We start from the raw sequence: 68,807 nt of genomic DNA, 5'->3' as shown, positions 1-68,807 counted from the left end.
TAATTTTTTTTGATTCTAGGGATTGAATCCATGGTATCATGTATGCTAAGCACACACTCTACTACTGAGATGCACCCCTAGTCCAACTGTATATAATTTTTCTTAGTACAAAAAAACGCTGCTGCTAGGCATGGTAGCACGAACCTATAATCCCAGCACTGGGGAGACAGAGAAGAGGATCATCATGAGTTCGAGGCCAGCCTGGTCTACATAGTGAGACCCTGCCTCAAACTGCCCCCCAAAAGAAGAATATTTTGTGGTATAATATATGATATATAGTAATATATTGTAATATATTATATACAGTGTTGCTGAGCACTTTCACACTGAGCTACATCCCCAACCCTTTTTTTAACTTTTTTTTTGGTACCAGGAATCAAACTCAGGATGTTGCACTTGCCAGGCAGGCACTGCACCACTAAGCTAAATCCCCAGCTTGGCCCCTTTTAAAAATTTTGAGACAAGTCTTGATAAACTGCCCAGGTTAAGGTATAACTTGCAACCCTCCTGCCTCAATCTGCCAGAGTGCTGGGAGTACAGGCATGTGCCACTGTGCCCAGCTTTTTAAAAAAATGTGCTGCCAATGGAACCCAGGGCCTCACTAGTCGAGGGCTCCACACCTGAGCCATTCTTCCAACCTCCCGCTTTCAGGTTTCAAGTGAGTGCTGCAAAACAGGCTTAGAGAGGCCTGGAACCTTGCCCTTCACTGTACTCCCCTCAGCTTCTTGCTGAATAATGAGGCCCCCCTATACACACGCATGCATACACTCTCTCTCTCTGTGTCACACACACAATCAGGCCAGTGGAGGAAAGTTGGTTTCATTTCAGTCCAGAAAAATGATCATTATTCCCAGGCACTGGTTTTTATCTCGTACATTTTTTTTTTTTTTTTTGGTACCGGGGATTGAACTCTGGTCCTTGCTCTTGCAGGGCAGGAGGCAGAACCACTGAGCTAAATCCCTGGCCCTTTCTTGTACGTTCTTAAGGCCTGACAAGGAGTTTAATAAAGACTGCCTGTTTATCTTTTTTGCCAAGAGGACATTTTTCTGGCCCTCTCCTCAGCAGTTTGAATTGGGCAAGCATTTTCCTCCCACCCCACCTACCCAGATGAGCTCAGGACAGCAGTTCACTGCTGGTGGCCAACAGCTGGGGTGCAGGCTCTTTATGAACCCTGTCTTCTCAGCTGGGTTTCCTCATCTCTTATGTGGAGCTAGTGCTCCTCCCACTGGAGAGTGAAAGAGCTAAGCACACACCTGCTGAGTGAGAATGCCCTTCTTTTCCTTTCTTACTGTTTTTGTTTTTTCTTGTTGCTTTTTGTTTCTGCTATGCAGGGGATAGAACTCAGGTCTTCACACATGCTAGGAAAGGGCTTTACCATGGAGCTACATCTTTAGCCCGTTTTATTTTATTTTGAGACAAAGTCTTGATAAATTGTCCAGGCTGGCCTTGAACTCGAAATTATCCTGCTTCAATCTCCTGAATACCTGGTGTTACCACACTTGGCTTTTTTTTTTTTTTTCAAGAGACTAGGTCTTGCTCTGTTGCCTAGGCTGGCCTTGAACCTCTGGGCTCAAAAAATCCTCCTGCCCCAGCCTCTGGAGTGGCTGTGACTACAGGCATATGCCAACACACCCAGCTGCCAGTGCCTCTTCCTTATGGCTCTATCACTGCACCTCCCTTTCTGCCTTCAGTTGAGCCTCCCCTGGCCTCCAGTTCCCCGGGCAGATGGCTCACGTGGACTAAGTGCCTACTCAGTGTAGGCCAGGGATTCTGGTGTTAACCTAAGAGGGTGAGCGCAGGAGGGCAGGGACAGTGCTGTCCTTGCAGCACTGTCACGTGAAACCTGGTGAAGGGCCTGGCACCGGGAGGCACTCACTGAATGCACTGACTAAGAAACAAATGGCCCATAGTGTGGGCAATACTGTCTTGTCCCCTTGACAGCTGTGACCACTGAATCCTGGAGCAGTTGAGGGACTTCCTCTAGATCACAGAGTGGTGAGGTTGAATGGCACCCAGGGAGTCTGCCCCTAGCAGGGGTTGACGTGCACACACGTCTACACTGCAGCATAGTGCTTGCCCTAGTTGACACGCATTCCCATCAGGCATGTTCCTCCCTGCCCCTCCCCGAGGCTTGGCCTTGGAATCTCCAGGGCAGGCCTGCCCCCCGCCACGTGACCCATCCTGGCCCACCCGGCAGCTGCTCCCCAGATGTGCCCACACTGCAGCCTTCCAGCCGCCAGGCCGGCGCCGCTGGGCTGGGACTGTGGAGCTGTGGGGGAGAGACCTTTGGCTCCAGCTGTCCCCCGCCCGCCCCCGTAACTGGAGACCACAGTGCCACTCCCCCACCCCCAGCCCTGCCCCAGCACTGCACCTCGCTGAGAGTAAAACTCAAACTCCTCCCTGTGCCTGCCGCCCCTCACCAGCACCAATCATAGCTCCTCCTGCTCTGCCCTTTCTCCTGCCAGCTGCTTGGCCTCCTTCACAAAACTAGCTCCATCCTGCCTCAGGGCCCTTGCCCTTGCTGTTCCTTCTGTCTGAAACACTTATCAACCTGGTCTTTGCAAGACTTTTTATTCCCTTCTCTTCCCTTTCTTCTTTCCCTCTTCCTTTCTCCTTTGTTTGTTCTTCCTTTGTTCCTTCCTCCTTCTCTCCCTCCCCTATCTGGGGATCAAACTCAGGGGTGCTCTACCACTGAGCTGTACCTCCAGGCCCATTTAAAATTTTTAGACAGGGGCTCACTAAGTTGTCCAAGCAATGCTTGAACTCATGATCCCCCTGCCTCAGTTTCCCCAAGTGCTGGGATGACAGGTGTGTGCCACTGTGTCCTACTAGACTTCATTCTTCAAATTTCAGATCAAATACCCTCCTCAGCTGCCTTCCTAAACCCCTTGGCTACTTTCTTTCACATTCTCCTGGTTTTGTTCATTACATTTATTACCATTTGAAATAATCTTTGTGTTCTGACATTTTGTCCATTTCCTGTCCCACTTCCCCGTTTCCTCCCAGGCTGTGCTCTCTAAGAAAATAAGGCTCATGGTTCCTTCGGTCACTGCTGTGTCCTAGAACTGAACCAGTTCCTGGCTCAGGAAAGTTAATCAACTTGCTTAAGATTACACAGTGTAGTACTTGGAACGAAGTAATATTTAGGGCAGTATGAGTTGAATAAAGGTCCTCAGTTTCCTCATGTGCAAAACGGGGACAAAATATGAAGTTAACCCACAGAGTTAGGACATTTCAGTATTCAGTACTCAGAAATGGGAATCAGAGGGCTGGGGATTTAGCTCAGTGGTTTCACCACCTGCTGCACAAGTGCAAGGACCTGAGTTCGATCCCTGGTACCAAAAAAAAAAAGAAATGGGAATCAGGATGGGCAATTTTTTACTCTGGGGGTGGGAGGTCTTCTTTTTCCATCTCCCAGACTCAGTAGGAGGGGGGTGGAGGGTCACGCAGGGATGAGAGGGCTTGAACTACTCTGCCTCTGACAGGCTGTGAAAGCTCTGCCGAGTCTCTTACTAACTCTGGGTCTCAGTTTCTCCATGTGTGGTGTGGGAACCACTGCCAGACTCCAGCCCAAGGGTTCCTGCTGGTTTTCTGAGTTGTAGGTGGTGTGGGCCCCAGACCCAGGTCCATCTTTCCTGCTCCATCCTGTTTTCCAAAGAGGCCCTGGAACAATGGACAGGTGGCTAGAGCCTGGCAGCCTGGGCCCCTCCCAGGCCCTGCAGATGGGCGGGGTAGGGCCTTCCTGTGTTGGAAAAAGGGCCCTGCCGCCCTCCTGGATCTCAGCAGCAAGGCCAGGGCAGGGCCAGGGCAGAGCCAAGGCCCAGGGAGCACCTGTCATGGCTCACTCAGTTTAGGCCAGACCTGCAGGGTCACAGACACCTCTTGCCATACACACCTGAGTGTGCATACATGCTTGTGTGTGCACAACCAACATGGCACACACAGTGAAACCAACACAGCAGCAACACAGGTACAGAGCTCCAATAGAGAGACCCGCCCAACGCCCAGCACACAGAGTAGTGTGACAGCCCGCCAGCACGCCAACCACAACACACACTGAGAAACAAAGACAATAATCCCCTCAACAACACACACACATATGCCCTACACTGCAGCACACTGAACACACCAGCTCAACACACACCTACCAGCATCACCTCACCGAGTGCAGACACTCATGCCCCAGCCTTAGAGACTATGACCAAGCACAGAAGGATGAACTCATTTCCTCTGGTCACCTGGAGGCCCGGCCAGCACCTACCTGCACCAGTGCGAGACGCCCGTGCCCTGACCCCAACTCCTCTTGGCCTTCTAGGTGCAGATGCCCCCACCCTGACACAAGAGCAGGCTCCTGCAGACACACAGCCACACTCCCCAACCTCAGGTGTCCCACCCATGTCCACAGGGCCAGGCCCTGCCTAGGGCGGAGGTGTGGGAGCTGGTCTGACCCTGGCAATCACAGAGGCTGATGCCACCAGCCAGGGGTGCCCTCAGGTCACAAGGCCACACCCTAGGCAGAGCCCCACCAGACCACTGCCTCCAGCAGCCACTGAAGTGGGATGATAGGACAACGGACTTCTGGGTAGGGGCCTCAGTGTCTTCCCTTATGCCTACTGGGGATGGACAGGAGGCTCCAGAGGTGCTTCCTCCCCTTGCACGCAGCCTGGCCCTCCTTTGACTCACCTGCCTCCCTTGCACCTGGCACCTCAAACTGCCCCAGGGCCCAGAACCCGGGAACCAGCTGAGGGTGAATCTCTCAGGACCCACTCAGCTCCCTGCCTAGCCTATAAAGCCCAGGGCAACTCCTACTTTCCCCACCAAACTCAGCCCAAGTACCCCGTCACCAGGGGGTGTCACCTTCAGCTACACCCTCGATTCAGGCTGCAAGCACAGATATACCCTCAAATGCTATGTATACTCATGACAAGCTCTTCCTATATTTTCTTTTTAAAAGTATTACTATTATTTTCTTTTCTTTTTTCTGGAGCAAAAGCAATGGTATTCTGGCTGAAAGGAAGATAAGACGTCCAGAAATATTTAAGGCAATAGGGATCTTTTTCTTGGGAGCCGCAGAGAGGTCTCTCAGAAGGCCAGAGAAGCCTGGTTTTTCACATTCTGGGTCTGCTACGTCCAGCGGCATGACTGAATGACTTCACATCTTCCGTTCTCAGTGTTTTGTCTGGGGGTGGTGGTGGCAGGAGCTGCCATCTCTCTGAGATTGAAAGAGTTAAGTCATGGGAAAAAGAGCTCATTGTCGCTCCTGGTAAAGTCAACATTCAGTAGACACTTTTTTCTTTCTTTCTTTCTTTTTTGAGGACTGGGGCTTGAACGAGGGCCTTGCACATGCTAGGCAGGCACTCTACCACTGAGCTATACTACTAGCCCTTTAAATTTTGAGAGAGTCTGGATGAGTTGCCCAGACTGGCCTTGAACTTGTTACCCTCCTGCCTCAGCTTCCCCAGTAGCTGGGATTACAGGTATGCATCACCATGGATGGTTGAAACTAGCTGTTATTAGTTGAGTGGCTCTTATGTCTCTCCTAGCAGTCACCTTTTTAAAATACCTGGGCATATATTCCACTCTTGACCTTCAGAATTTAAGAATCATGAAATGCCAACCATTCATTCCATGAACAAGTACTGCCTGCCTGCTCTAGGGTTAGGCGCACTGAGGAACAGAAGACCCAGGTGCATGATTTGGGGAGCCATTCAGGTGGGATAAACTAACCAGGAATAAACACCAGCTGGGTAGTCAATTCTGGGCTGCTGCATCCACACGCTGGGCACAGAGAGATGCCGTCAGAGGTGGGTGTTGCTCTCACAAGAGGACACTTTGTAAGAATTAAAAAGAGGAATCCCAGGGCAGGAATGGTGGCTTATGCCTGTAATCTCAGCACTCTGAGAGGCTGAGGCAGGAGGATTGCAAGGTGGAGTGTAGCTTGAGCAATTTAGTAATTTATCAATACCGTCTCTAAACAAACAAACAAATTTATTTATTTATTTTTGGTACTGGGGATTGAACTCAGGACCTTGTGCTTGCAAGGCAGGTGGTGGCACCACTGAGCTACATCCCCAGCCCAAACACAAATTTAAAAGGCAAGTATTGGGGATGTAGCTCAGTACAAAGAGCATGGGTTCAATTCCCACTACCAGAAAATAAAAAAGAGAAAAGAAAAAGAAAAGTCCCTACTCTGGATAGAGCAAACCCTCCACAAGGATGCTATTTGTAGCCTCGAAGCCTGTTCAGTGGCCTGTTCAGTGGCCCTGCAGACGTGGTCCCTGGCTGGGGGGCGCACAGTCTGGCAGGAGAGACAGGGTTTAATTCGGCCATCACCCCCACATCACCCCGGGGCTGTGATGGGGATGCACAGGGGCACTGGGTGGGGGGTGACCCAGGGAGACCTGCAGGGCATGGAGGGAAACCAGGGGGCTTCTGGTCAGGAGGCCACAGCCCAGCGAGGTGAAGACGGGCACGGGTGTATGTGTGTGCTCCTGAACCCCTGCATTTGCAGCTTGCATGCCTGGCAAGTCTGTAGGGGACAACTGCCCCATGACCTTGCCAACAACTTTCAGGTCTTTTAATATAAACTGCTGGTGAGGATGTGGGAACATGGAAACTCTCCTCCACTGCCAGCGGGTGTGTGAACTGGTATGATCACTTGGAACTCATGTGGTAATAGCTAGTAAAAGTGAGCATTTGGACACCCTATGACCCAGCAGTGCCCTCCCACAGGCGCACCCTGAGAGTCCTGCCTGCCACACAGCCACATGGGGGTGGGGCATGCAGCCACCAGCACAGCAGCAGCAAATGCACAACTGCCTCTCATCCAAGGACAGAATGCAGACAAGAGGTAACAGTAGTCAGGCATGCAGCATTTAATAGGAATGCTCTAGATGTCCGTGTATGCTGCTGGATACACACAAAGAATGTTGCTTAGGGAAAATGAAGAGTGATTGTTTTAAAAGCATAAATTAAAAACACACACAAGCACGGCTAATACATTTATGTGTAGTAAAACATAAAGCAGTATGGCCAGGAAGACCACATGCCAAATTATGCATCAATTGAAGAGTGGGCATGAGTGGCAAATAGTCTTGGAGAAAGCAAAGGGGAAGCCCTGTGCGTGGTGCATGTCTGTAATCCCAGCTATCCTAGAGGCTGAGGCAGGAGGATCAGAATTTCAGGGCCTAGCCCGGCTTGGTGGCCCATGATTGTAATCCCAACACTCGGGTGCAAGAGGATCACTGCGAGCTCAAGGCCAGCCTGGGTTACATAGTGAGTTCAAGGCCAGACTGAACTACATAGCGAGATCCTGTCTCAAAAAACAACAAAACAGCCGAGGATTTAGCTCAGTGGTGTGGCCGCCTGCCTCCCAAGTGCAAGGTCCTGAGTTCTATTCCCGGTACCTAAAAAATAAAAAAATAAAAAACAACAAAACAAAGGGGCCGGAGATTTAGCTCAGTGGCACCGGCCTGCCTCACAAGCACAAGGTCCTGAATTCGATTCCCGGTACCCGAAAAAAGAAAAAAAAGAGGGTGGGTGGGTGCTGGTGGTGTGGCTCAGTGGTCGATTGCCCAGTGGTGGAGAGCTGGCCTAGCGCATGCCAGGACCTGGCTTCCATCTCCAGTCCGGGTTGGGGAGGCACGCAGTGCAGGTCTGCCAGGGGGAATCGCAGGCCGGGTTGCAGGCTCGGAGCTGGAACAGAATCCGCCCTTGGCAGATGGGCGCCCGCTTCCCGCGCCCGGCTTCCCGCTCTGGGCCGTGGGAATGGCGGGACCCGCCCCGGGGAGGGCGCACAGATGGGGCAGGGGCCGGGCAGCGGCAGATGGGTGCGAGGCCGTACGGGGCCGCGCCACAAAGGGGAAGGGCAGATGTCGGGGCCAGATGTTAGCAGGAGCGAGGTGGGGGCTGGGTACCCCCCCCCCCCGCCCGCTCCCCAGGGAGGACCGCGAGGAAGAGGGGCCGGGTCAGGGCGGGAACCCCAGGGATTCTCAGTGGAGGCCTTTTACCTCCGGCCACACTGGCCACCCGCCTTGGTAGGAACCGGATCGCCATCCCAGGAATCTGGTCCGAGCCCCCGGCCCGGAGGGTCTCTGCACACCTGCGCATCGCCGTGGCCCCCCGCGGTGCCGGCCGTCCCCTCTGAGAGCTCACCCGGGAGCTCAGCTAGTCTCGCTGAGTTCTCAGCCGCCCTGGCAGTCTGCTCTGAGGGACTGGCGACCTGGGTCCTGGTTGATAAGCCCGACTCTGGCCCAAGGTCACAGCAAGCAGCAGGCAGGGCTGCGGGGGGCCTGGAGCCCCCAGGTCCGTAGTTCCTGTGCACCACGCCCCCTTAGCGTCCTGTGTGCTGAGCACCCCACACCCCTCATCCCTTCCTTGAATCCCTGTTTGTGGAGGACCTGCTGCTTGCTGGGCCAGCGCTGGGGCATTGTACTGAACAGAACCCACAGAAGTGTCTCCCTGCACGGTTTTTATTCTGGGTGTGGTCAGTAAAGTAATGCAGTATGTCGTTCCAATTTTAGTATGTGTGCTGCCGAAGCGAGCACAAGTAATGCAGTATGTATATTGTGTTACTTGGTAATCAACACTGTGAAGAAAAATAAGTCAGGAAAGCAGGGGGATAAGAGGGGCTAGAGGTGGGGTGTGCTGTGATCTTAAATGGGTTGTTGGAGGTCACCACCGGCCTCCCTGAAAAGGGGATATTTCAGTAAAGAATGTATTTCTTCTCTTCTCTCTGCTATTCAGGAAAAGAAACATTCCAGGGCCGGGGATTTAGCGCAGTGGTTCTGCCGCCTGCCTCACAAGTGCAAGGTCCCAAGTTTGATCCTTGGTACCCAAAATAAAAAAAAAGAAACATTCCAGGCAGAAGTCATAACCAGTGCAAAGGTCCTGAGGCAGAGGTGTGCCTCCCTGGTGGAAGAGAAAGTGGCCAAAGTGAATAGCTGAGTGAGCCAGAAGGAAGGTACTAGAAAATGAGGTCAGGGAGACATTCAGAGTGGGGCCTGGCTGGATCATGTGACCCTGGGTGTGACTGCAGTGAGGGCTGTCTTTTACTGTGGGTGAGACTGGAGTCTTGAGGAGTTTTAGACACAGGAGAGTTGGGGTTCCCAACTCCTTGTGTTAAATCTCAGCAAGTCTGATGCACCAATGCAGTCATTATCCCCATGGTGTTCGAGACATGGCCCTATGAACCCCAGGCCTTGCACTTCTCCATTTGTATGGCAGTAGTTGGTTTAGATCAGTGTGTTAAGGTTTCTGGGCCAAATTGATGTGTTTTCAAAATTGGGTCAGTTTGACATGTTTTCTTTGAAAAACGATCCACCATTTCTAACACATTGCGAGAGGGTCTGGGAGGGACAGGCACAGTGTACCTGGCAGCTGGGCTTTCGAGAGCAATGGATTGAGAACCAACTCAGTGTCCACTAAAGGAGAATGGCTGAGCTGTGGATCTCCCCGTGGTCCAGGGAGGCTGGGGCAACACTTTCACCCTCAGGAAGTTGTCCTAATGATGCACCCAGCTGTGAGGATTGATGAATATGTATGTACAGGAAGAGGAGCCAGTTGGAAAAGACCCATATGTCACCTGGGCATTGGTTGGAAAAGCAATGTTCCAGCCTAGGGAGCTGTAAAGGGGAACAAGGAATAGCGGGGTGGTCCACAGCTTGTATTGCCTGCTACTCTACTTGGGTAGCTGAGACAGGAGGATTGCAAGTTCAAAGCTAGCCTGGGGAAATTAGTGAGACCTTATCTCAAAATAAAATAAAATAAAAAGGGTTGTGGATATCGCTTAGTAGTAGAGTGCCCCTGGGTTCAACCCCAGCACTGCAATCATTGTCATCATCAGCATTGTAATGAGAGGAGAGTGGATGAGGAAACTGTTATTCAAGGTGCGTTATGTGGAAATGAAACAAATTGCAGGAGCTGTATGCCTAGATCACCAGCACTTGTGTTTAACAGAAGAGAGAGATAGATGGTGCATTCCTGGAATTGTAGCATCTTAGCACTCTGCAACCTCAGGCTGAGGCAGGAGGATCTCAAGTTCCAGCCCAGTCTGGGCAACTCAATGATATAGTGAGACCCTGTCTCAAAAAAAAAAAGAGGGGCCAGGGATTTAGTGGTGCGCTGCCTGCCTTGCAAACGTAAGGTCCTGAGTTTGATCCCCAGGTACCACCACAAAAAACAAAACCACTATATATATATATGAATGAATGATAGGGCCAGGTGTGGTGGCACACGCCTATAATCCTGGCACTGGGGAGGCTGAGGCAGGAGGATCACCACAAGTTTGAGGTCTGCCTGGGCTACATAGTGATAAGAGTATCACTTTCAAACAACAAAACAAAAGGGCTGGGGATTTGGCTCAGTGGTGTCGAACTTGCAGGTGAAAGGTCCTGAGTTCAATCCCTAGTACCAAAAACAAAACAAAACAACAAAGGCTAGGAATGTGATTCAGTGAAAAAGAGATTATGTTTGTAGTATTTGCTTATATCATCTTCTTTTTTTTTTTTTTATTTTTTGGTACCAGGGATTGAACTTGGGTCCTTGTGCTTGCGCAGCAGGTGGCAAAACCACTGAGCTAAATCCCCAGCCGTTGCTTATATCTTCTTAAGGAACAGCACTGTGGAGGGGAAGAAGGGAGATATTCTTCAGTTTTTTTTCCCAGTGCTGGGGATCACGCTCTCTGCTAGGCAAGTGCTCTATTTCTGAGCTACACCCCAGCCCTAGGATACACTTTTTAAATGCACAGAGACCCTAGCAAGCTATGTAGTAGTTATCTCAGGGTTTTGGATGTGGGATCATGTTGAGGGTTCAGATTTAAGATTAATTTTATTTTTAATTAATTAATTAATTATTTATTTTATTTATTTATTTATTTATTTATATTTTTTGGTACCAGGACTTGAACTCAGGTCCTTGTGCTTGCGCAGCAGGCAATGAAACCACTGAGCTAAATCTCTGGTCCGATTTATTTTTTAAAAATTAAAAAAATTTGTTTTTGGTACCAGAGATTGAACTCAGGACCTTGCTTTTGCCAGGCAGGCGTGGTGCCACTGAGCTACATCCCCGGCCCCAAACCACCCTTAATTACCTCCCTACACACAGAAATCCTTTGAGATACCCCCTGGCTGAGTATTTTGGTGCAGCAGGAGGACCTGGATTTGGACAAGGTGTAGGAAAAGTAGTTTTGCATTAGGGAACAGAAGTGTGTGTGTGTTCCAATGATTTCCAAGATTCCATTTGAAGAGGTGTTGATTCTGATGTTCCGTTATTGCTACAACTGGTGAGTATCATCTCTTCCCAGAGGCCTGCTATAAATGCCCCTACCTTGCCCCAATCACTTTCATTTATCACGAGGTGAAATTATTGTATTTATTTTGGAAAATATTTAGTTCATGGGCATATGAGTTCCTGGAGAGTACAAATCAAGCAAGAATAACAATTCCAACATCACTTAAAGATCAAGCAATGTAGCCAGGGATTTAGCTCAGTGGTTCCAGTGCCTGCCTTGCAAGCGCAAGGTCCTAAGTTCAATCCCTGGTACCAAAAATAACAACAAAAAAATTCAAGCAATGCAGTAAAAATTTGAACCAGCTAGGTTTCAAAACACACTAGGAAAAAAAACACTAGGATACAGTAGATGCTTAATAAATCCAAACCATGGCTCAACAAACCCCACACCCCCACACTGAAAGTGTAAAATATTTCATTCTTCAGTTATTTCATCCATTCAAACTTCCTTTAATTAAGGACCTACTGTGTGTCATGCTCTGGTTAAGTTCTGGGGAGAGAGAGATGGGTAACATTTAGGTCTCTCTCCCTTCCTAGCTTCCTTAGAGATTTTCACATGGTCTCTTTTCAGGATCCTTATCTAATTCAATATGTGGTGTGATTGAAAAACATGGTGAATGTCTAAATTTAAAAAAATGTACAGAGCTGAACATGGTGGTGCATGCCTGAAATCCCAGTACTCAGGAGGCTGAGGCAGGAGGATTGCTGTGAGTTGGAGGCCATCCTTGGCTACATAGTGAGTTCAAGGCTAGTCTGTGGGCCGGGGATGTAGCTCAGCAGTGCCATCCATGTCTGTTTGGCAAATGCAAAGTTCTGAGTTTGATTCCTGTTACCCCTCCCCCACCAAAGAAAAGCTAGTCTGGAATATATAGCAAGACCCTGTATCAAAAACCTTAAATTTTTTTTTTTAATTTCAGTAAAAGACAGTGCCATTAATCCCCTTCAAAATACTCTCCCTCTCTTCAAAAGGTTATCCTTGCTCTTGCCACTTTCTGAAATTCTGCAGATCCTTTTTTATGAGTGTCTTTCGATGTGCTCTTGTGGCTGCCTGGATATCCTGAATTTATTCAAAATGTTTACTTGTCACAGTCACTTTGATTTTGGGGAAGAGAGAGAAGTTGCAGGGTGCCAGATCAGGTGAATAAAGTAGAGGAGGACACACTGTCATGTTGTTACAAGCCTGCCTTCTGTCAGATGGCACTTGGCAGCTGCATTTGCCGTATTTTTGATCACACCTTGTACAGACAGACAATCAAGAAAAAGGACTTCCAAGGGCCAGGGATTTAGCTCAGTTGTGCTGCTGTCTGCCTCAAAAGCGGAAGGTCCCGAATTCGATCCCTGGTACCAAAAAAAACCCCCCAAAATTAAGAAAAAGGACTTCCAGAACTGCTTCAGAAAGTGGCAAGTGGGCCGGGGATTTAGCTCAGTGGTTCTGGCACCTGCATCGCAAGTGCAAGGTCCCAAGTTCCATCCCCGGTACCAAAAAAAAAAAAAAAAAGAAAAAAAAGAAAGAAAGAAAGTGGCAAGAACAGTAGGATAAGTGTGTTCAAAGCCAGGGGGAGTGTTTTGAGGAGCATTCATGGCAATGAGTTTTATACTGTAATTAATCTTTTTAAAAGATTTAAGTATTGACTATATGTTTTGTTCACACTGGTAACTGTGATAATGATGTTGACGATGTGGTGGCTAAGATTTCAGGCTCTGGGGAGGGTCAAAACTGGGTCAAATCTGGGCCCTGCTGTGCTGGGGCTTGCAGTGCCACGCAGGCAGATGATCTGGGGACCCTGATAGTGCCGCGGATAGGGCTGTGGTGGGGACACAGCAACAATGACGCAATGTGCGCCGGCCAGCCGGGTTCAGCTAAAGTCCCCCCAAACCGGTGATCGCTGGAGTTTCTTTTCTTCCTTTTATTTTCTTTCTCTTTCTTTTTTTTTTTTTTTGGTACCGGGGATCGAACTCGGGACCTTGCGCTTTCGAGGCAGGCGGCAGAACCACTGAGCTGAATCCCCGGCCCCTTTCTCCTCTTTCATGTTGCTGGAGATGGAACCTGGGGCCTCCTCAGGCCAGGCAAGCTCTCGCAGAGCCACAGCCCCGTCCTGCATTTCCTTCTGTCCCCACTGCTCTCCATCTGTCGGGCAGTCCCCCGTCCCGAGCCTGTCACCACCACCGCCGCCGGACCCTGTGGGCTGCCTAACTTCAGCACCATCAACTCGGGTTTGCAGAGAGGACGCAGAGGCCTGGGCTGGGGCGGGGACAGCCGCGGTCGCTGCCTGACTCCCCATCCCGTCCTCCTTCCTGGGAAAATCTGACAGGTGGCGGGGCCGGGCCCGGCCCATTGTGCGGTGATCCGGGCCGCCGCGTCGGAAGATGGATGCCTTCATTACCATGAGAATCCGAGAAAGGCGCGGACCACACAGCGGCGGCGGGAAGGGCCGGCGATCCAGAGAGACGCATTTAAAAACACACGGATCATGGGACTCCCGCCCTGGCTTAATTTCTTATTATAGGCCATTTCCATTCTGTGGGGCTTAAAAGAGACACAGACTGAGAAAAAAATTTAAAGGAAGACCCCCCTCCCGCCCCCTTATTTGTAACTTTCCCACCCATGGAGCTGTGCATGGGGATGACAGAAGGAGCCCCGCAGCGCATGCAAAGCCATCTCCAAGGGCATCCCCGGCAAGGCTCTCTGTCCCTCCCGTTCCTCTGCTGTGTCCCGAGTAGGTCCAGGGCGACTAGCTATTATTTGCTGAGAAAATTGGAAGAAGTAGACTTTAGGCTTAAAAAATAAAGATGTCATCAATTTGGCCAGAGCAGAAAGGAGTCTCTGGTGTTTGGGATGGAGGTTAGGTAGTAGAGAAAGAATAGTAATAAAATAACAGCGACAAAACCCACTGACTACATATCCCTATTTTTTTTTTTTTTTAATGGTGGGGATCGAACTTGGGTCCTTGCGCTTGTGCAGCAGGTGGCGAAACCACTGAGCTAAATCCCCAGTCTTACATATCCCTATTTTACAGATGATGAAGCTGAGGCTTTGAGTCAGCTGACTAAAGCCACACAGTGAGAGAATGGCAGAGCCAGAATTTCAACACCAGTTTCTCTATGGAGATTTTATATGACACCAGAAGATCCCGCTGCTCAGGATGTCCTGAGAGACACCAGGACTAGGGAGCAACCTAGGCAGAGAAGAGGAGCAAGGACCACAAAAACCAGACCTGTCAGCCTGGTACAGTGGCACATGCCTGTAATCCAGCGCTCTGGGAGGTTGATGCAGGAGGAGTCAAAGTTAAATCTAGCTTGGGCAATTTAGTGACTTAGTGAGACTTTGTCTCAAAAAGTAAACTGGGAATGTAGCTCAGTGTGAATGCTCTGGGTTTAATTCCCAGAACACTCTCACAGTGGTTCCATGTCTCTCTCTCTCTCTCTCTCTCTCTCTCTCTCTCTCTCTCCCTGTTAGACAGAGTCTCACTATGTAGTTCAAACTGGCCTTGAACTAACTATGCAGCTCAGGCTGGCCTGGAACTCACACCCCTCCTCCTGCCTCAGCCTCTCCAGTGCTGGGATTACAGGCATGTGCCACCACACCTAGTTCTTTCTCTCTCATACACACTAATGCAGGCATTTGGTCACATATGTTGCTCACAGATACTCTTAAACACACCAACATAGAGACAAATACATATGCGTGAGGTAGGGTGTGGTGGTACACATCTGTAATTTCAGCACTCAGGAGGCTGAGGCAAGAGGATTGCTTTGAGTTCAAGGCCAGCCTGGGCTACATAGCAAGACCCTGTCTCAAAAACAAACCTGGTTCTGGGGCCTGCCTCGCAAGCCCAAGGTCCCGAGTTCGATCCCCGGTACCAAAAAAAACAAGAAAACAAACCCAGGCCGGGGATTTAGCTCAGTGGTTCTTTTTTGTTTTTGGTACTGGGGATTGAACTCGGGTCCTTGTGCTTTCAAGGCAGGCAGCGGAACCACTGAGCTAAATCCCCGGCCCAGCTCAGTGGTTCTGTAGCGTGCCTTGAAAGTGCAAGGTCCTGAGTTCGATCTCTGGTACCAAAAACAAACAAACAACCCTCCCCCCCCCAAAGAAGAAACCAAACAATAACAAATCTTCAGATACATACACATGCATTCTGTTAAATAAAATGTACAGGAGGTCATGGGTTTCAACCAAACCAAAATGGAGTCATGCATGCTGCCGACCACACCACCATGCCAATACCAAGTTGTTTATATGGCTTTCCAAGAAGTCAGGACAGAAAGGGATAAAAGCCAAACCTACAGACAAGCCAGTTATGCTGCTGTGATAAGAACGTCCCCTTGGCTTTAATCTTTATGACAGAAAGTAACTCGAACACATGCAGCCGGCTTTTTGTTTTATTTTCTTGGCCTTTCTCTGCCTATGAAGCCAGGCTCCCCTGCTCAGCTCATGGGAACATTTTATTTTACAGAATGAGATTCTGCCTGATTCTAGAATCACAAATAGAAGCCAATAAAGATCTTTAAACAAAACCTGTTGTAATTTTGTCTTTTGACAGTTCACCAACACAACCAAGTAGAACACATGTACAACACTGTGCAACCTAAGATTTCAGCACCCTCACACTTGTGCAAGCCCACACTTGCATAGATTCTTACATTACACACACATGCACACAGACTCCTCTAATCCCATAGAGAACCCACCAAGTGGAGAGAACCTAGGACCTGGCTTTCCCCGTCATCTGTGACACCTGTGTCTCCACCTTTCCCCCTTCAGAATCCCAACGGGGCCTCCAACAGCCTGGAGGAAACCTTGACGCAGGGCTGAGGCCCCTGTTGCTCTCCCCAGGGCTGGTCCCAGGGCTGGTCCCAGGGGCACAGGGCCAGGCTGCTCCCTGCCTTGAGTGCTGGGAAGAAGGGGATGGTTAGGGCCTCACTTCATAGGTAGGGGCCTTCACATGCAGATGCCTGATTGTCCCACAAGCTCTGCCTCAAAGTGACAAAAGTTAGATGCTCTGTAAGTGTTAGGTGGGATGACAACAACTGACCAAAATGGGAAGGAAAAGCTTAACTGCAGAAGCAAATCAGGTGTCAAGACAATATGCACTGTAGGTCTGATTTGGGTTAAAAAAAATACATGATAAGCAGAGCAGGGCTGAGGATGCAAACTATAGCATGGGCCGGGCCTTGGGTTCTATCCCTAGCACATTAAAAATCAAACCAAACCTAAGCAAAAACTACAATCAGGATAGAAAAATAAAGTATCTATGTTAAAGTGTTAGCAGTAATTTCTGTGTGGCAAAAATGTGCTATTGTATTCCCCCCCCCTTTTTTTTGGTACCAGGGATCAAACTTGGGTCCCTGCGCAGCAGGAGGTGAAACCACTGAGCTAAATCCCCAGGTGCCCCCCCCCCCCTTTTTGTGGAGACAGGGTCTCCCTATGTAGTTCAGAGTCCAGGCTGGCCTTGAACTCATGATCCTCCTGGCTCAGCTTCTCCAGGGCTGGGATTACAGATGTGCACAACCACATCTAGGTGTGAGGGGAAAGGCTCTTAATTGCTGTTTGGCCTTAGGCAGGTTCTTTCCGTGCCTTTATTTCCTTATCTGTGTAATGGAGACTTAACACAGTGGGAGAGTTGAGGGCTGAGGATGTGAAGCATGTGAACACTTGCAACGGTGCTGCGCACACAGTAAGGCATAATGATAGTTAGTGCTGCTGGAAATCTCCCTCCATGTTATCCTGCCCACGCGGCCCAGTGTTGACCAATACCTCCTGGCTGCCTGTAGGGATGGGTCTGTGTGAGTGACCTAGGCAGGTGCACCAGGCCTGGCCCTTTTCTGTGTTTAATGCTTAAAAAACGGTGTCATTTGTCAGGCATGGTGGTGTTACTGCTCATGGCCACCCACAGGCTGAAGAGGAAAAGGAAGCTCACAGGGGGCAAGCACTTGCCCCAGGGTGTGAGGAATGCTCGAGGCCTCAGGGTTGCCCCAGACCCCTCTAGGTGGCCGGGGCGCTCGTTTCAAGCACTGAGCTACAGTGGAAGAAAGAGGGGACGGTCCTTCCGTGGAGACTGCCTGTGGCTGAGGGAGGTACAGCTGTGCTCCCATGGCCCAGGTGAGATACCGAACAGAAAGGAGGACGTCACAAGTGACAAGAGCTGAGCTACGCAGCCTCATTTTATAGGTAGGAAACTGAGGCACAGGGAAGCGAAGAGCCTGGCTCAAGGAAACCCGGCGGGGACAAGTAGAGCCAGAACTGTAGCTGCCGGGCCAGGGCGCCCAGCAGTGGGGTTGGGCGGGCCAGGTAGGGCCCCGCCCTTTCCTCCCGACCTCGCCTCGCCCTTGGCCCCCCCCCCCCCCCCGCAACCCGGCAGGGTTTCCTGCCCGCGTCCCCGGCAGGGCGGCGGGCCCATCTGGCGGCTCCCACGGCGCGCGAGGCGGCGGCCCAGACTCGCTGGAGCCAGACGCCGGCCGCCCCCTGCCCGCCTGGAGAGCCCAGGTGTGGCCGCGGCGGGGGCGGGAGGTGGCGCTTTCCTTCCCGCTGCACGGCCCTTCCTGGCCGGCAGGATGCAGCCTCCTCCCGCCCCCGCGGCCAGGCCTGGAGTGGGGGAGGGAGGCGGGCCCGCCCCTGGCACCCTCTCCGTGGGACCCACGGGCCTTGCTTTTTTGGGAGGGGGACCCGAATTTACCCCTTTGTGCAAGGTCAGCTGAACTGCATCCCCTGGACCTCCCTGGCTGTCGCCCTGCCCCTCAGGAGGCAGACAGGACCGTGGGAACCAGGGGCACCTCTCCCGCGACGTCGCACCTCGACTTACTTGGCAGTTTTTCTTCGGACCAAAATGTTATCTTGGGAGCTGGGCGTGGTGGCACACGCTGGTACAATCCTAGCACTCGGGAGGCAGAGGCAGGTGGATCGCTGCGAGTTCGTGGCCAGCCTGGGCTATGTGGTCCAAAGCCAACCTGAACTGCATGGAGACACCTTGTCTCAAAAAAAAAAAAAAAACAAAATTGGGCAAGTGGGCATTTGGCCTCGGGTTCCCTGTTGTGTCTGGAGCGACTTGATTGGTGTTTTTTTTTTTTTTTTTTTTTGTACCAGGGATTGAACTCGGGTCCTTGCGCTTGTGGGGCAGGCAGCAGAACCACTGAGTTAAATCTCTAGCCCTTGATTGATGTTTTAACACTAGGCCCAAGGAGGGCTGATGGCATTTCCCTGCCCACAGCTTTGCCCCACAGGAGGCAGGACTGAGTGGTGAACACTCAAGTCACACTGGGGAAGCCACCCCTGCTCCAGCAGGCCTCCAGCACTGCCAAGAAAGGGACCCAGGAATCGGAATCCTGCTGTATGTCAGGCACAAGTGAATGTAACCCTAATTTAAGCCAAGTACCCTGGGTTCAAATGTCCCTTAGGCATCTGGTATGCTGGTCCATGCCTGTAATCCCAGCACTCAAGAGGCTGAGGCAGAAAGATTGCAGCAACTTCGAGGCCAGCTGAGGCTGGCTACATAGTAATCTCAAGGCTAGCCTGAACTACGTAGCCAGACCCTGTCTCAAAAAACCAACACTGAGTTGGGTGCTGTGGCATAGGCCTGTAATGTAAGCACTCAGGAGGCTGAGGCAAGAGGGATTGCCATGAGTTTGAGACTAGCATGGGCTACATAGTTTAAAGGTAGCCTGAACTATATATTGAGACCCTGTCTCAAAAAAAAGCAGGGCCGGGGATGTAGCTCAGCGGCAAATTCGAGTTCCTGAGTTTGATTCCTGGTACCAAAAAAAGAAAAAAAAAACCCGAAAAAGTGACTCTCCCAAGCTGTTAAGGCCTTTCTGCCTCAGTTTCCTTATCTGTAAAAATGTTTGGTACCTCAAATGGCTGGTGCAAAGATTAGATGTTTCTAAATAATGGTAGTACTGTGTTGTTACATACTAAATCTATTGAGGCTCTCAGCAGTTGGTTTTCTCATCTCTTGCAACCAGGGGAGACTGAGGCACAGAGAGGGATACAATAAATCAGGAGCAAGTCTCCAGGGATTTAGAGCAACCTCCCAAGTATCTACCCCCACCCCAGGGTGAGGCTGGCCCCAGCATGCAGACCCAAGCAGTGCCCGGCCTGGTGCCATTTTTCCATGGGGCTCAGGCGGTGGTGGTTCACATCTGGAGTCTAGACTCGGAGGCTCTGCCGGCCGGGCCTACCGCCCGGGATGGGCCCCGCTGCCCACTGTTTGCTCAGCTGAAGCTGGTTAATTGGAACTAGAGTGGCCTCTGCGGTGCTGGCTGGCCGGGCGGCCCTGGTTGGGGCTGCCGAGGTCTGTGGAACATCTGGCCAGGCCAGGACGGTCATTAGGTGGCAGGCGCCCGGCGCCACTGCCACCTCAGTCTCTGCCGGGGGCCGGCGGTGACTCAATGAGGCTTTTGTGGGCCCTGGGCCACAGAGCCAACCACAGTGTGCCTGGGGCGCCTGCCTCATCTGCCGCCCTCAGAGGGGCTTTGTTCCAGAACCACACGGCCTCCCTCTGGAGAGTCTTCGATCTGCAGAGATCTGAGAAGCCCCTGAAAAGACCCTCTGGCTGGGAGGGGCCTTGGAGATTCCTTCGCCTTCCTTTCCTTCCCATTGACTTCTGGGCCCAGAAAACTGGGTGGCTGGCTTGGAGGGGCCCAGCACAGCAGCCAGTGCCTGGGTCTTGGGGTCTGGAAAGCAGCTGTGCAGACCTCAGGAACTTACTGGAGTCCTGTGTCCACTGGCACGCTGCCTCCATCCCCTCAGATGCACGGGGGGGCGAACAGTGGCACCTACAGCCTAAGCCCGTGAAAGTAATGCTTAGGTCACACCACCACCTAGTGAGATAACCGAAATCACCCTAACTCCTGAGACTCCGATCATACTTGTCCTTTGGTCACCTCTAAACTGTCTGAAACCCACTGATATCTTCAGCCTTTGAACCTGTGGTGTGGGGAAGAGTCCTCAACTGGGCTAGAAGCCTGGCCCTTAGTGACCCCACCCCAGGCAGATGGACAGGGGCTGCTGGCTCCTGCCTTGTCCACTGGGGGTGCTCTTACAGGCCAGAGGTTAGAGAAATTGGTTCTGGATCTCTAGCTCCTGGGCCAGTTCCTTCCCACTCAGGTCTAAGGCCCTAGCCCTTGTGTGGTAACTGGCCCTACAGTTGTCTTTTTGGGAAGAACACCAGGAACCAACCGACTGGAAGAGAAGGGGTCTTGCTCTCCAGGGCAGCCTGAAGTCTAGCACTTTTCCAGCTGAAGCTGCATGGGTACTGGGACCAGAGGAGCTACTTTACATAGTTACTGGTGCCCTTGCTGAGTCAGGTCAGCCCTCTGGTACCCTTCCCACTGCGCACCAAGGGGAGTTGGGGCCCAGTGAGCATATGCCCAGTACCCTCACTGCCTCAGTGTTGGAAGATGGTGAGGAAAACCCTATGGCTGGGGAGGAGGGCTCATGGGGTGCTCTACTGGCCACCAGGTGTTCTTGGGGTATGAGCTGGCCTAGCATTGCAGTGTGTACCCAAGAAGGGAGCTGCAGAAGTTGCTGGGTGGGCAGGCAGGACCTAATAAACTTAGCACAAGACCAGGAGTGCATACCCAGAGCCTTCCCGGGTTCCAGGAGCATAGCAGCCCATCTGGCCATGGGATGAGTTTTTAATATGAGGCAAAGTCAGTCCACAATACAAAAATCTAAAAATCACACCCAGAGTTCTACCTGACTCCTGGGGAGGGAGGAAGCTGGGGGTTTCCTTTGCCTGCAGGGCTGAGGAGCAGAAAGGCCAGAGAAGGGGAAGAAGGAAACAGAGACCACAGAGAGCTGGCTGGAGGGATCCTGTTGTGCATCCCCCCCGCCCCAAGTCCTAGAGCGGCCACCAGCTTCCTATGCCCTGCCCCACGAGTCCATCCTGCGCCTGTCTAGTTGGTCTCCACACGTCAGGCGCCAGCTGCATCACTTCTCTTTCTTCTCCAGCCCCTTCAATGCTGATGCCTCTGTTGCTTCTTTGGATTCTATCACTGCTGCTGGATCTTTAGGATTCGATTCCTCATAACTAACCCGGAAACAAAACAACAAAGACATACTTAAGAGGAGGAAGAGACACAATCTGTGTTGCCCCTGCCTCCCGATAACCCCAAGAAAGTTCCTGGACATGCAAGGCATGCCAGCCCTGCTTTCCTGTGACTGTGGTGCTAAGAGGCAGTAAGAGCAGCAACAAATGGGAGAGGCTGGGCCTGGGCTTGTATGAATCAACTTTATGCTTCCTGAACCTTCTGCTGGAGAATGGGAAAAGGGCAGCCAGGATGAGGCTCTGGGAGATGGGCTGCCACCCAGGGCACATGGCAGGGATCAGACAGCTCCACCCCAGGCCAGGGGCATGAGCGGGGGGAATGATCTGCTGGCAAAGGGCACGGTACTGCCGAAGATGGACACCTGGCTCAGCTCTTACCATGGGCTTCTCTTATTGAGCAATCGTGTTCATGCCAAGGACAATAGCCACATTTCCTCACCAGATCAACCTGAGGCAGGAATGTGCCCACTTACAGATGAAGAAAGAAAGGCTTGGAAAGAAGTGCCTTGCCCAGGATTGCATATACACAGGTAGCAGTCCCTCACACCCACCCTCCACCGAGCCCCACGTCACTGAGGAACAACTGGGGTTCTGGGCAGCGCTGCTCCTTGTGTATGGGGCTGGGGACAGCAAGTGCTGGTGGCTGTGGGGGCTGCCTCCTGCCGCTTACCCTGGCCATGCTCCCTGCCCTTCCTAGAGCAGGAGCGTCTGGCCTACCTTGGGCCCAGGGCAGTGGGGGAAGCGGGCAAGTGGGCACCCGCTGGGCATTACATGGCGCTGGGATTCTGTGGGCGCCGGCGACGAGGGCCAGCTAGCTTCTGCTGCATGGAGTCGGCCAGGCTGGCAGGGGAGCCCGAGACTGTGGGGAAGTGGGTGAGCCTCGGGGTGTGAGGCAGGATTTCCGCCGAGGACTCGTAGCTGTGTGAGACAGAGACAGACAGAACAAAGAAGATGGAGAGGAAAAGACTAAGGGAGGACTGAGACTTCTGTCCCCAGGAGCTGGGAGCACAGAATCTTATTCTATCTAGTTCTACATTTTCAGACTTTGTGGAAAAGAACCAGGACTGCTTGGAAAAAAAGAACAAGATGCAGCTCCTCTGGTGACCATGCAGCTGTGCAGAACAGCGAGAATGCCCTGGGTGCGCATGTGCTTCCGAGGCATCTCCAAGACAGTGTTCTGTGGGAAAAAAAAAAGTGCTGGGGTGTGGCTCAGGGGTAAAGTGTGCACTCAGCCCTGTGATGCCCTGGGTTTGATCCCCAGCCCTGTAAAAAACCCACAAAAACCCAAGAAGCGGAAGGCTTGAAAGCCCTGTCAGTGTGAGATATCTGCATGCAGTTTGCATTTCAGCACAGTGCCTCTGGGCGTCTGTAAGAGCTGGCCTCACCAGGGCTGTGGCTGTTAGGTGTTCTCATGGCTGTAGAATTTTGAACAAGGTGAATGTGTTACCCATTCAAAAATAATTGTAAGTGAATTAGAAAAAATGGTAGTGCCAGGAAAAGAGAAAGTAAAGCAAAAGGTAAGGTGGACAATCAGGGAGAGAGGACACAGGAGAGAGCACCTGGCTTCTCATCTTTACCTAAGGACCTCCTGGGTATGCTGTGGGTGGAGAGCTTGTGTGGTAGAACATTTAGGGAAACCAAGCACCACATAGGAATAAAGGGGGCACCTTGTGCCCTGGCTGGAGTGTTTACCCCCAGTAGTGGGACAAGGGCACCTAGGGCAAGATGAGCCAGAGGGAGGGTGAGGACAGTTGCTGAGCTCAGGGTGCAGGTGCCATGCCTACTCCCAGAGTTACCCCAGACCTGTCTTCAAGTTCACCCTGCACCCTGCTCGTCTCACAGACCGAATGGCTTTCCCAGGCCGGGCTATAGGCAGGCAGGCTGGAGCTGGGGACTCTGGCAGGACAGGGAGGGCAGAGGCAGGGCCGGGAAGGGTGAGTCACAGGCTGCCCTGCGGGCAGCCAGGTGCACCAGAGGCCCTGGCAGACACTTGAGGGGCTACAAGGAGGCCAGGCAGGTGGTGCTGGGGGTAAGGCCCCCGAGTGGGCAGCTCTAATCGTAGTTGGCAGTTATTTCTGGGTCCCTGGCATGTGGGTGGGGCTATGGAGTAGACACCTGCTGGAGTCACGCAGGCCTTGGGGTAGGGGTGGGGCTGTGCACAAGGTGTGGCAGCTGTGGAGATGGCCACACAGAAGCGGTGTGTGTGACTGAGGCAAACGGATGGGGAGAATGCAGTGAGCTGTGCGTTACAGCCAGAGGTGGCTGAACAGGGACTGACATGTGACTTCTGAGGCACTTTCTTCCCCACACCCCGCCCTCTCACTCACGTGAGCACTGGTGTTGGGGGAGGATGTAGACACGCCTCCAGCCATCCAAGGGCAGAACCCAGGGCCAGGAGCAGGGCACCCAGAGAGCAACCCACAACAGCCATTCCCTTCTGAAGACCCAGCTGGCATGCAGGGTGGGGCTGAGGGAGCCCCAGGCCTTGCTCTCTTCAGGTTCCTGGCCCACAGAAAGGTTCCCACTGGTGCACACTGCCAGGAACCAGGTGGCAGCACAGGGCAAGGGGTGGCACAGGTGGCAGGATGACGTCCCCCAGATGTCTACAAACACCCTGCAGGCTCCACTGGCTGCCCACTGGTGCTCCTGGCCCATGTGTGCGTCTGCCTTGTCCTGCTTTACCTGAACATTTCTGTCACTTCTCCCTTGGCCAGGGCCACAAGAACGGGAAAGCCGATGCAGGCAGGAACCAGGTACAGGAGGGCAGGCTGTGGGAGAGCAGAGGCTGGTAAGGCAGTGGTAGGCAAGGCACCTGCCCAGGGCACCCCTGCCACCCCAGGCTTCTCCTGGGCTTGTCTGAGGGACAGCTCTGGCACAGACAACTCAGTGGCTGGATAAGAGCCCAGCGCTCTTGACTCCCAGACCTGGGCTCTTATCCCTGGGAGGGAACATGGAAAACCCAAACCTAAGGCCGCAGGGCCTCCAGGATTCCCAAGACTCTGGCTGCAGTGTCTGAATTACCTGGACACTAGACTCACAAATGCAACCTCTGGGGAGTCCTACTCCCAGTGGCCTGTGGCTGAGGGTGGGGCAGGATGCGCCCAAGCCACCAAAAGCTCCAGGAGATACTGCCACCGCCACATACACAGCTTCCACTGTCTGGGCTTCTCATCTCCCTTTGCCTGGTTTCGTCCTCCTTCAGGCTTAACTCTGCTGTCACTTCTGTGGGGAGCTCCTTGGGGTATACTCTCATAGGCCCCTCTAACCCACCCCCGGTATTCCCAAGCAACTCGAAAGGGACACTCTTGCACCAGTGTAGGCTGGTAAAAAATACTGTGCAACTGCTTCTTCTTGGGCATTCACCAAGTGACCAATGGGGTAGGGGAAGGATATGTCTTCTTTTTTTTTTTTTGGTACCGGGGATTGAACTGGGGACCTTGTGCTTGTGAGGCAGGTGTAGTGCCACTGAGCTAAATCCCCGGCCCTAGGAGATGTTATTCTTAGCACAAAGCCAACCTGTGGCCAGAGTACATATCTAGCTTTCCTAAGCACACCCAGGCCTGGTCTTCAGACCACTGTTTGGCACTTAGCTGGTGAACCACACCATTTTATAAAGATTATTACTGAATATGGTAATGCCTAAAGTGTTAGGATCTGGCGATGCCACTGAGGCTCAGAGAAGGGAACTAACTTGCCAGAGGTCATACAGGGTGTCTTAAGTAGATGAGCTAGGATTTGATCCTGGGCAGCTGTGCTTTTCCCACTGGCACTGGGTCTTTGCTATGCTCTAGGCCAGTGATGGTGAACCTTTTAGAGCTTGCAGTGATAACAAACAGCCCGATGTGGTATGTGTGGTATAGGTTTGCCACCACTGCCTAGGCTTTAGGCCAAGAGTAAAAGAAAAAGAATCATGATGAAGCTGAATGTAGTGGTGTGGACCTGTAATCCCAGCACTTGGGAGGTTGAGGCAAGAGGATGGCAAGTTTGAGGCCAGCCTAGGCAACTTAGCGACTTTGTGAGTCCCTGTCTTAAAACATTGTAAGGGCTAGGGATGTAGCTCATTGGGAAGGCCAATCCCCAGTACTGGAAAAAATAAAACAAAACAAAATGACAAAGATGCATACGAAAACCTGTGAGAAGGAACCAAAATAGTACTTGAAGGAAAATGCTTAGTCCTAAGTGAAGCACCACCACGCTTGGCTCCTTGGCTATTTCTAAGGGCCATTCTAGGGGCCTGGCTTGGAGCAGTTTCTGAAAGAGGCTGAGACAGGGCACGGAGGTGACTGATACTGGAGCACTGCTGACACTGGGACCCTCATGTGCTGGGTCCCTTCCCTGAGGAGGACTTTCAGTGAGGCCCACTTGGATGACTGGGGCTGCCAGGGCCAGCGATTGGGAGTCCAGAGTCCAGGGCTCTGGTGGGCCCCATCCTGACTTGCTACGTGACCTGCCAAAGTCTCCTTTGCTCCCAGGGCTGCAGTGCCCCACAAAGGAGAGCGCCACCCCTCTTAACCTGCTCTCTGCCTACCAAGCCTGTAGACTGGAATGGGTTCCTACGAGCTGAGCCACGCAGGTGAGCCTGCCACCTGGCGGCTGCCCGGAAGAATGGCTCTGGGCTGCCAGAGACCTTCTCTGACCTCAAGTACCGTAGTTCCTCAACCCCGGAACCTGTCTCTGACTGTTGGCAAATTCACATCACATTCCACTGGCACAGCCCTGAGGGTTCTTTGAGCAGAACTGAGAAGTAGTTCTGCTAGGGTTCTTGGTTTTTCTACCTATGGACTAGGGGCCTTGGATGTTCTGTACAGGTCTAGTACAGGGTCAGGCAAGAGCAATCAACAGGTCTTGTGATTAAAGGAAGCTCCTCCCTGGGCAAAGCGGCGCACACTTATAATCCTAGTACTCTAGGATGCTGAGGCAGGAGGACCACCAAGCTGGAGCCCAGTCTGGGCAACTTAGTGAAACCCTGTCCTAAACAAAACAAAACAAAACAAACAAACAAACAAAAAAACAGAAAGAAAGGAAAAAAAAAAGCCTGGGGATGTAGCTCAGTGTGAAGGCTCTGGGTTCAATCTCCAGTACTGCAACAAACAAAACAAAACAAAACAAAACAAGCTCAAAGGCAGGTCCTCTATGGCTGGGCCCTGGGGTGTGGGGAGAGGGAGACACCAACATTGTAGCAGCCCCCATTCCTTCCTCCCTGCCAGATGCCTGAAATCACAGATGGCACTGAGGCCCATATGCAATATGAGGGCTGCAAAGTGACTAATGGGCCAGCAGCACACACAGGGTGGATGTGCTGGGCAGTGATGGTTTACATGGGTGGTGAGAGATTTCTCCATGATACTAGAATAGCATGCAATTTAAATTGCTTAGTTCTAGAATTTTACATTTAATATTTTTGGGCTGGGGCTGGGTATGGCGGCATACGTCTGTAATCCCAGCACATAGGAGGCTGAGGTAGGACTGCTGTGAGTTTTTGGCCAGCCTGGGCTCCATACTGAGTTTAAGGCCAGCCTGCACTACAAAGTCAGACCCTGCCTCAATAAACAAACAACAGAAGCCCAGGCTGGACTTGAACTTGGGTTCTTCCTGACTCAGCCTCCCAGAGTGTTTGGGATTACAGGCATGCACTCAGATCATGTCCAGCTTTTAACACCCCCCACCCTGTACCAGAGATCGAACTCAGGACTGTGTGCTTCTGAGGCAGTGCAGTGCCACTGAGCTAATCCCCCGCCCCATCCAATCCTTTTTGAGACAAGTTCTTGCTAAGTTGTCCTGGCTAGGGTTGAACACACAATCCTCCTGCCTGTCTCCTGAGTAGTTGGGATTACAGTGTGAGGCACCATGCTGGTCCTTTTCGATTTTTATTAATGAATGAGGAAACCAAGTGTAACTTCGACAACCTGCCCAGAATCTCAGAGTGGATGGGGCTCCTGCTGTTCCACACTGCCTCTTCCATGGCTGAATCTGGTCTCCACGCTGAGCCAGGCCTGATCATCGTTGCTGTGTAGCTGAGCTCTGGGTTCCTCACTTGTGCACAGGGACCCTTGTGAGCAAAGCCTGGCACGTGGGGTGTGCATAACAAGCAGGTGCTTTTCTGTCGGCATAGGAGCTGATCCTGTCTGCTCTGCTCCCCTTTCCTGGCCACACTTTCCTGGCTCCCAGCCCTCATGTGATGCAGTCATGGCAGCTCGGAACCCAGTCCCATATTGGTGAGGCACAGCCTTGGCCTATTTGGTGACAAACTATCACTCGCCTGTGTGTGGACACTGGCATGTACCCAATATCCGGCCCATTCTGCTCCATCTGCCCCCACTACTGAGCCTGGAAGCCAAGCCTCTCATCCAGGCTACCCTCCTGCAACCAGGTGGCCAGGTGACACTGATCTACCTGGCCCTTAAGATGTGGGCAAGAGTGACTGCCGTTTTTTTCTCCTTCTTCTTGGCATCTATGTCACTTGGATCACTGGCAGCCACTGTGTAACTGGAAGTGAAAGCGCAAGAGAATTGGACAGGGTTGCTCTGACACTATAGGGAGCGGATGCTTCTGGACGGCTTGTGCATGTGACAGATAAAACTGTCTGTAAGCTGGTTCTTGTGAAGAAGCCTGCCTGACACACTAAGTACGTTCTGCTCACCTGGGCGTGTTTGAAGATGTGCATGATGAAGATGGTAAGGCCCAGGCCGAAGATGTAGGCTGCGAAGCTGGTGTAGAAGTAGGTATGGGTGTTCTTCTTCAAGCTGCAGGGATGGTGTAGGGAGAACAAGGAGAGTTAGATGTAAGGCATGGAGTAGCAACACCCTTCTAAGGAGGGAGCTGGGAAGATTCTGCAGGGAGAGGGGGGAGTGAGGGAGTGTGCTGGACTGAGAGTCTGAGATAGAAGTGTACTCTGCTACTGCCTCAGCTGTGGCATCTTCTTTGTCTCAACCTCAGTTTACTCATTTGTATAATGGGGAAACCATGAATTCATCTCATTGGTGGCTGTGAATATCAAATGCTATAAATTAGAACAGGGGCTATAAGACTTTAGTCAGCATAAAAATTATCTGGAAAGCTTGTGGGAGGAGAAATAAAGGTTTCTACGTTCACTCCCAGACAGTGTGATACAGAGTAAGTCTGGAGAAAGGGCCAAGAATCTGCATTTTTTTGGGGGGGTGGCACCAGGGATTGAACTGAGGACCTTGTGCTTGTGAGGCAGGCACAGTGTCACTGAACTAAATCCCTGGCCCAAGCATCTGCATTTTGAAACATAACAGAAGTGTATCTGACAGAGGTTGAACATGCCTTGAGAAACAGGAAGACAGAAAGTGCAAAGGCAGGTTATTCCTTTAAATGCAGCAGCTGTAGCAGTTCAGTAGCTCATGTGAGTACTAAATGGATGCTGGCTGCATGTCTGTGGTTCCCTGGAGGTGACTCACCTGAGACCAGCTTCAGAACATGTACATCACATGCACGCTGGCACTGCCATTACCTGACTTCCCTTTATGATGCCATCTACATAACATCTATGGGCCCCAGCACCTGGAGCGAGGCCCACTAAGCACTACAGCTTCTATTAACACTTGTGGAATAAATGAGTACTTTTGACCCCCTTCTTTCTGGGCCCTGGCTGTTTCCAAGCCTCGAACTATTGAGAGCTGTCCCATTGTGAGGGCTTGGGTGCAACTGAGTCCTTTTAGGAACATGGCACTGATTCTAGAATCACTCCAAGATGCTAGTTTAACCCATGAGCCCCATCAGGAAGTTCTGTCTTTGGGGGGCTGGCAGCTGAAACTACCTACAGCCAGTGAGAGCCTGGGGACTTTTGTGGGTTTTTGTCTTATGTGTGAACAGCCAATAGAGCTGGCTGGTTCAGATGTACCTCTCTTACAGAGTGGCCAGGCCTTCCAAAGGCTGTCTGTAGGGTCATGTATTCGTAAGGCCCAAACTGACGCTACATAAATAACCTAGGTATCTGCGTGTGGGGGTAAAGGTGCTTCCCCTAAAGACTGTATTTCTTTCTGTGGTGCTGGTGATGGAACCTGGGCCTTGTATATGCTAGATGTGTGCTCCACCACTGGGGGTGCATGCTCTACACCAGTCCCTAAGCTGGGCTTGGCTTCAATGATGGTAGTACTGAGATCCTTACTACTTTCAGTACCACACTATTTTTGCAATTATTGGGCATGAAAAAGTTCACAACCTCAAAACAGAGCCCAACCCCACAAAAAGCTCTGGGAGGGAGGACAGTATTAAATAATCGCACAGCTTTGGGAACCTCTGCAGGTGCAGGCCCAGCTGTCCCGGTACCCTCACTCAATGCCATCTTTTCTGAGGACCCAAGGCGACTTCCTCTCACTTGTACTCTATTTTTTTATTGGGGGGGGGAACTGGGGATCGAACTCAGGACCTTGTGCTTGTGAGGCAGGCAGCGGAGCCACTGAGCTAAATCCCCAGCCCTCCATTTTTATAATAGATCAAAAAAGGTCTGAGCAAGGAAAGGGAGGAACACAGAGGTGAGCCTGGGTGGCAAGTGAGGGTGATGAAGAGACTGCAGCGGCTCCCTGGGCAGGGGTCAACTGTGCTCAGCCCGCTCTCTGTGGACGTTTCTGTAATCCCGAGAGGGCAGCTCCTGCTTGCCATGGGCTTAAGGACGAGAAACCTGAGGCTCAGAAGGGCCAGGCCACTTGCCAAGGGCACACAAAGAACTGCAAGTATCACTAGGACCTCCCTGGAGTTCAATCTCTTAGCCTCTGATTCTCAATTTTTTTTTTGGCCACAGGCTCTTGGAACACTTAGCCCTTCTGGATGCAGACGAGATCAGACGAAATGCCTCTGGCTGCTGTGAGGGTGGAGGGTCTGGTCCCTGAGGAAGCTCTTCTGGGCAAGTGAAAGCTGCTGGAGAAGCCAAGTGAAGCCCTGCTAGGGCAAGGCCTCACTCACTTACCTGATGTCAAAACGCAGCAGCAAGGCAATGAAGATCCCTGCGGGGAAAGAGCTGGGTTAGCTGGGGCAGGGAAGGAGTAGGCTGGTAAACTCGGGGAGCCCGACCCAGTCTTCACCCGGTGCTCCCTGTCTTAGAAGAACCATCTATACAAGGTCCTCAGTTCGATCTCTGGTACCGGAAAAAAAAAAAAAAATCTAGGTCCAAGGTGTGGCCAATGCTGCCAAGTGCCAGCAGAAGTCCTGGTTCTCCACCCACGTCGGCAGGGAAAGCCCTGCATATTGCTTTGGCCTGGCACTGCCCTGACCAGCCACCTTATCACCATACTTCATCACCCTGGGTCTTCTGCTCCCAAGTGTACCCAGTGCTTGCCAAGCACTGGGCTGCCAAGTACAGATGACACAGGGTAAGCAAATTCACTGCTCAGAGCTCAGCCAAAGGGGCAAGTTGCTGGGACATTAGGAAAAACCAAAGAGGATTCTAATTGTGAAAGGCACCTCCTGATCTCAGAAGGTGCACTGGACCGGGGTGTAACAAAAGAGGGCTTCTCTAAGGTGACACTTGCCAGGGAGTGGGAATAGCACATGCAAAGGTCCTGAGGAAAGAGGGCTCAGTGGTGTTACAGTGACTGAGGAGCCCAAGGGCCATGGTGAGGAGATTGGTCCATATCCTGAGTATGGGATACACTGGAGGATTTCTAGGTAGAACAGCTTAAACAGGCTTTGAAAAAGACCCCCGTGGTAGCTGCCTGGTTGTAACGGAGAGTGGAGTTAACTGTTTACCCATGGCATTCCTATTAACACTTCAAAACCAAGCCCAGACACTCCAGAAGCCTGAGGCCCTAAGACTTGGAGAGCCAGTCCAGCTTCTGTACATGGCACACATGATGTCTTCAACATGTCTGTCTCCTCTCTGCTCTCCAGGCTCATATAGGACACAGGCCAAATTTTATTAGCTGAGGGAAGGTTCTCAAGAACAGAAACGTTCTGCACAATCAGAAGCACCAACTGGTAACACACACGTGTGTGCACATACACATATGCACCTATATACCCATAGATACTTGTGTATACTGTACATGTATTTTCTTGTATATCAAACCCAGGGCCTTGTGCATGCAGGACAAGCACACTATCCCTAAGCTACACTCCAGTCTTGTATGATTAACTTCCAAGAGAGAATGGGTCTGTCCTTGGTGAAGACTAGGGAGTAGGGAGTTAGGCAGAGAGAGGGTGGCTCAAATCTACCCTTGTGGAATCAAAGTGGGAAACGTCAGCATCCCCTGGTAGCTGCATTCCACAACTGTTCAACAGTCACCAGGGACCAGAGTCCTGCCAGGAGCTTCTGGCTCATCAAGTCCTCAAACCAACACGACCCTGGGGCTCTGTGAGGGGGCAGGCGGCTTGTTTATCGTGACTGTGAGAGACTTGGAGATATCCAGGGATAGGAAGGGACAGATATGCAGGGATGTTCTATGCATGGCTCAAGCCCAGAACTACACCCAGCTAGGACACTGGAAGTCTGTGTGGGGACTTGGTTTGTTTCTATCTAATGTCAGTGCCCTCTACTGGGGAAGTCAGTCTCCCTGCCTCACAGCAAAGAAATGTGGAACCAAGCCTGTGCCCTAGCAAATGGAACCATTCCTTAGAACCTCAGTTTCCTCAGCCTCACCCTATGAAGCTGCTGGCACATAGCAGGTGCCTGTTGACTGGTGCTGTTGCAACTGGTCATCATCATTACTGTCATAAAAGCAGTTCTTGCAGTGAAACCTTGTTTTGTTGTTGCTAGTGGTGGGGACTGAACCCAAGGCCTGCTGCCTGCTAAGCACACATTCCATCACTGAGCTGCACCCTGGACCCCTAGAGTATAAACTTTTTGCAGCCAGGCAAACTTGGTCTGAGTCCTGGCCCTGCTGGTTTTGAGTGTGAGAATTTCTACCAGACCCTTCGCTTCTGAGTGTTTCTCCTCACTGGAAAAAGGGAAAGCCTCTGCTTCTCCCACACGCATCCCGAGGGGAAGCATCCTGAACAAAAGTGCCCGTATCACCTTGGAGTACTACAATTGCTACTGCTTCCTATATTGGAAAGAGTTGGATTTTAATTAGCTCTACCTCGAATCCCTGACTGATCCTGAGACTAGGAGAACAAGCTTGCCCAGGTGTGCAGGCACTTCAGGCAGACACTGCCTGAGTATCCTGACTGGGAGTGAGGGATGCTGGTGCCCAAGGCCAGGCACAGGAAGACGCCTGTGTTGGGACTGCAGGCAGGGCTCCTGTGCAGAAAGAAGGTGTGCACACGTCCCTCTGCTGCTCAGATCACACACACCCCCTGAGCTTTCTCAGCACAGTGGGGAGGAGGTACTATGGCAATTTTAGGACATTTGTAATCCCCAGAAACACTGGGAAGCTGTGTTTATGTGTGCACATGTGTGAGACTGTCATGGAATGGGCTTTTCCCCAGAGTGTGTCAGTCTGTCATTGAACATTTACTTGTTAGTCCTGAGTGCTGTCAGCTCCCTAGACCAGGAACCCAGTGGGAGTGCTCTTGCTTGCTGCTATCTGTCTAGGGCCCAGCACAGGGCCTGCCACATGACTGGTGCTGCACATATGTGTGCTGAGGCAGAAACCTTCACCTAACCGTGGACCGATCTGTTTTTGTTCCCTTTCCCAATGGGTAAGGCTATTTCACATTGTCCCCCACTTCCAGATAATGCCTCTCTACTCCTTGCACCACAGTCCCCCACTCCCAGCAGAATCACCTGGAATGACAATATCTCCGAGTCCCAGCATGGCGAAGTTGTCTGCTTCGAGGCCCTTTTCCAGCAGATCCTGCGGAAATACCACTGCACGGGAAGGCAGGGATGGGGGAGTCAGCAGAGCCCAGCTCCCTTAGACTCTCAGCCACACCCTGTGGGGCAACATGCACACATTTGTTTTTCTGGGGGGATGGGGCTGATGATCATGAGCTGTCTCCATTGGGAATCACAGCTGATTAGAGCGGGGAGGAGCTGGGGATCATGTGGGCCTAAGGTTTACTGGCTTTTGTGACCTATAGCCCATATAGTGTTTGATCTCAATGACTATACCGTAGCCACAAAGCCCTATGGTTCAACAGGATGGATCCTAAAGCCCAGTATATACAAGAGAAAAGAGCCAAACAGCGCTGACATCCAAAGATTTCCCACCTCTCTACACCCATGATGTGGACAGATGGTGCCTTGTTCTGAAGCAGGGTGAACCAGGGCTTCGGGCACCTTTTGTAGATGCTGAGGAGAAAAGGCCACATGCCAGCAAGCTCTTTGCTTAAAACCCCTCATGTGAAATTCTTCTTTTTCTTGGCGGGGGGGGGGGGTGTTTATTTTGAGACAAGGTCTCACTCTACAGTTCAGGGTGGCCTTGAACTGTAGCCCAGGCTGGCCTCGAACTCACTATAATCCTCCTGCCTCTGCCTCCCAAGCGCTGGGATTATAGGTATGCGACACTGCCCTGCCGTCAGATGGAATTCTGCTGCACAGTCTGTTGGGACAACTACAGATCAAGTAAAAAAGCATTCCTGTGTCTAGGAACAGCAAGAGGCAGCTGTAACTGGATTTTATCATTTGGCTTGTGAGCAGGACAGCAGTTACATGTGGGCTTCAGGGTCTGAAGCCTGGTTCTGCTGTGCGACTCTGCACTGGTCCCTCATCTAACTTACTTTTCTCACCTGTGAAATCCATACACTAACAGAGAGCACCACAGGGTTGAGGTGCAGATTAGATGACTTGCACGCATGGCTAAAAGCTGCCCCAGGCTTTCGCTCCAAAACCAGTCCTGACAGTGTAGGGCAGCTTTCCCCGGACAGTGCCAGTGAGGTATGTGGCTGTGCCAACCAGGACTATCCTGATCCCTAGTGCCTGCCTTCCTTTGCAGCCTGGGGTGGTTACATGGCTAAGCTCTGGCCAGCAGCATGTACACAGGAGGTGTGGGGAAGGTCCCCTGATACGGTACAGATGTCCCTGCCTGCCTGCTTCTTCTCCCCTCAAATGCATGGTGCACAATGGCTTACAGATTTCTGCCCTGTCCTTCTCAATCCTGGTACCACTCAATTTGAAGCAGCAGAGACCACTGTCTGCACTGCACAGCTGTGGAAACCAAGCCTCAGAGAGGTTAAGTGTCCTTCCTGAGGCCACACAGTCAGCAAGCATCGGCACTCTGGATTCAAGACCCTGCAGCTGGATTTTAAGCATATGCACTGTTCTTTAAAATTTTTTTTTTTTTTTTTTTAAGACCGGGTCTTACTGTCTTGCCCAGGCTGCCTTTCTTTTTTTTTTTGGTACCGGGGATCGAACCTGGGACCTTGCGCTTGTGCAGCAGGCAGTGAAACCACTGAGCTAAATCCCTAGCCCCCCAGGCTGCTTTTCAACTTCAGGCTCAAGGGATCCTCTTGCCTCTGCCTTCTGACTAGCTAGGGTTATAGGTGCCCAGCTACCATATATACTCTTTTTTTTTTTTTTTTGGTACTGGGGATCGAACTCGGGTCCTTGCGCTTGTGCAGCAGGCAGTGAAACCACTGAGCTAAATCCCTGGCCCTACCATATATGCTCTTATTTTGCTTCTGTGCTCCAGCTCTAGCAAAAGGCAGTGAGTCTTCTCAATCTAGAAAACCAGCTTTCAAGCACCAGAAACCAAGCGAGTCAGACATCATTTTCCTGTTCAGAGCTTATCTGCTGCTTGCTGGGCAGTGCCCACGTGCAATCTCTGCTCCCCTAACTCAGCCACTGCCCTGCCCCAGTCCCCCATGCATTTTCTGCCCTGGGCCCTCACCGCCTTGTACACTGCTTAGGTTCTTCATGACCCAGGAAAGTCTGGACACTTGGCTGGCTTCTCCAGACTCCCAAGTCCATAGATGCATCCATCAAAGCTCATGGGACATCACTGTTACTTAGCCTGCCCAGCATCTGTCTCCTTGCTCTAGCAAGTAGCCCTCCATCTCTTTATAGACTTAGCTTTGGGGGCTCCCATGTCATACTTTGTCCCTAGGCCCTAAAGAGAGAGGGCAGTGACTCAGGCCAGGCCCTGGATGATTTTCAGGCCAAAGCTGGGAGAAACTTGTTTTCCTGTGGGGTCAGTAAATTGAGATCACAGAATTTCAGAACAGTCTGTGTCCCAGTTCATGGAGGAAACATGAGATGAGACAAGAAAAACAGCTAGTTCTTGACTTCTCAAGTCCACTTTTCAGAGCCATAACATGGACTCACTGCCCACTGCCTTCCCAATGCCACCCTCTTCTTCCTTGCTATCATGCCTGATTTCTGTCCCCTCTGAGGCTTGGTACCCTGGGAGTGAGTTGTGATTGGGCCAGGCCTCATACTCTTAAGTTGACAATGCTTTTTCCAACCTCCTCACTGATGTATGTTTTGGACTTAGGCCTATGACCCAACTTGGGCCAGTGAGACATGAGGGAGGCTGAGGGGAGGACTTGGGGAAAAAAACATAACTTCATGATCAGAAAGAGATGCAGCTGCTCCTCTGTGCTGCTGGACATGGCTGTGAGGAGTCAATGCTAGGAGCCAGGGTCCCATTTACAGAATGGGCTAAGGGGTGGGTAGACAAGCTGGGAATGGTGGAGTGGAAGGTCTGAAGTAACCTTGGCTCTTGGTGACTCAAGAGGATCGTTAACATATCCCTGAGCTGTTCTACTCTTGGTTGTTGTAGAGAGAGAAAAAAATCTCTCCTTTGTTTAAAGATGCTGATTTTCTCCTTTTTTCTGTACTGGGGATCAAATTCAGGGTTCCCTACCACTGAGCTACATCTCCAGCCCTTTTTATTTGGAGACAGGGTCTTCCCACCTTTCCTTCTTTCTTCGTGTATGTTTTCTTTTTTTGCAGTACTTGGGATGAACACAGTGCCTCTTGTATGCTAGGTGAGTGCTTACCACTGAGCTATGCTCCAAGCCCCTGTAGTTAAAAAAAATTATTTATGAGCAATGGCTACACTGAAGAACAAGATCAAAGTAGTATGAAAGATTTTGGACAAAGAACACCCAATATTCAGGTGCCAAGGGGTCCTAGGGAAGGTGCTTCAGTTCTCATCAAAGTTTCCTCTTTTGGGTAGTCCCTTCATGGCCCACACAGGCTGTTTAGACCCCTCTCCTCTGTGCTTGTTTCTACTCCTGCTCATTTCACACCACAATGCATTGTGACCAAGGCCCCAGACAGAGGGTAGCAGCTCATGAACAGTGAACAAGAGGAAACCAGGCTGGAGAGATATATGGAGAAGAGGTATGTGGGGAGGAGATCAGGGTGCAGTTCTGACCAGAGGCCTGTGAGCCTGCTAGGTGGGCAGCGAGCTCCCATGGGTGAGGGCGGATGATCACTCACATTTTATTGGTGCCTCAAAGGACTTGGCCACTGTCACCATAACGTTGGTCCCAAATACCTGGAAAGAGAAAAGAGGAGTCCGGAGGGAAATGAGGGGCTAGGAGGAGAAGCATGGCTGACTGGGCTTCTGGATATTTTGCTGCCTGAGATCTACAAGGAGCAGGGCAGGAACCTGGGAAGAGCTGAGTTCAGTGGAGGTAGCTAACTGATGCTGGTTCTAGGTAACAAAGAGAGGAACTTCTAAGGAATCCTCGAGGGGAGAAGAGGCCACCAGGGGCCAAAGAAAAGGTCCAGTGATGCTTCAGTGTGTTAGGTTCCTTAGCCCAGGAATGGTGTGCAGCCAGAACACAGGTGGCCTTTGTCTTAAAGTTCAGTGCCCTTGTGGGGCTCCTTCATTAGCACCCTGCCACCTTTTTTTTCTTTTTTTTTTGGTACTGGGGATCGAGCTTGGGTCCTTGTGCTTGCAAGGCAGGCAATGGAACCACTGAGCTAAATCCCCTGCCCTCTGCCACCTTTTTCTGAATGTCCTTGAGTCTCAACTTGTTTGCTACAGAGACATGGGCCTAAGCAATACTCTGGCCAGGGCCACTCTAAGGAAGGCATGAGGGTGAGCAGAAAGCCCCAGGCACTGAGTGGGCTTTCAGTAAAAAGGAGAATCTGTTCTCTCTAGCAGTTTCAGATGGGCCCAGACTTTCATTAGACAGTAAGGGGAGTAGGAAGATGGGGCACCCAAAACTGGACATCCTGGTTGTCCCTTACTCACCCAGAAGACATCATAGATGAAGAGTCCACCTAGCAGGATGCAGCCAGTGCTGACATTGTTCAGGTGCAGGAGTTCCACCCCGTTTAAGGAGAAGGCCAGGCCAAAAAGGTTGTTGGCAATCCAGTGCTGGTGAAAGGTGGGAATGAGACCTGTACACTGTGCCCTGACCCTGCCTTGTCATTCCAGCCTCCCTTCTGCTCAGTCCTTGGCTACTTACCTTTCTCAGCAGGTACCAGACGCCAACAATGCTGCTTAGGCCCAGGCACACCAGGTCCTTAGTGTCAAACTCATAATTGATGATCTCTGGGCAGAGAGGCCAGGTAAGTCCACTCCCCGGGGCGGGGCTGCCCCTCCCACCTGTCAGCCCCTGGACGGAGGAGGGCATGGCTGTGGGCACTGTCAGTGGCCCACAGGCCTAGCGGTTCAGCCTGTGCTACCCCAGACTGATGGGAATATGGGGACAGAGAGAGCTCACTGGAGTCACCCTCAACCCCTCCCAACTTTCTAGAGGAGGAAACAGGTTAGGAGAAAATACAGGCTCAGTGGGAGATGGTCCTTGGTGTTGGAAGCATAGGCTCTGCCACTTGCAGCTGGGTGACCTTGGGGGAGGCAGTTCCCTCTCTGAGCTTCAGTTTTGTCCTATATGAAAATGGCAACAGCCCTGTGAGGGAGGTGGTCTTTATGATGCAAGCAGCACAATGCCTGGCACACAGCAGGTGCTCAAAGAATGTCAGCTGCCACTTAGCTCAGATCTTTAGTAAGCTCCTAGTGCACTGCAGAATCTTCCTACTTTGCCACCACAGGAATCAAGAAGGTTGCTAGCAGCCCTAGTTCACTAGCAGAAGATAAGAAATGGAGGCCTGGGGAAAAGGCAGGAGGGAGTCTCTGAGGCTGCTCTTACAGGGAGCCCTCTGGCAGTCATCCGATCAGACCTATTGTCCATTGTTTCCAAGCTTCCGGATGAGGGAGCCCAGGGAGGTGGTGGAGGTTGCCCAGGGTTTGGGGAGTCCAGTCATTCCTTTCAGATTCCAGAGTGCAGCAGACTGCTGCTTGTCCCCCAGTTTCAGTTTTGTCCTCTGTGGTAACAGCACTCTGGTTTAAAGTTTTTTTGGGTACTGGGAATCGAACTTAGGGCCTCAAACTTGCCAGGCAGGAGATGCACTGCTGAGCTACATCCCCAGCTGGTTTAAACTTTTTTTAAAAAAGGGATCTATTAATTTATTCGACAACAACACAATGTCGTCATGCTATCACACAAAGACACAAACACATATACAACACAATATTCCTATTTAGCCTAAGTGCATTTAAGTCTCATTTATAAGTCTTCATGTGCCACAGCCCATCATTTAAATAATGGATATTTTCAATGCCAATTCCTTTGTTCATTTTCCCAATATCTTCTCCAGACATCTTCATGACTCCAATGCACAGAGCGTGCTGTTTTCCTTCTGCCATGACTGCAACAATAGTACCTACTGCGGCAGGGTAAAGCTTTGCTCCTGAAGAAGTTAAACCTGGGCACATGATATCTGCACCACTGAGCACAAACCTGATGGCTCCTTTATCAACTTGCTGGTGTGGCAGGATAAAAGGGTATTTGTGAAGTAACCTTAGGGTTGGATAAAAAGGCCCTTTTCTTTGTCTAAAAAATACTAATTCTCCATTTACCCTAAGGATTTCTGTATGTTCATGGCATTGGACTATTTGGACAGGATCTTTCTTAGGCATGATTTGATTAAGCCATGGCTCAATACCTGGAAACTGCTCTATCAGTTGGTTCTTAACACCCTTTATAACTTAAGTTTTCAACTGGATGAAGCTGGACACATTTTCCTTTTCGTCAGATTTCTTGAACATGATACAAGGCGAAGCCAGGGTCACTAGGGAACGCTGTCCGGTAGATACTCGAGCTTTAGGAAGGTCTACACCAACAGACGCGCCCGTTCTCGTCAACCGGAAGACGCAATAGCCAGAAGCCATCCGCGCTTTACGGCTAGGCAAAATCGGACTTCCGCTCCACCGAAACCCCCATGTGAGTGCTTGGTGAGCTCTTCTTCCAACTTCCGGTTCTTCTCCAGTGAGGGTAGCGGAAAGGGCGGGGCATGGGCAGGGAAAGGATGGAAATGACCCACCCTAAGGATTCCTAACTGGACCAGGAGGCGAATTTGCTCAAGGTCATGTTTCCCAGTTTCCCCTGTAGTTAAGTGAGTCCATGACAGGAATGCCTCTCTTCTGACAGGGCTGGGGAGTGATGGTCGCCATCTTGGACCTGAGGGCCACCCCTAAGTATGGTAAAGCGCAAGACAGGGCCTGAAGACTATGGTGCAAGACTATGGTGCAAGTTTAGCCTTATTTTAAACAATCATTTATTTTGGCACAGGTGGACTAGAGATGCAAAGGAAAGTTATAAAATTGGTGCTTTGTGGGGACAAGGCAGACTGTGGTAGGCACCAGTAAGTGTGATGCAATCCACAAGCCTAGAATATTTTATTTATTTATTTACTTATTTAGAGCCAGGGTCTCCCTAAGTAGCCCAAGTTGGCCTTGAACTATAAACCCCACGCTGGCCTCAAAATCCTCCTGCCTTAGCCTCCTCAGTGTTGGGATCACAGGCATGTGCCACCATAGCTGACTAAAATTTTGCTTGTTTTTTTGGTACCGGGGATTGAACTCGGGTCCTTCTGCTTGCGAGGCAGGTGGAGGAACCACTGAGCTAAATCCCCGGCCCCTCAACTAGAATTTTGCATAAGAGAAATACTCTCTATTTGGTGAAACCATTGATAATCTTGGAACTGTATTTTAATCCATATGCTGTAACTGTTAACTCCAAATCCTCATAGTTTTCATTAAAAAAAAAAAGTGGATTCTCTTTTCCAAATCTTAAGTGGGAGAATAATCACACTAAAAATAAAACATGATTAATAAACCTCACTAATAGCAGACTTTACTAAGTGCTTATATGAGCCAGGCAGTGTGCTGAATACTTTCCACTCGTTTACTCCCGGCCATAACAACTGTGCTTATGAAGGAGATGCTAGATTATCATTTTCATTTTACAGACTGTACTCCCTCAAAGAAAAACCAAACCAAACCAAAACAAAATAGCACACAATGCTCAGAGAGGTAAGGCATTCACCCAGAGTCTTGTGTCTAGGTCGTGACAGAGACGGGATATGAACCTGGCCACGATATCCTATAGCCCATCTTTTCCATCACTTATTCTATGGGAGAGCCTAGTACCGGAGGGACAAAGGGGAGTGGTAGGGAAGACACCTAGACACAACACAGGGGAAAGTGGGCAGCACTGACCTTCTTTGTTTTCCCCAGAGCCCTGAGTGAAGAGCAGCTGATACTGTCGATTTGGAAAGTTGGCTGGGAAAAACTTATTCATGAAGGGGCTACAAAGAAAGACAGAGCAGGTTGGCAAACAGAGCCCCCAAGGCCAATCACAGCTCTAACAACCCCACCAATGCCCATTTGCAGCTATTATCTCCTGGCACTCTAATAGCTGCCCTCATAGGTAAGTTTTACTGTTCCCTGTGTAGAGGTATGGAAACAAAGACCCTTAGAGGGTAAGTGACTTCTCCCTCACACAAGGAGCCAATGTCTGAACTGAGATTCAAACCTCGGTCTTTGGACTCCTGCTGATTTCATACTGCCTCTGTTCCCATCAAAGAAATGCAAAGCAGAAGCAGACAATTGCTGACAACATAGTTTTAGGGAGTCAGGGATTCCCAAGTCTGACCCATGTACCACCTGAATGAGTCCCTTGTGAAGAAGCAATTCCTGGATTCCTTTCCAGACCTATCAAATCAGACAAATGGACAGTCACCCCTACCCCACCTCCATGAGTTCCAGTGACAAGTATGGGATTTTACAAGTGCAGCTGGAATCGTGCAGCCAGATGAATCTCAGCCCCAAAGGAAGGATCATGCTCACATTCACTTCTTGCATGAATCCTCTGTTGCTCAGAACTGGCTTGGCCTCATCTCTAGAAGCATTCTCTCTGGTTACACAGCACACCCCACTTCCAGGCTAGGCAGGGAACAGAGATATTCTTTTCTAGACCATCTTCAGAACAAGATGAGCAAGGCATCTTGGTCCATCTTAGTGGTGGTGGTGGGGTAGAACTATGGTGCAGCTACCAGCCCCAGCAGCCCAATGCTGAAACCTGGCTTTGCCACATACCAGGTGTATAGGCCTGGGACAGCCACTTCAGTGGCAGAGTCTCCCTGGGCTTCAGTCTCCTCACCTGTATGTAGGGATAACAACATCACCTGTCTGTCTCAAAGGGTTGTGTGACAAAATGAAAGCAGGCAGGTAAGATGCTTAGCCTAGCACCAGGCCTACAGGAGCACTGAAAAACCATGGGCTTCTGTCATGGTGCATTCCTTTACAGCCTCAATTCAAAATCATGTGACAATATCAGTGAGGTATGAGTGCAGAGACAGTGGAGCAGGCATAGCCCCTTCCCTTTGCCATAACCTGACCTGTCTATTGAGGGGCTCAGGAGGATGGTAGTAGAGTGGGTTGGGCAGATGGAACTGGGGGAACCCTATGAGAATTCAGCCTGGGCTGACCTGGCTTAGAGCTCTACCAACTCTCTGGAGGCCGCAGATCCCACCTTCCTCTGAGGCGCACCCCCCAACTGGAAAGAACATTGGCTTTGGAGTAAGATAGATCTCTGGGCTCAAGACCTCACTTTGCCCATAACAGCTGTAAATCCTGGTAGTTACATAACTCTTCTGAGCCTCAGTGTCCCTGTCTCAAATTTTTGGACCATGTGTGGATCCTGAGGAAGGTTGGCCTCTAAGTTTGTGGATATAAACAGATCACTGAATTTTTTTTTTCTTTTTGGTACCAGGGATCAAACTCAGGACCCTGTGCTTGCCAGGAAGGTGGCTCACTGAAATTTTAATATTATGTTCATTGAGACTGTTTAAGAAAACCCAATTTAATTGAAGAAGAGTCGGCAGGGCATGGTGGTGTATGCCTGTAATCCCAGCACTCAGGAGGTTGAGGCCAGAGTACTGCCATGAGTTTGAGGCCAACCTGGGCTACATAGAGAGACCCTGTCTCAAAAGACCAAGGGAAAAAAAGAAGTCAATTTAGTTTTTGGATCAGCTTTCTAAAAACACAAATAAATTATCCCCCTTTACTATAATAATAACAATAATAATAATAGTAATTTTAGTTTTTTTTTTGGTACCAGGGATCGAACTTGGGTCCTTGCGCTTGCAAGGCAGGCAGTGGAACCACTGAGCTAAATCCCCGGCCTGAGTAATTTTAGTTTTTTGACACAAGGTCTCGTTATGTTGCCCAGGCTAGCCTTGAACTTATGTAGGTTGTCCTGCCTTCAGCCCCCTGAGTGCTGGGAATACAGGTGTGCACCACCATGCCTAGTTACTAAAATTATTTTAATTCAGTTCTTTTTTTTGGTACCAGGGATTGAACTTGGGTCCTTGCACTTGCAAGGCAAGCGACAGAACCACTGAGCTAAATCCCTGGCCCCCTAATTCAGTTCTTTTCCATGTAAATTTTACAACCATTTCATTCATCTGACAATTTTTGGTCCCTATCTTATTTTTGTGATTTGATTTGCTGCTTTTTTTTTTTTTTTTTGGTACCGGGGATGGAACTTGGGAACTTGCACTTGCGAGGCAGGCACCAGAACCACTGAGCTAAATCTCCGGCCCTCCCTATCTTATTTTTCAGTGGACAACTTTGACCCTGTATGGTTTAACCTGTATGGTCACCCCTCTGCCCATAGCCAACTATTGTTTTTAGAAGATGTAATTATCCTAGGTCAAATTCTATTGCTCTAAATCTTATTAAGAAAATTACTGTTAGTTCCTGGTGACTGACGTTTTACCATGTATGGTTTTAGCTGCGGTTGGTTTTCCTTACTTTTTCTTTTTCTGGAGTGCTGGGGATTAAACCTAGGGTCTAATGCTTGCTAAGCATGTTCTTTAACACTGACTTATACCCCCAGACCACTAAAGTTTTCTTGTCTTTTCTTTTTTTTTTTTTGGTACTGGGGATTGAACTCGGGTCTTTCCGCTTGCGGGGCAAGTGGCGGAACCACTGAGCTAAATCCTCGGCCTTCTTGTCTTTTCTTTTTTTTATTTTATTTTATTTATATATATATTTATCGATACATTTTAGGTAAAAAATACATTTACATTTATCATTGGGTGTTTGTACCAGAACATGATGTATCTTAGTTTTTATTTTTTTCTCCCATTACCTGTGCACCCTTTACCCCCTCCACCTTTCCCTATTTACACAGAGTTTGATTCCATTTTTTTTTTTCTTTCTCATAATTTTTCCCTTGTCTTTTCTTTTTGAGATGAGGTCTATGTAGTTCAGGCTGGCCTTGAACTCACTATGTAACCCAGGCTGGCCTCAAACTCCCAGCACTCCTCCTGCCTCAGCCTCCTGAGTGCTGGGATTACAAGGTGTGTGCCACCACGCCTGGCTTGTAGTTTTATTTTCTGTTGGTAATATTTATAAATGTCTTCTATGAATTGAAGACAGAAGAGTAATTGTTTCTTGGCTAATCTATGGGAAATCTGGGACAATGTCAGTCAGGTATTCTAAATAGAAAAAAACAATCTTTGGTGTCAAAACGATAGAAGTTTAAAAATCCCTCTATCAGGCAGTTGGATGGAGATAAGATCTCTTTCCTTCTCTCTTTCTCTCTTTTATTTTTTTTTTTTTTTCAGAAAGGGTCTTCCTACGTAGTTCATGCTGGCCCTGAACCTACTATGTAGCCCAGGCTGGCCTCAAACTTTTGGCAATCCTCCTGCCTCAGCCTCCCAAGTATTGGGATTATAGATATGTGCCACCACACCTGGTTTAAGATATCTATCTTACAAGGTCCCTGAGAAAGTGAAGTGAAATAATCATTCCTCAGCACATGGCCTAACAGTGGGTTTCAAAATACACTGGATTCTCTCTGTGGTGAGGCTGGGCTATGGGGAGGACTAGGGGCTCACAGATGCTGGGGTGGAACAGGCTAGACTTTGGGAAGATCCTTATCAGCATAGGAAGGGAGAAAAGCCAGTGCCCGAAGTGACTGTGTCCCAGCCCCACCAAGTGGCTCACAAATGCAGGGGGCTGGGGTGGTGGTGGTGGTGCCTAGTGCCAATGTTCTCCCCTGGTGGCCAGAATATTTTGTGGGTTAAGGGTCAGGGCAGGCGAAGGCAACACTGAATTCCATCCACAGCCCACAGCTGAAGCCCAGCTTTGTCATCTTGGGCTGGGGCCACCGCCATGTGTGCCCTGTGCTCTAGACAGCGGCTTTGCTGATCCTCCTCACACTGCTGTGAGGAGATTCTGTAGTTTTTCCATTTTATAGGTGGAAAAACTGATACTCAGAGAGCTAGAGTAACTGATGCAGATTACAAAGCTGCAGAGCTAGGTAGGCCTGCCCCTGGGCTGCCTCTTGAGCTGCTGTCCTGCCAGTGTGCCTAAGGAATGAGGCCACACTATCTTGCCATTTGCTGCTTCTGGGGGCAGATCCTGCTCTTTCTTCCTAGCTGTTTGGCGGCTCTGGGACGATCTCAACAATGACCTGTACAAGGCCCTTCCAGCTCCTGGCCTGGTATTGCTCTCTTCTGCACCCCTTCCCAGCTTCCCATCCTTCAGAGCTGAGCTCAAATCCAGTCCTTTCTTCTGGGAGGTTTTCCTGCTCTACTGGTCACCTCTTAGTCTATCAGTGGCTCTCAGCCTGAGGTGGTACCATCACAAGGGGCAGACACAAACACCTTGGGGTATCTTTGCAGGCACAAGCTGGGGTACAACTCCCATGTACAGCTGGGACAATGATGCCAGGTGTTTGCCGTGTACAGGATCATGGGATAGCCCTAGCAGTACAGGGTGCCAACAGCAGCAGCCCCCTCCCAAGGAACATTGGCTTCAATCAGGCATTCCCATTGAACTGACGTGTGTGTGTGGGGATCTGAGCAGGGTGGCAGTGGGAAGACAGGCTCTGGGGCCACAAAGACCTGGGTTTGAATCCTGGCTCTGCTGCTTATCAGCTGTGTGATCCAAGCAAATTTCTTTTTTTTTGTACCGGGGATCGAACTCAGGTCTTTGCGCTGCCGAGGCAGGCAGCCGAACCACTGAGCTAAATCTCCAGCCTCCAGGGAAATTTCTTAACCTCTCTGAGCTTCAGTTTTCCTGGATTGAAAGCAAAAACTAGCCATAACCTGCTTGCCTGGCAGGTTAACAAAGATAATACCACTACTACAAACAAGGTTAACAGCTATTGAACACATGAAGTACAAGACACCAGGCTAAAAACTTTCAGCACATCCCCCTGAGGAAAGTACTATTATTTTCCTCTACATTTGTGATGAAATTGAGGCCAAAGAGATTTAGTAACTTGCCCAAGGTCAGGAGCTATTAAGTGGCAGTCTGAATTCAGTCAGGTAGTCAAATTCCAGAGCCCACATTCCTAGCATCTCTCTCCAGTGTCTCTCATGAAAAAGAAAGTGTACGAGAACCGAGCTGAGTGCTTGGCAGGCCACAGCACCTGGCAGGTGGTACTGGACTACTCATCCCAGCACTATGACAATTACTGGGCATTACTATTTGCAAACAACCCTCCCAACAACAGTGGCGGTAAGAAATAACAGCTGGATATTTTTATCAGTTCCAATAAGGAAACTGTGGCCCTGAGAGGTTATGGTTTTCATCCTAGGTCACCTACACTGTGACACAAGGAAAGGACTCCTTTGGGTTTTATAGCCAGGATTCAAACTTGGCTCTGAATGATGCCAAAGGTAATGTTCACAGCCAAAACCCTGTACTGGCTCCTGAGAAAGCTGCTTCAAGTGCTGCAGAGAGATGCCTTCTGACCTGATGGTGTGGGACAGGGCCAGGATTCCCAGTACGAAGAAATACATTGACAGCAAGAGGTTGATGTACTCCTGGGAGAATATCTGAGGCAGAAAGACAAAAAGAAACAGAAAGTCAGGGTTGCCAGTGGCCATGATGAAACGTCCTTGCTGCTCTTCTGGAGCTTGGTCTCACCTCTCAAGTTAGGGGACAGTGGAGAATTTCAGGCAATCCTAGGGACTTCTATTTATAGCTGTGGGAACTTCAAGGCCCGGAATGTATCTCCCAAGAGAGCCTGGAGGTGTATGCATAGAGCTCTGTTATCTAGAGACAGGCAATTAGATTTTTGCCCAGAATCATGGGGGATGAGGGAGTCTGAAGTGCAAGACCCACGAGAGCTGGCAGAACCTCAGAATTTGCTCTTCCGCATGTCCTTCTTCTCCAAAGATCTGCAGAGCCCTACAGAGCAGTCAGCAAGGCCCAAGCATGCTAGTTACAAGGTATCTGCTTGCCCCCTCCATCTTCCACATCAGCTCTTCTGATGCCTCCTCCCTTTCCTGAAGACAGGGGGGAAATCAGGACAACAGGCCCTGATAGCCACTTGCTTCCTGACCTTATTACTGTCAGTTGAAATTGAGAAATATTCCCCATCACAATGCTCCAAAGCCACTGTCACTACTTGCTATGTAGTCCAGGCTGGCCTTAAACTCATGGCGATCCTCTCCTGACTCAGCCTCTGAAGTGCTGGGCTTAGAGGTGTGTGTCACCATGTCCAGCTCACATGTTAATTCTAGACCTTGGGAATGCCTTGCTATATCCTCTCAATTTGCTGTATGTACTATGCTGGAGTTGCTACTGTGATGGTCTCTAATGGGGAGGGAAGGATGTACTCCTGTGTAGGGTACAGGTGTATTGTCTGCCTGCAAGTTTCTGTTTCATTTTGAGCCTGATCAGGTTGGTGTCCTGCCTAGAGTCTTGCAATGACTCCTCTCTGCTCCCGTGAGCTGAAGGCCCATACTCCTTCGTCATGAGGGCCCTTGCAGACCTCCTCTGCTTCAGCTCACGTTGCTTGCTTTCTCTAGGCTGTAGCCTCTCTGGCCTTGCGTGGTGGCTGGCCTGGGCTACCTGGGCTGTACCCTCCTGCTTCATCTAGCACCCTGTACTCATCTTTCCCGAGCTCTTAGGTATTTTCCTTAACACCCCTTCCAGAGGTATTCAGCAGACAATTCCCAATTGTTCACTATGTGCAGGACATTGTGCTAATCACCAGGGATACCGTGGGGAATAAGGCAAAGTCCCCGCCCTCAGAATTCATGTGCCAGGGAGGGAGAATGATACATAATGTACTGCCAGGTGGTGTAGGGGTCTCAGAGGAGCAAAGTGGGGCAAGGAGTTAGAGGGGGAGGGGGAGAGCTATTATCTCAGATAGGCACAGAGGGCTGGCCTCTGGAAGGGAGGGCCCTGGAGCAAAACCCTAAACCATGGCAGGGAGTGGGCTATGGAGAGACTCAGGAAGAGCACCTGAGATAGAAAGAAGGGGAAGCGCAAAGGTCCTGAGGCAGGTGTTTGTGTGTTTAGAGAACAGTGAGGGCCTGTAAGCCTGGAACAGAGGAAGCAAGAGAAGAGTGTCAGGAGATGAGGCTGGGGAAGCAAGGAGCCAGACCCTGCAGTGCTACAAAGGACTTGAGGTTCACCTAGTGGGCAGGCCAGCAGTGGAAGGTGGATGGTGGAGGGCAGGGCTGTGACATGATCTGATGGTCTGCAAGCATCCCTCTACTGCTGCTGTATAGAAGAGCCTGCAGGGCAAGAGCAGAAGCAGAGTACCCAGTACGGAGGGCACTGTGCAGCCCAGCAGGGCATAGTGCCCTGGATGGGGGAGGTGGGGAAATGATAGGCAGCAGCAAGACTCTTGATCTGTTCTAGAATGGGAGTGCAGGGTGCACTGAGGGCTCAAAGAGCAGTGCAGGACCAGATGAGCAGCTAGGTGGGTGCAGGTGCTTCTGAGATGGGGACTCAGGCGGGGGGGGGTTCCCCCTCGGCTGGTTCTTCTGTGCTTTCCTGGCACTACGGACCTTGCCTGTATCTCTTCTTAGAGCTGAACTTTACCTTTATCTATGTGATTGCTGTCTGTCTCCAGCACTGAACAAGATGCTCCCCGAGTGTAGGGATGCTAGCTGTTTTTGTCTCTATTGCCCCCACTACAGGGCCCCAGGTAGCGGGCACTCAATAAATGCAGAATGAATGCATGAGCAAATCAGTGCTTGATTACATGTGTGCTGCAAGAAAGACTTATGAACACACTTTGTAGGCACAGGGATGTATTCTTTTTGTGGAGATCTGCCGTGCCTATCACCTCTGGGAAGAAAATGTCTTAGACCACACCTGCGGGCTCTGGGTGCTGTGACTACGTGGATGTGTGAAGTGGGCACCAGTCTCACTTTCCTTAGTGCTTTGGCAGCTAGAAAGTCAGGGCCACAATTATGGCCCATTTCTGGTGAGAATACAAGTCTTTTTTTTTTTCCCCCAGGACTGGGGATCAAACTCAGGACCTTGCACTTTCGAGACAGGTGCGGTGCCACTGAGCTAAATCCCCAGCCAGACAATACAAGTCTTTAGACCACTGGTGTGGCGAAGTCCTCACCCACGGCTTGCTTTATCCTGTTACTTTTTCTTTCCTGCACTCAAGAGATCCTTCTGCCTGAGCCTCTTGAGCGACGGGACTATGTGTGCCACTATGCTTGGCTTATTTTATCCTACTTAAAGTTTTTTCTTCACTCTAATTTCTCCCTTTTTCTTATAATATTGGTTTAATTTTTATAAGCTGCTCCAAACTGCTCAGTTTTAAATGAGGTGAGATAAAGGCTATGATGTTGAGAAATGTTTTGTAAATTTTCAAAACTTTAGGGCTGGGGATGTAGCTCAGTGGCACCACGCCTGTCTGGCAAGCACAAGGTCCTGAGTTAATCCCTGATGGGGGGTGTGGTATGGTGTGATGGCACATGCCTATAATTCCAGCACTGGGGAGGCTGAGGCTGGAGGACTTCTGTGAGTTTGAAGGCAGTCTGGGCTACATAGTGAGTTCAAGGCTGGCTTGATATTACCTAGCAAGACCCTTCTCAAAAAGGAAAAAATAAAACTTTTTATCTTTCTGATGCCTCACACCCTCAATAGCTGTGACCACACTGCTCAGCTGAGGAGGTGCGTTAAGGCTGGCCCCTGCTGTAAGTTTCCCTTCTTGTCCTTTCTCCATAGGATCCAGTGACATTAAACACACCAGTGAAATTCACTCCTGCCTTTTTGCCTTATGCCTGTGTTCTTGCACTGACCCCAGTGCAGCACTTGCTCAGGGGTCCGCCCTCCCAGCTGCTTGGCTGAACTTGCTTCCTGGGAGTGCCTGTCATGCGCCCCATGGGCTGCCTGTATCTACAGTAAACCCTGTATGTTCACTTGTTTCTGTGGATGTGTGCTCCTTGCCTGTGTTGTAATGATGTTTAAAGCTTCCATCTACAATACAACTGGAAATGAGGATATGCTGGAATGTCACTAAGTCAAAGAGGAGGGCAGGAGGGGGAAGCTGTGGCAGAGACCAGCCTTACCACACTGGTGCACCAAGGTGGCTGGGCAGGATGTTTAGAGCCATCTATAGGGATGCTAAGGCATCAGAAAAATATGAAGTTTTAAAAATGTACCATGCAGTTATAAACTCAGTATCCCAGCCTGGAGGAGGATGGGCTGAGTAAGAGCCACTATGGTCAGCCCTTTACTATTAAGCAAACCAATCAACCAGCTGTCAGGCTGAGGTTCTGGAGGAGCCTGGTGGCTGCGCTGTCCACAGCTGCCTTTTGGAAATCTCAAACCAGACACTGAGGCACAGGCAAGAGGTATGTATGGTGCTTCTGGCACAAGGCAGGGTGGGGCTCACCTGCCCAGAGAGGACAGCCCGGATGACAGGAAGCTAGTGCTTTCAAAAAAGCTTTACACCAGGACTGGGGATTTAGCTCAGTGGCGCCACACCTGCCTTGTAAGTGCAAGGTCCTAAGTTCAATGCCCGGTACCGAGGGAGTGAAAAAAAGAAAAAACCACCTAAAAAAAAGCTTCACACCTTCTGGTGCCAGAAATTCCTTTTTTGGGTTACCTAGCCTGAGGATAGAATCCTAAGTCCTGAAAATATCAGTCTTGAGGCAAGGGAGTGGATGTGCATTTCTTAGCACAATACAGACTTGAGAAATATTTGCTAACAACAAAGTCAAAAGCAATGGGCTAGCTGTGCAGAGCCTTGGAGAGATCTCAACAGGGGAGAGGAAAAGGAAGCAGAGGAAGTCAAAATGCTGCCTCCAGATGCAGGCACACAGACACTGACACACTGACTACATCAGAGCAGGCACCTCTGGTGGAAGGGAATGGAGGTAGGCATCAGGGGTAGCGGGGGTCTGAGGACGATGTGCTGTGAACCAAGGCACTGGGTAAGTTCAGCTGTTCACTGGAGACTGGAGACAAAAAATCAGTAAATACCCAATGCTACTTGGTGCATTCTTATTTTTAAGAGTGAAAACCAGAATAATATTTTCTGTTTAAAGTGAAGGAAACTGGGTGTGGTGGTGCATGTCTGTAGTCCCAACACTTGGGAGGCTGTGGCAGGAGGATCACTGTGAGCCAGCCTCAGCTACATATTAAGTTCGAGGCCAGCCTGAATTGCATAGCCAGACCTTGTCTCAGACCAAAAGAACAACAACAATAACAACAACAACAACAACAACCACCAACCAAACAAACAAAAGTGAGGAGAAGGCTGGGGATTTAGCTCAGTGGCACCATGCCTGCCTCATAAGTGGAAGGTCCTGAGTTCGATCCCTAGTACAAAAAAGAAAAAGTGAGGGGAATATTCTGAAGCTACTGAAAAGAATATTTATGATCCAACAATGAGGGAGCAATGCCACACGAAACAGGCATTAAAAATTATGTTTTGGCTTCAAAGACTGGTAAAAACTAAAAATTTTGGTGCAGCCAATGTAGTTGAGAATATGGGGGAGCCAGTAAAGTCAGTGAGAATATAAACTGGTATAATCTTTTTGGAGGGTAGTTTGGCACTCTCTGTCTGATTACAAATTGAGACTGTCTGACACTGTAGGCAGCTGCAGACATACTTGAAGAAAATATGGATCCCTTTGCTAAGATATATGGACAAAGATGTTCACTGCAGTGCTGCTATGGCATACCACATCAGACATACCTAACATGAACAGCTAACATACCTCATATACCTCAGCATGAACAACTTTTTTTTTTGAGACAGGGTCTTGCTATAAAATTCAGGCTGACCTGGAACTCACTATGTAGCCTAGGCTGGCCTCGAACTCTCCACAATCCTCCTGCCTCAGCCTCCTGAGTGCTGGGATTACAGATATGGGCCACCACACTCAACAACATGAGAAGCTTTTTAAAAGTTATTTATCTACTTTGATGAATTTGTGCTGATACAAAAATATCTCTATGGTTAAGAGACACAGGTTTGATACATATATTTTTTTTGAGACAGGGTCTCAAAAAATAGTTCAAAGTGGCCTTGAACTCATGATTCTCTTGCCTCAACCTCTCAAGTGCTGAGATTACAGATGTGTGTCACCACACCTGGTTTAAAATTTTTTATAAGTCTAGATTATGAATTATATATTCGTAATAAAATATACTGGAGAGATTAAGGCTCATTGGTGCCTTTCCTTAAATTGACAAAAATTTTTTTGAGGAGTATGGCAATTAAACCCAGGACCTTGTGTATACTGGCAAGTGCTTTACCACTGAGCTATATCCCCAGACCTGAAAAAATATTTAAACCACATACATGTAATTTTTTTTTTTTTTGGTACCGGTGATCGAACTCGGGTCCTTGCACCTGCACAGCAGGCGGTGAAACCACTGAGCTAAATCCCCGGCCCCACATACATGTAATTTAAAAATGTAATTAAAGTTAGTTTTGAGTAATCTGCAATGATCAGGAAAAGAATGCTTGTGATGTACTACTAAAAAAGAAAAAATTAGGGCTGTGGGTATAGCTCAGTGGTAGAGCACTTGCTTAATATGCCTGAGGTCCTTGATTTGACTTCCAGTAGCAAAAAAAAAAAAAAAAAAAAGCTAAAATTATAACACTGTATTTGTAATATAATGCTAATTATGTTAAAAATATGTTATGCTGGGCTTGGTGGCACACACTGGTAATCCCAGTACTTGGGAGGCCAAGGGCAGGAGGACTGTTGGGAGTTCGAGGCCAGCCTGGGCTACAGAGAAAGACCCTGTCTCCAAAAAAAAGCTTATTGACAGGTACAGTAATGCATACTTGTAATCCTATCCTTCTGGGAGTTCGAGGCAGGAAGATCCCAAGTTTAAGCCGAGCCTGGGGAACTTAGTGACAAGTTGCCTGGGCAAGATCATGTCTCAAAATAGAAAATAAAGGGCTGGAGGTTTAGCTCAGTGGAGCCAGTGCCTGCCTGGCAAGCACAAGGTCCTGGGTTCGATCCCTGGTTCTGCAAAAAAAAAAGAAAAAGAAAAAAGGGCTTGGGATGTAGCTGAATGTGAAGATCCTGGGTTCAATCCCCAGCAAAACAAAAAACAAAAACAAAACAAATCTTATTAAGGAGGCCAGGGATGTAGCTCAATGGTAGAGCACTTGCCCAGCTTGCATGAGACTTTGGGTTCCATCCCCAGCACTGCAAAAGCAAAACAAACAAAAAAAGCTTATTCCAACCCTGAAAGGAGACATGGTTAGTAGTGGTGACTTATGTGTTGTGGGTTTTTCTTTCTAACATACTTTTTGGTATAATATACAAACTTTCTATATATATATCATTTGTATAATCAGATAATAGTGGAGTTATACTTTAAAAACCAGAAAGGTTTACAGAGTATTTGTAGTAATGTGAGAAAAAGCTCATGATATCATCAAGGTGAGTGAGAAAGCAGCCACAGACTGAGAACACCGCGGGGCCACAGCCATGGAGAAACCATGCACCGACACTGCGAAGGACACACCTCCAAAGGGAATCTATGACTGTCTCTGAAAGTGGGGTTTTGGATGACTGCTGTTTTCCCTTTTTTATTTTTCTGTGTTTTCCAGGTTTTCAACATTGAGCCTGTATAACTTTTCTTTTTTTTCGACTGTTTAAAGGTTATTTATTAATTATCTTCAATTCAAGGTTTCATTGTAACAAAGCTATGAAGGGTGTACCAACATTCAGAACAAACACTATTTTTAAATTATTTCTATGTCATCATGCAAAAATTCTGCATCAAATGCCTTCCATTTCCTGTTTAAAAGGTAATTTTTTTTTTAAAAGGTAATTTTTAATAGTCTATTGTCTATAGATGCTGACATTAGCCCCAGAAGAGAAGTAAGAATGCTAAGAAGTAGGGCTGGAGCAGCCATGTGAAGCTATGGGTCTCAATGAACTCTAAGACCACGTCTTCAAGCCAGCAAAACCAAACCCTGTGGTGAAGGTGTCTGCGAGCTGGTACTGCAGGCTGCAGGGCAGGAAGGGGCAAGGGCCCAGGGGCTGGGGCATGCATGAGGTGCTTGAGGGGCCTGGCTAAATCCAAGCACCAGCACCTATGAGTTTGCTCTCTCCTCAGCTGGCTCCAAAGTACACCTGTTGCTTTTGCCTCTTCTTGCAGCTCCTCCACCTCCTGAAGGTCATCCATGGAGCTAGAATCTACCCATCTTTCCCCCAAAGTACAGATAATTGTGCAGATAAATATGCACAGTTGATTTGGGGGGAACCTAGGCCATGACCAAACTTCCTCCATTATCTTCTCTGTTATCTGCTTAGGGCATAGATCTTGTCCTCCTGGAATGGAACTCCTTGAGCACTGAGAGGGACAATGAGTGTAGGAGCCTTGGCTCTGGATGCCTTTTTGAGTACATGCAGTGAGAGGGGGTGACGCCCATGCAGATTTTCCAGCAATAAGTCTAGACTTCAACTGGTCAGCAAAGGGGCCTCTTTAAAGAGAACATTTCCTCTTCTTGCCAGAGCAGTCAGGTCAATTTCAGAGACAGGGGTAGAGATGGACGTGCAGCAAGGGAAGAGTAAGAAGGGAGGCAGCCCTAAGGGCAGCCTGAATGCATAGAAACAACCACTACGTTATGCCACTGCCTCACTTCTCCCATCCCACAGGGCACATGGTACAGGGCCCAGGCCCAGATGAGGGTAGCATGGGACCACCATCGTGAAAAGGCAAGACTAAGATGATCCAGATAAGCACAGAAACAGAACTGCCAAAGGCAGCAAGGAGAGCCCTGACCAGGGCCTGAGCCTGTATAACTTTTAATGGGAAAATAAACCTTGATAAAATTAAACAACAAAAAAAGGTGATTAGTATCATAGAAGCATGTCTGAGACACAAGCTATACCCCAGCCCAACATAAACAGTAGAACGAAACCGGACTGGTAGCACAAAACAGAATCCAAAACTACACAGAGAAAAGAAACAGACTGGCAGGAAAAGGTCCTTAAAAACAGCAGTTGTCTTGGGGTGGTGGGTCATGGGTGAATTATTTACTTTTCCTTGCTTTGTTTTCTATAATGAACATGCACGATTCCTATGATGGGAAAAATAAAACAAAATAAAATATAGTTATTTAAACCAAACAACACCACAAAGGGCAAAGAACTTACTTTGAAAAAGAGGTAGAGCCCCAGGAGTGTGCAGCTGGCAATGATGGGGAAGCGGGCAGCATCTCGGCTGGTGATGGTTTCCGGCATGTCTGAGGCGTTCTGGAAGAGAGAGGAGAGGCTGCTGACCCAGGGCTGCAGGCCTGCGCCACAGCTGGACATTGGTGTGCACGTGCTGCCTCAACAACTTGTTCATTTCTTTCCTTCTCAATTATAGTTCAATTCCTACCTGCTTCCTGCCTCTTGGCTTTTTTTTTTTTTGTACCGGGGATGGAACTCGGGTCCTTGCGCTTACAAGGCGGGTGACGGAACCACTGAGCTAAATCCCTGGCCCCCTCTTGGCTTTTGGTAATGCTGGTCCTGCTCCTCCCCAGGGGCTGGCCACTTCCCCCTGAGGAAGATGCTGTGATCTCAGCACCTTGCCACTGAGGAGAGCTGGGCCAGGATAGAGACTGTCCAGGGAGAACCCAGGGCACATGTGTGTCCAGGGAGAAGAGCTACGGCTGAGACAGTTACAGCATGTGACAACCAAAAGGAAAAAACCCACAGACTGATGACTCTAGAGCAGGCCCAGACCTCGTGAGGCAGGCCACTGTTTCCAACATTCTTATGCGCCAGCTGAGAAGGAAATATGACTGGTGTTTTCATTGGGCTTGGTGGTGCATGCCTGTAATCCCAGTACTCGGGAGGCTGAGGCAGGAGGACTGCCACAAGTTCGAGGCCAGCCTGGGCTACATAGTAAGTTCAAAGCTACTCTAAACTGTATAGTGAGATCCTGTCTCAAAAAACAAAACAAAACAAAAAAAGACTGGTGTTTTACCCAGCAGGTATGAGTATGATGAGTTGAAATAAACTAACAAAATTGACAATGGCTACTAAAACTGCACATGCGAAGAAGTAATCTTCAACTTAAGATCTGTGAGTGAATATTGTAGAAATGAAAGCCACAACTACATGTATAATGGCAGATGCTGTGGTTGACAAGACTGTGACGTGGGTAAAGAACTGATGAAGAATAAATATTTACATGAAAAATAACTCGAAAATAAAGCAACAGCGTGACACAGAAATTAAATCAGCTTCACAGAATTTATGCTTTTAATGATAACTTACTGCTGAAGTGTAATCCTGGTTTAAATTTGTACTCATAAGCTTCCAGGATCACTACACTTGCCCTCTCTCTGCTAGGTCAAATCCTTAGTCCTTCAGGGGCCAGTAAACCTCACTGCCATCAAGACCTTCCATGCTCCCAAATGTTTTGTCACAGCTACTGAAAATCCTGGCAACGTTAGATAAGACTTTTACTCAGGCTACAGCAGCCACGTGTTGGACACAGTGCCTGGGATACTGGTATCACCTGTCTATCTCATGAAAAATGTGTCAGTGTCCCTCGGAGAAGGGCCCACATTAGGCCGCAGAGTCTCACCAATACTTTGGCTCATAACTAGCTCTTAAACAACAGGAAAAAACAGGCTAAGAAGGGAGCTGTATGGAGACCCTTGTGGCCCCATGGAGACTGCAGAGAGGGAGGAGATGGGGCATAAGGCAGCAAGCCCATGAAATGGTCACTAGGAGATGGAGGGGTAGGGAACCAGGATGTGTATACACCACTGGCTTGAGTACAAACCTGTGCAGCCTTTTGAGGAGGACATCAAATTTGTCAGATGCATCAGACCATAATTGGCACATGCCCAAGGACACACAGAGGATTCACAGGACAGAAATTACAATGGTCTTAATCATAAAAAAAAATGTTCATTCTCATTTTTCCCTGCAGTGCTGGAGATCAGAGGGCCTCATTGCATACAATATAAGAGCTACTGCTGAGCTACATTCCTAGCCTCTCACCTCTTTTTTTTTTTTTTTTTTTTTGGTACCGGGGATCAGACTCGGGTCCTTGCGCTTGAGCAGCAGGCGTCGGAACCACCCCGGCCCAACCTCTCACCTCTTTTTGAGACAGGGTCTCATAATGTAGTCCAGGCTGACCCTGAACTTGCTTCAGTTTCCTGAGTGTGAGATTATAGGGGTGTGCCAGTATGCCTGGCTCTCACCTAGCCCCCCATTTTGTTCCTCACTATTAATAAGAGAAGCTCAAATTAAGGTATATAGAAATCCCACTTTTCACCTATCAGAAAGCCAAGAATGCACTTTTGGTAACATGCTGAGTTGGTGAGTTGTGGGGCAAGAGATAGCAAATCAGTCTTCCGGTAGAGATAATACTGTATGGCAATATACATTAAAAGTACAAATGCACATACCCTTTGACAAAGCAATTATACTTCCGGGAATTTTTCCTACAGATGTAACTTTTAAATATAAGCAAAGTGATGCCTATAGAACAGTGATGGCAAAACTTTAAGAGCTTTCGATGATAACAAATAGCCTGCTGCAGCACACACTACTGCTATAAAGTATATCCATGGCATTCACTGTTTTGTTAGTGGCTTGCTGGGTGCTAGAGGCAAGTCATTTGCTCTTCGAACCTCAGATACTCATCTGCCAAACAGGATGGCAATATCTAGCTCCACTCATCTCAAAAGAAGACCAAGAAGCTTAAACCAAACAAGATATAGATATGAAAGAGGCTGGTAAACTGTAAGTTCTATGATCACAGGGAGGAGTGAGGGGGCCCTTAACCAAACCCCCACATGTAAGGCTGAGTGGCCAGGGCTGGAAGGTCGATGGCAGCTTGGTGTGAATCATTTTTTTCTCCAGAAGCTCTGCCAGGAGGTAGGGCTGAGGAGGGTGAGGAATACTGAGAGCTAGAGGCCCAGTTTCCTTCCTTCTCTCTTCTCTGCCAGCCCCTGGCTTCTGCTTTTCACAGAAGTGTGCAGTGGTGGGACTTGGGCAATGCCTCGTGTGCTCTGTGTACCTCCACAAGTTTAGTACAGTTCCTGTGTAGCAGCAGTGTGGGTAGGAAATAAATCAGACAGCTCCTGACCTTGAAGAGTTCCTAGGCTGGTAGGCTAACACCCTTCCAGATAAACAGAATATTACAGTGCAGCATGACAAGTGACAAAACAGACATATATACTGACACAATGTGTAGCATGAATGCCAAGCAGTCAAGAGAGGCTTCTGAGGTCAGTAGCCCCAAGCAGACACTCTGGTACTTTCTTGCCAGCTGTGGGCTTTGGGAAAGTGATTTTCTCTGAGTCTCAACTTCCTCGGCTATAAAATGAGTTGTAAGGATTCCCACTATGCATTAGAAGCACTCAGCATGGTGCCTGAGTAATCATTCAAGCTGTACTCACTACGGGTTAAGTAGAAGGAAACTATGAGTAAGCAGGCAAGACTGTTTCTGCAGGAAATAAGAGCATCACAGGTGGCTAGAGCAGATGCCACTTAAGGCTGTGGAAGGCCAGCCACAGGGTCTGGTATGCAGTAGGAGCCAAATAAATGCTAAGTTGAGGAGTTTGCTTTGTGTATGAGGAAGTGAAAGCAGAGACTTGCACATATGCAAGCTCAAGGCTGTGAAAGCACACACAGGATTCTGTGGCTTTCCTGACAAACTAGCATGATGGCTCATTTCCACATATTCCTTTCAGTTCTGCCCAGTACTGGGCAGGAAGAGGCTTAATATTATTAGATGACAAACCAGGGCTGGGCAGATGCTCCACAAAACAGAGGAATCGTCTCCTCTGTGGGTGATTTATAAATACATAATGCTGCAATGTGAGTCAGAAGGGGAGACTTGAAATCTGACTGGCAATAATAGCAGTAAGAGTAACATTTACTAAGAACTTTCTACGCGCCCAGCAGCCTTCCAATTGGTTTACAAATCCCTATGAGGCAGGTCCATTTTACACGCAAGGAAAAGGAGGCTCAGAGAGGTGAAGTAACTTGTTTAGTGGAACACAGATGGTGAGTGGCAGAGCCAGGTTTCAAACTGAGGCAAAGCTTATCGAGTCAAAGCTCTTGGCTACTATTTACTGGTGACCTCTATTTTTCCTATCTGGAAATACCTGTTGGAAAGTTGTGACAAGAATATGCTCAAGAAGGCTGTGACCTTCCTGAGGAACAGAATCCTGAAGACAGAGGATAATCTTTGCAGTTACAAAAATATTAAAAGTTGAAGGATTCTCTACCAATTTGATTTGTTTGTTTTTTTGGCAACAGGGATCCATCTCAGGACCTGGCGCTTGTGAGGCAGGCACAGTGCCACTGAGCTAAATCCCCGTCCCAATTCGATTTGGATTTTTAAAAAACCAAACACACTTATGCAGACACAATAGCTCCTGGAACACAAACCATAAACAATGGAGAAAAAGGCTAACACAAATACCACAAATAGGGCCAGGGATGTAGCTCAGTGGCGCCTTGCCTGCCTGGCAAGTGCAAGGCCCTGAGTTCAATTCCTAGTATTGAAAACAAAACAAAACAAAAAACACAGCAGAAATAAATTGAGCTGCTGTGACATTCTGGATGCTCAGTTATCAGAGTGGGAGCAAAAGGAATAAGTGGAGACAGATGCCCGGCTTCAGGCCATTGGCACAGTGACTGGGTCCAGGCCATGACCTAGGAACAACCTGGAAGACCTGGACCATTCTGTTACTATTACCCCAGCCAGAGACCCCAGGGTGTCTTCTGCTTACACCTACATTCATTCACTCACCTCGTCCACCATCCTGAGCCTCCACAAGCTGTCCTCAAGACACCTGCACCTGCCTTCTCACCCTTTCGCCTCCCCGACCACCTGGCAGGCTGTAGGCTCTCTCTAAAACTCACACCTGACTATAGCATGTATCTGCCTAAAAATCTCGGGGGAGTGGACTACTATGCAGCCATTAAACAAGACGTGAGAACAGAATGGATAAAGAAAATATTGTACTTACACAGAAGGGAGTACTACTCTGCTGTAAAGAAGGATAAGTTAAGTTTGAGTCATTTGTAGGAAAATGGATGCACCTTGAGACCATAATATTAAGTGATATAAACCAGACACATTAACTTCACTACCTTTTTTTTTTGGTACTGGGGATCAAACTCGGGACCTTGCGCTTTCGAGGCAGGCGGCAGAACCATTGAGCTAAATCCCCGGCTCAGACACATTAACTTAAGTATCACATAATTTTTATATGAGAAACCCAAAGTATAAATACTTTACAGAACAAAAGATAGACAGTAAGAAATAGATAGATCTTTGGTAAATGGGAAGGAGATTTTGAGATGGAGAGAAGAAAGGGAGAGGAGAGTAAAAAGAATTAAAATGTGTTATGTTCATGTACCTACTCCCTACAGAGAATGAAATCATTATGTACTACAAACATGTACTAATAAAATGGATACAATCTCTATGGGGATTATTTTCTAAAATCTAAGTAAAAAATGCACATGAACTTTGACTTGGTCAACTGATTTTGAGTAATTTACTCTACAAATACATGAACAAATGTGAAATAGTAAACAATCAAGGATATTAATTTCAGCACAGTTTACAATAGCCAAAGACTGAGATGGCCTAAATGACCGCTTCTAAATCAGTGCTTCTCAGTGTGCATCAGAGCCACTGAAGGCTTGTGAAACACACTGCTGGGCCTGAGCTTCTAATTCTGAGTCTGCACGTCTCCTAAGATCTCAGGTGAGCCTGTGCCACAAGCCCAGGGGGCCACCCTTTGAGAACCAGTTCTAGGGCCAGGGATTTAGCTCAGTGGTTCCGGTGCCTACCTCGCAAGCACAAGGTCCCGAGTTCAATCCCCGGTACCAAAAAAAACAAAAACAAATGAGAACCAGTTCTAAACAAGCTGTGGGTGTGGGTGGGATGGTACACAGCTGTTACAGAAAACAGGACACACCATTTGTACTGACATGACTGGATCTCTAATACGTATATAATTTTAAAAAAGCAAAGTGCAAAACAAGTGTGTGTATACACACACACACACACACACACACGCACGCACATATATGTTATATAACAAAAATGCTTATTTACTTGCAAAGGCACGGAATCTCCCCAGATAGATATTTAAGAAACAGGCTACCAGAGTTTTGCTGTGGGAGGAAACTAGGCAGCTGGGACAGGAGACTTTCACAGTACACCCGTGTACCTCTTGTATTCTGTACCAGAGACACACATTACCTACTCTCCCTGCTATAAAAAGGTGAAGTAGATCTAACAGAAAAATGACACACACACATATATGTATACACACACACACACAGACACATATATATGTGTGTATATATATACATATATACACACACACACACACACACACACATATATATATATATATATATACACACACACACACATTTCTTTTGTGATATTGGGGATTGAACGCCTTGGTACCCTTCCAGGCAGGCGTGGTGCCACTGAGCTACATCCCCACTCCTACCAATATATACTGTTAAAGAAAAAAAAAAATCAAGTTGCAGAGTAACATGTATTATATCTCATTTTAATAAAATACTTACCTGTGTGTATATGCACATGCACATATGTTTGTACATACACAGAAAACGTTTGGACGATGGGCTGGGGATATAGCTCAGTAGTCAAGTATGTGCTAGCATGTGCAAAGCCCTGGATTCAACCCCTACTCCCACACACACACAGTGTGAAGTGGGTTACTCCCAAGGAGTAACAATGAAGAGCCTTTTTTTTCCCCTTTATATCTCTACACTGCTTGAATTTTGTACAGGTATGTTGTATTTCTGTCACCACCAAGATTAAGTGTTGCGTTGCCTGTGAGCTGTTTCTCAGAAGGCTGTAGACTCCCTGAGCATCTTGTCATGGCATCCAAACTCATCCTGGACTCATGTCACACTTCTCACTGGCCCCCTCTCCTGTTCTGCCTGCTGAACTCTCACTTACTGTGCAGACAGCTGCTACCTCCCCGCAGAGGCACAGTGGAATTCAATCTTGTTGGCTAGCCATACTTCTGGATCTTGCTGGTGACTGAGCTCTGGAAGGAGGGCTTGGCCTTCTCTGCCTGGCATTCCCAGTGCACACAGACATGCCCAGTCCTGTTGGCCGAGGGGCTCCTCTGTAATATAGGACAAAGGCTGCTGAACCAATTTGACATGCAGCTCCTGCCTGGGCCAGACTTGCTCCCTTCTGCGGACACAGGTCTCAGGGCGCTGCAGAGAGTGCTCCTGTTGGGTTATAGTCAACAGCCCATAGTCCACCCTGTTCCACCTTCTTCTCCCCAGGATTTCAATGTGTTGTGCTTGTTGTGGACATTGTGACCCCATGGGGATTCTGTCCTTATTTGCCCCACTCAGTTGTCTTTGGGGTCTATCACTAGCGGAAATCTAAAACTTTAAGGTCCTCATACTAATTTCTCTTTCCTTGCCAAATGACAAGGGAAATGATTCAGGGTAGAAAAGGGTGTCTTCTGGCCTGTCTGTTTCCAAGCCAAAACGCTGTTTCTGTTTGTCTTCAGGGGCACTTATATCAAGGAGAGAGCCCTGGTCTAGGACTAGGCACTTGGTTCAGCCTTTATATGGCAGAGTGACCTTCAGCAGTAATTGTCTGACTCTCAGTTTCTTTTTCTGTACAACAGAGATAATAAAACTGGCAGTGCCTTACCACACTCAGGTGCTATGTGCATCCAAGAGGGTAAAGGTTTTGTAAGCTTTAAGCATCCTGGTTATTGGGTTGGGAGGCCACCAACGAATGGTCAGGTCCTGTTGGTAATTTCAGTCTTTCATCCCTGCCGGCCTGCAGACGCTTGGGGATTGGTATCAGAGCCTAAGCTTTCTTCTATTCATGCCCTCTGCTCCAGCTATACCAGACCATCTGCTGCTTCCTGGACTGCCTCATACTTTCTGGCCTTCATAACCTCTTCTTTCCCAGTTCCCCTGCTTAGAATGCCCTCATCTGGCTGGAACTCTACCTCTCCATGAAGCCTCTAGCTCCTTTCCCCCACCCTCTCTGCCCTGCTCCACGAGTGCTCAGCCTTCCTCTGTGAAGCCTGAAGCACAGGTTGCATTATAGTTGAAGACCAGGTTTCCCTTCCCCCATCCATACTCTTGAACTCCTTGGTGACAGGGCTCTGACCTACTCATTTCTGTAGCACCCCACCCTAGACCATGACAGAATCACTGCTGCCTAGCAGGTGCTCTCTCTGAAGAGACTAGTGATTCATGTGCAGAAGATGCCAAGGAGGGTTACTCAGACAGATCAAGAGACTCTCAGATCAAGCCCCCAGCCTCATGCGAAGCTACCCCTTGCCTCCTTTGTCCTAGTCTACTTCAGAACTGCTCTCTGAACCAAGTGTCTGGGTGACAGCTGACAGCTCTAGGAAAGAGGCTAAGTCCACCTAAACTCTTACAAGAGGCAGAATAGAAAAGAAAAGAAGATCACATCAGAGCCTCTCAGCCTAAGCCCCACCTGACTGCTCCTCTTTACACCTGAGCACAGAAAGCCAGCAGTGGTTTCTCTGATTTTTGGAAAAGGTGGGAGTCCTAAGCCATTGCACAAGCTGGGTAGTGTTTTGAGAACCTGGGATGGGGCAGTAGTTTCAAAAGTGGCAGCTGTTTTGTTTCTGCCTTCTCTGGTTAAGACATCTTTAGGTCTGGTGGGGGAGGAGCAGCAGGGAACTGCAGATTAAGAGGCTGTCAAGGAAGGGAAAGGGTGCCAGGAAGTGAGAAGTCATTGGTCCAATGAGTTAGGGCTTAATATAGGGAAAAAGTAAGGGTGGAAAGTGTGGGAGAGGGAAGCAGGAGGTAGAAGATGCTGGAGTCCTCTTAGGCATCATCAATAGGACAGATGCTGAGGAAGGCCAAGGATGGAGTCTGGCTGTCTCAAAGAGACATCACCAGCGGCTCAGTTACTCCACAGGTAGGCCCAATTTGGTGGGGGAACCATTTCAGGGGAATGGGGAGAAAGGCTATTTGAGGTAGGGTCAGGGTGAGGGGTGGGAACAGTGTTAAGAGGTTAGGAGCAGGATCTGGGCTTTGGCTAAGACAGGCCCAAGGCCAGGTGGTAGTTATGGAGAGGACCCCAGCGAAAAAGAGGTGTCTACTCATGGTTAAAAAGTAGAAAGATCAATGTACCACTGTTCTGAGGAGATAGGTGATTGCAACTGAACCCAGAAGGTGAAGCAAAAGACTGGAGGCTGATCTGGGTCTGTATTTCTGTATTCACTGTTTCAGGTAGGGGCAAAGGCCTGATGTGGTTGTAGGTGAGCACACAGCTTGCCCTGAGTGAGGTGAGACAGGAGTCAGAGCCTAGGGATAGGTCTGGATGCCAGAATTAGCTCTGGGATGGAACATGACAGGGTTCCTAACCCAGCAGATCCTATCACTGTGCTCTCTCGATCAGCACCCACCAGGTACAGCCCGGGGCTGGCCTGACTGGGCCCAGGAGGCCCAGAACAATCACCGCCCGAGTGGCAGTGTGAGGATCGGTTGACAGTGTTCCTAGCTGCGGAATGATGCAGAGAGAGGGCTGTGTCAGGGCCCGATTGGGGGTAGAAACGAGTCCCTATTTGAGGAAAGTGTCAGCACTCAGATCCCGGGACGCCACAGGCCATCCCCAGGCGCGGGGGCAGGGTGCAGACCCACGCTGAGAAGAGTCTGTGGACCAGGAGAGGAGGTGTCTGTCCAGCCTAGGAAGGGTCTGCGGGGAAGGGTCCGAGCCAGCCGCGTCCAGGACGGGGATGGAAAGCGCCCGGCTCTGCCGGTGGCCCTACCTTGCCGCGGGCACAGCGCACCGAACGCAGGGCGCCGAAGAAGATGGGCAGGAGCGCCATAAGCAGCAGGCTGCCGTAGGCCAGCGCGATGCCCTCGGGCGTGGAGGGAGGACGCGTCGTGCCGTTGGCCGCACCACCTGTCTCTGCGCTGCCGTTGTGCGGGTCGCTAAGGGCCGAGTCCATGACGAGGCTGCGCTCTGGCTCTAACTCCAGCTCCACGGCCGTTGCTGCTGCAGGTACTCAGACTTCCGAAAGGGCGCTGCTGGGAAAGCCACGTTCTCCTAAAGAAACAGGAAGTGACGTGCCTTCCTCACCGCCTCGCGCCGCTCTCACGCGCGCGTTCCCGTCGCCCCGCCCACTCGCCCTCTAGAGGCAGCGGGGGGTGGGGCGCCCGGTTGCTAAGCAATGTACTAGCGGTTCGGAAAGGAACTCTGGACCTTGAGGTCGGCATCCTTCCAGAGGGACGCCGGAGTCGATTTCATCAATCCCATGTTGTCCTACTCTCCACAAATCCTCGTCCTCCAACTAAGAACTTGTTTATTCACACATGCATTTATCCAATATTCAGTTGTTCATTCACACCTGATTTATTGGGTGTCCCACTCTATACCTGGCACTCTTCTAGGGTCTGGGAACACTGATGTGAACAATACAGGCAAAAGTTTATCCTTGCCCTCATGCAGGTTGCATTTTAATGTGGGGGAGGAGGAGAATGGGAAGACTAATCATAAAAGGACAAAATAAATAAAATATAAACTCTCTAAAATATTGACATAGTATATAGCTATGTATTATACTGAATGTTAATGAAGATAAATAACTTAGAGAAAAATAAAGCCAAAACATCTTAAGGAGTGTGTGGGGCCTGGTTGACCACAGCATGTATTTTATAAAAAGAGTAATGTGAAGATTGTCTAGGGTGTTATGCAGGGGCACGGTGTATATGTTCTTAAATTTCTGGTAATTACTTGTTTAATAGCTGTCCTCTCTACTGTATTGTGTACTTTATGAAGTCTTTAATATTCACTGCTGTCTTTCAAGCACCTGGAATAAAATATAAAATATAAAGTCTAAAATATAACATCTCTATAATACAAAAATGTCAATCCATAGTTATGTGTTACATAGGATGTTAATTAGAGTTTATAATTTAGAGAAAAATAAAGCAAAAAAGGGAATAGCATCTGGAATATAGAGAACACTCAACCAGTATTAAATGAATGAATGAATATCTCATTTGATTTTCAAAACAACTCTGAAACAAATAGGAAATTCCTGAGGCCCCTGTCTATGCAACTGGTGCCCTAGTCAAGGCTCATGGTAAAAGTACATATTATAGTATGCAAAATGGAGAAAGCTGTACCCTGCACATACCTCACCTTCAAGAAACTTTGGACAAAGCAGTGGTGTCACAGTTTATACCTGGACGCCCCCTCCAAAGACCTATAGGCTCAAAGGTGGGGCTTTTGAAAGGAGACTGGACTATGGGGGTGGTATATTTGACTTGCTGTTCAAAGGTGGGCCCTGGTTGGAAGAGGCAGGTCACTGCAGGCATGACCTGGTAGGGTGTATCACACTTCCTGGCTCCTCTCTCTCTTTTTTTTTTTTTGTCCCGGGGATCGAACTTGGGTCCTTGTGCCTCTGGGGCAGGCAGCGGAACCACTGAGCTAAATCCCTGGTCCCTCTGGCTCCTCTCTTCACTCTCTGCTTCCTGGCTGCCATGAGGTGAGCAGTTTTTCTCTCCTATCCCCCTTTGCCAGGCTGTCTTACCTTGGAGCCAGCAGATTTTGAACTGAAACCATGAGCCAAAATAAACCTCCCCTCCTTTAAATTGTGGGTACTGTGTCCCAGGGATAAACAAAGTGAAGCAAAAAGCATGCCCTCCAGGGACGTGGCTATAAGCCAATCTGGATCTTGGAAGGGCAGATCTACTGTCCTCCAGTGTGACTCTAGTACACTCTACGGAAAGGGCTTTACACATGTCAGTGGGCAAAGAAGAGAAATTTACAAAGCTTAGATCTATTGTCATAGAGTGGGAAAGTGAGTGAATTTTAGAACTGATAAACATTATGATGGTGTAAAATCACATAGCCTAGTCCAGGCTTGGAAGTTAATACATGTCAGGCACTGCACCAGTAACTTTATGCATATTGTCTTTGATTCCAATAACACCTATAAGGGATAATTGGTTCAATTTTACAGACAAGAAATAGCCTCAAAGAGACAAAGTTGCCCATCCAGGTCACAATGTTAGCAGCAGTAGAGGAGAGCCTTAGACTTGGGTCTGTGGGCCTCCAAATATTCTGCTTTTTCCAACATTCTAGCTGAACAGTAGAATAAGGAGTTTGGATCAGAGACAGTAATATAGTTCTGAGCCAGATAATGTGGTTTCTCTCTCTTTTTTCCTTTCCTTTCCTTTCCTTTCCTTTCCTTTCCTTTCCTTTCCTTTCCTTTCAGTTCTGGGAATTGAACCCAGAGCCTCCCACACGCTAAGAAAGTGCTCTAACAATTGAGCTACATTCTCAGCCTTCATATTCTGTTTTTAAATAAGGTGGACATGGCCCAAGGGGATGAGTGAAGCAAATGTGTCTCATGAATTCATCCATCAATAATTCAATCTACAGAATCAGTCCAGGAGCCAGGCCTCATTGCTCAGAGTCTCCTCATTGAGAGCTCAGGACTGGAAGTTGGAGACACTTCCATTTCCTGTTGGGCTCAGCCCCAAATTTTGTTTGGCCTAGGGCCAAAATGATGAGCTCCCTTACATTCTAGGGTAGGAAATTGTGAATGTTACCCGAGAATCAAGGGGTGAACCCAAGATCAGAAAGCTTCTGTCAAAGCTTCTGTGTAGAGGATTGGGTGTCTATCTCAGAGCTGTATCTTGATATTCCTTGGAGACAGAGGGATGAGGGAGTCAGATGTAGGGTGCCCAGAGGTGAAGCTTCCTGTGTGGGATTACTTTCTTGGAGGAGATCAGAGCTGAGGTCAAGAATGGACCCTGTTTCGAGTCTGGGGTAATTAAATTACCGAACATTTGTTCAAAAGAAAGATGCAGCTCTCACCCCATTTTCTACTTATTACTGTGTTCAGTCACCATGAATGGATTTCAGACCTTCTAACTTTTCTCATGTATGTTCACACACATACTTCCATGCACTATTAAGTGTTTAAATAATTCCTATGATATGAAGCAAGGGTCATCAGTAGATGCTAAAACCATTGGGAGGAAGCTCCATGAGAAAAAGGATACTCATATAGCCTTAAAATATTACCCATAGGGCCGGAGATTTAGCTCAGTGGTTCCATCGTCTGCCTCACAAGCACAAGGACCCGAGTTTGATCCCCAGTACCCCCCAAAAAAAATATTACCCATGGAAGTCAGGCATGGTAGTGTATGCCTATAATCCTAGCTACTTGGGAGGCTGAGGCAGGAGGATCACAAGTTTGAGGCCAGCTTAGGTAACTTAGAGAGACCCTGTCTCAAAATTAAAAAGTAAAAAGGCTTAGGGGTGTAGGTCAGTAGTAGGGCACCCCTGTGTTCAATCCCATCTCTGGGTTACTCCACAGATGATTTACTAATTATAAAGAGAAAAAGTTTCCTTACAATGGAATGACCGGGTAATCACTCCCTTAACCAACTAATCAAATTTAGTATCACTGATAATGGGATAAATGACAAGAAGCAATGCAATGTGGAGGACACATCACCTCTGTAGTGCCAAACACATTTAACCTGCATCTACTCATGAGAAAAGATCAGGAAAAATCAGAAAAAATCCAGAGATTTTGGTATATTGTAGAAGAAAAGTAAAATACCCAGAGCTCTTAAAAAACTTTACTGCTGGCCCGGCATGGTGGCACACACCTGTAATCACAGCACTCAGGAGACTGAGGCAGGAGGATTGCCATGAGTTTGGGGGCAGCCTGGGCTACAAAGAGTTCAAGCCCAGCCTGAACTACATAGCAAGACCCTGTCTCAAAAAAAAAAAAAAATATTGCCATGAAAGACACACAAAACTCCAATCAAACAAAAAGCCAGTCTCATACCAAACAAAATAAAACAAAACAAAATAAAACAAAAAAACCCACGGCAGTTATTCTGAATGAAAGGAGAGACTGAAGAGAAGTGAAAACTAAATGTATCACTCTTGATTGGCACTGGATCAAAACAATCTTCCCAGCAGCAGGCAACTGAGCGCCCTGTCTGAGGCTCTGACCCGAGCACTGTGGCATCCCCTCATCTTCATGGCAGTTTCCCATGTGCACGGAGCTGGGTGC

General features: G+C 49.0%; 2 protein-coding genes across 4 annotated transcripts; both read right to left on the bottom strand.

Annotated features, from left to right (window-relative positions):
• Positions 1–20,855: 20,855 nt before the first annotated feature.
• Positions 20,856–64,838, bottom strand: Hm13 (histocompatibility minor 13). Of its 3 annotated transcripts, none has more exons than XR_205056.4 (13): positions 64,530–64,838; positions 54,889–54,987; positions 46,247–46,329; positions 40,691–40,779; positions 37,596–37,681; positions 37,379–37,504; positions 36,616–36,673; positions 33,016–33,099; positions 30,262–30,298; positions 27,973–28,075; positions 24,015–24,100; positions 22,050–22,250; positions 20,856–21,314 (listed from the first exon to the last, which is right to left on the bottom strand). XR_205056.4 is itself a non-coding variant. In XM_004840604.4 (13 exons), the coding sequence occupies exons 1-13, from the start codon at positions 64,710–64,712 to the stop codon at positions 21,215–21,217; spliced, it is 1,281 nt and encodes a 426-aa protein (XP_004840661.1). In that variant the 5' UTR covers positions 64,713–64,838; the 3' UTR covers positions 20,856–21,214. The 3 variants fall into 3 exon arrangements, 2 of the variants coding, with proteins under 2 accessions (XP_004840661.1, XP_004840662.1); XM_004840604.4 differs by having other exon boundaries at positions 22,104–22,250; XM_004840605.4 differs by lacking the exon at positions 22,050–22,250 and having other exon boundaries at positions 64,530–64,836.
• Positions 38,503–39,534, bottom strand: Mcts2 (MCTS family member 2). Its single transcript, XM_087188806.1, is given in 1 exon segment — positions 38,503–39,534. A coding segment is annotated over 1 exon segment (669 nt). The 5' UTR covers positions 39,362–39,534; the 3' UTR covers positions 38,503–38,692.
• Positions 64,839–68,807: the final 3,969 nt, after the last annotated feature.

The sequence above is a fragment of the Heterocephalus glaber genome, unplaced genomic scaffold (assembly GCF_053883595.1).
Source record: "Heterocephalus glaber isolate CG9 unplaced genomic scaffold, H.glaber_assembly_v1.0 deba00001532, whole genome shotgun sequence".
Taxonomy (NCBI): Eukaryota; Metazoa; Chordata; class Mammalia; order Rodentia; family Bathyergidae; genus Heterocephalus; species Heterocephalus glaber.
Note: the sequence above shows the minus strand (reverse complement) of the source record. Positions and strands in the feature narration are given on the sequence as shown.

Excerpts from the sequence above, each read along its gene's own strand:
- Hm13 (XM_004840604.4), bottom strand. The coding sequence starts at position 64,712 with ATGGACTCGGCCCTTAGCGACCCGCACAACGGCAGCGCAGAGACAGGT. Across the intron at positions 54,988-64,529 it reads TGCGCTGTGCCCGCGGCAAG|AACGCCTCAGACATGCCGGA; the intron begins GTAGGGCCACCG and ends TCTCTCTTCCAG. Across the intron at positions 24,101-27,972 it reads ACATCTTCAAACACGCCCAG|CCTGCCCTCCTGTACCTGGT; the intron begins GTGAGCAGAACG and ends GCTCTCCCACAG.